The sequence below is a fragment of the Lolium perenne genome, chromosome 2 (assembly GCF_019359855.2).
Source record: "Lolium perenne isolate Kyuss_39 chromosome 2, Kyuss_2.0, whole genome shotgun sequence".
Taxonomy (NCBI): domain Eukaryota; kingdom Viridiplantae; phylum Streptophyta; class Magnoliopsida; order Poales; family Poaceae; genus Lolium; species Lolium perenne.
Window position 1 is genome coordinate 25,532,516 of NC_067245.2, and position 72,089 is coordinate 25,604,604.

General features: G+C 44.9%; 2 protein-coding genes and 2 long non-coding RNA genes across 20 annotated transcripts in view; 2 read left to right on the forward strand and 2 right to left on the reverse strand.

The window, feature by feature from the left end:
• LOC127331516 (uncharacterized) overlaps nucleotides 1–2,295 on the forward strand; it is an 11,102-nt gene extending 8,807 nt beyond the window's left edge. For 12 of the 17 annotated variants that reach the window (XR_011751456.1, XR_011751453.1, XR_011751454.1 and 9 more), the window contains 2 exons: nucleotides 179–996; nucleotides 1,275–2,295. This is a non-coding gene — a long non-coding RNA (uncharacterized lncRNA). Of the gene's footprint in view, nucleotides 1–178; nucleotides 997–1,267 lie in introns of all 17 variants that reach the window. The other 5 variants (XR_011751446.1, XR_011751447.1, XR_011751450.1 and 2 more) reach the window with 5 other exon arrangements.
• Nucleotides 2,296–10,088: 7,793 nt separating this feature from the next.
• Nucleotides 10,089–11,657, reverse strand: LOC127331515 (peroxidase). Its single transcript, XM_051357695.1, has 3 exons — nucleotides 11,367–11,657; nucleotides 10,963–11,139; nucleotides 10,089–10,864 (listed from the first exon to the last, which is right to left on the reverse strand). The coding sequence occupies exons 1-3, from the start codon at nucleotides 11,571–11,573 to the stop codon at nucleotides 10,313–10,315; spliced, it is 936 nt and encodes a 311-aa protein (XP_051213655.1). The 5' UTR covers nucleotides 11,574–11,657; the 3' UTR covers nucleotides 10,089–10,312.
• A 21,877-nt stretch (nucleotides 11,658–33,534) lies between these two features.
• LOC127331518 (uncharacterized) lies at nucleotides 33,535–34,498 on the forward strand. Its single transcript, XR_007869838.2, has 3 exons — nucleotides 33,535–33,662; nucleotides 33,765–34,156; nucleotides 34,265–34,498. It is a non-coding gene; the product is annotated as an uncharacterized lncRNA (long non-coding RNA).
• Nucleotides 34,499–45,831: 11,333 nt separating this feature from the next.
• On the reverse strand, nucleotides 45,832–47,325 carry LOC127331514 (peroxidase 2). Its single transcript, XM_051357694.2, has 3 exons — nucleotides 47,028–47,325; nucleotides 46,725–46,901; nucleotides 45,832–46,637 (listed from the first exon to the last, which is right to left on the reverse strand). Exons 1-3 carry the CDS (start codon nucleotides 47,232–47,234, stop codon nucleotides 46,083–46,085), a joined length of 939 nt encoding a protein of 312 aa, XP_051213654.1. The 5' UTR covers nucleotides 47,235–47,325; the 3' UTR covers nucleotides 45,832–46,082.
• Between the last annotated feature and the right edge of the window lie 24,764 nt (nucleotides 47,326–72,089).

Below are 72,089 nucleotides of genomic sequence, written 5' to 3' on the forward strand. Positions count from 1 at the left end.
TGTCAGGATATGTTAAGAATATTTGCTATACATAAGGACCTATTAATTAAATATTTAAGGTTGTTGCAGTTTTTATGTTTTTAGTGTTTTGCTGCTGCTGAGAGTTAATCATATAACATGTTCCTTGTATTGAGCTGGCTGCTTATTGATTGCATTTTGGTGCCACACCTCTCACCAGGGAGGGATCAAGCCAGCGAAGCGGCATGATGATGGGGACATGTGCTCTTCGCCTGCACGAGAGCGGTGATGAGAAGCCCACTGCCCATGGTGCTTCCCTCACATGCCAAGGTCATCGCCACCGGTAACAGCCAGAAGTTAGGACGGTTGTTTGGTCTTGGATGCTAACACTGACTAGTGAGTCTTGCTTATGACTAGGCACTCCACCGGAGCTTTGCTTAGTCAGTGGCTGGTTCTCTTGGAGATTGTGATTGCAAGTGAAAATAATAATATCTCCTTGCTTTTCTTTTCAGAAATTAATTTTTTTAGTTTGGTACCATTAGCATAAAAGTTGAAGATGCATGAAAACTTGATGGAAAACAACATCCAGATACGGTAACTTGTTCCAGTTCTAGAAAATGCTTTTTAAACATGAATGACTGTTATATAGCTAGACGATGCCACTAAGCTTGTTGCTTGTAGTGCAATCTAGCTGTAGCTTAAGTTAACATTTAACTACTGCTATTATGGTTGAGTCTAGATGTTAACCAGATGTATTCCCCGTTGGTTCCTTACTTGCTTGTGCTATCCCTACCCAATTGCCTTCATTGGAGATTTGAGATTATTTTCTTGGAAATATTATATGAATCTGGTGAATCCATTTCTGCCAATGACCAGTTTATTCCAATTGGGAATTGTAGCAGGTTGTTCACTATTTTATTATTCTGATACTACTTGTTGGATCTGTATACTGGGTGAGGCGAGTCCATGTCGCCTGAAGCCCACCGTAGCAACCTCGACTCCATTGTTCAGGATCTCCACGGCATCGGCAACCCAAAGGTACCTCGTTTTTCTGTAACATATATGGTGATGAACGTTGTAAATGATGTAGTACCATGCCTCGGGGACTGTGAGCTATGTTGGAACCTTGTTTTGGTGTTGTTGTCCAGCTCAGATGTCAAATAGCTTTGTTTCGTACTCTGCTAGTATGATGAGAGTTAAAAACATACCTACATGATGGTATGCCACATTTAAGTATCCAATGTGCATAACTGTGTGAGTTGTTGATTATTTTACAATAGTTTGATTGTTTTCCCTCTTGGTACATGAGATGTCAGGGGACGGGAATGATGGGTATCTGCACCTGCTCGCTCCGTTGGTGTTGCTGTTGTGGTCGTTGTGGCCTCGTGCGCCTCGCGCATGGTTGTAGGCGAGGCGGCGGCGCCGAGTGAGGATGAGCTGGAGATAACCTGGCTGGTCTGAAGCTTCACCGGGAACTCGTTTGTGGTGTTGCGAGAGAGCAAGTTGATGTGGAGTGCAAACGGCATGCTATATATTCAAGTTGAGAACCTGGTGGTGGAGCAGCGATGGCACCTACATTGCGAGATCGTGCAACAAGGCCACGTTCCAGGGTTCTACCTATTGCAGTGCTTGGTGCCTGATCCGGAAAATCTGAGCTGCACAGCCTATCATGTTTTTCCACTGGGGCTAGCGAACATGGGCCGCTGCTGGGCCGCTGCTGGACCGCCACCTGCCTGCATCGTCAGGGACTCCAACACCACCCTAGCTGAGTCCTCCGTGACCAGGAGATGGAAAAAATCCAACACCAGATGACGGGTTGCTGCTTCTGCCGCCAGGTCTGGTTTGAGGTTCTTTCCTGGCTACGGGAACTTGCAGACCACCAAAGCAGGACGATACACTCCAGGACTGGCACTGCGCAAGGGCCTCGTCTCCATCACTCGGCTGACACCGTGGCTAATATGTAAGCACCACAATGACTGTGTTTCTAGAGGAGCTCAACCCTCTGTAAACAGAGTCGTGTCCACCATTAAGGAGGAAGCTGCCCTTTGGGCAAGATCCTTCGTGGCATGCTGCCGTAGACTTGGGATATGCACTCAGTTGCATTTTGTGTTTTACAAGGCATGTAACAACCAACTCTATCTCTCTTTTCAATGAAATGAAACACAAAGGGTTTTTGCGTTTTCTCGATAAAATGAACCTGGTCGTGGACCTGCATGCATAGTGTTGTATTGTCTAGATGCCACCAGGTGTTGAATTGTTGCTGCCTATCTGTTGTTGGTCTTGCAAAAGAACATGCATGTTGGATGCTGGCATTTGGTTAGCTGTTGATTTGAACAAGTTCAGTGAATTTGTTGTGCAATGTTGGTGCAGAAATTTGAACCTAGATATATATTTTTTGTCGATATATTTCTTGCTTGATGGTTAATTGTACCTGGCATCTTGGTATCACATTTCTACATTTTTTTATTAAATTGCTTCGTTTTGATCTGGCCTCTTGATGTCCTTGTATTACAAACCTGACAGCATCAAGGAGTCCACATAGTTAAAAACGAAACATTTTGGTGTATTGACGAATCACAGGGCTTGGTCTTCTCCATAGGCGGGATCCACCATTCCTCCAGCCAAGGTGGCCTCTCGGGCTTGCTGGCGGTGGGACGCCTTGTAGCACACATGCTGTTGGCTAAAAAAAATCATTCTAGGCATTTTTGGCCAGGCTTCTAGAAATTTATTAATGTTATTCTCTTCAGGTTGTGTAGAAAGAAACAACCTATTGAACTGCCAGTGCAAGCATTCATTCTTATCAGATCTCTTCCTCCTAGCAAGCAGATCAAAGAGAGAAACGAACGTTTCCTATTTCACTCCAAACTACACCTACATGAGTCCACCAACAAGTATAGAAATTTCAAATTTTAAGATCAAGTTTTTGTACGGAAATTCAGACTGCTTGAAATGTGATGCTGTTATACGGAGATTTCTGTCCATGCACCTTGTTTGAATGACACTAGCTAGCTCAAAACACTGCTGAAAAGGCAATGCCATTCATAAAACTAGCTCCAACCGTATAGAGCAAATAATTATTGTCCATAACCACATATGGGACTATTAATTTGCTCTGTCTCGGCTGAAACTTCTAAGGATAAACTTACAACGCTTCTTCGGTACATCCCCCTCCCCCTAAACTTGCAGAGCCCATCCAAGCCCATATTCAAAACTATCTATATCCATGTACAGGCGTGATGTAGCCTTCAATCTATGTCCCGCACACAACCCTGAGCCGCCCAACCTCGCCGCTGTCGATCGCCGTGCTTCTTCACTGCGAGCAGGTTGGCGTCTCCTTAGCCGCATCGTCATCGCCCATCGCCGCCGGCCCGACAAGCAGCCGGACATGTCCGGCAACAAGTCCGGCAATTGTTTTTGTCGTCATACTTGTGCGACAGCAAGTTAGGCAACTACTTCGCCTGACATGTATCCGGACTATCCTTCGCGTCAACGTGCCTTGCATTTCCTTGCCTTGCCGTGCCGCCGCCGTGCCACGCCACCGCCCTTGTCGGCACACACCTACAAGGCCATTCTGAGGCGTGTGTCGGTTGGATCCTCCTCGGGGTGCATAGTGCCTAGCCAGCGCCGGCACCGCCACCAAAATTTGCAAAACCAACAATCAAAATCTGATGCAAAAAAGTAGATATATCAATCAATTTTAAAGAACTTGTAAAATCTCCAGTCATATGATGTAAGAATTCAATGATAATGCCCCATGTTCTTTCTAATGTTCCAGGCATTATTTCCATGTACTTCCTCACCCAGCTTGACCCGATTGACTGGGTAGGTGTATGCATGCAGAGCGGAATTAAGGGAAGATGAATGACCTCCAGCCAGCTCATGTTTAATGCAGAAAACAAGACGCCCGCATGTGTTTGATTGACTACTAGGATTCCATCCCATAATAATTAAGCACACCATTGATCAGCTCAACGCTCCAATTAGCCAAGTCAGTGATCCGTGGGCTATTCATCACATCCATCACATCCGTCGGTGGAAGCTGCCACGAGAGGAGGAGAACCGATGGATTGAAATTCTGCTTGCTTCCCTCAAAACTCGAGTTTCTTTTCCCTCCAAGTCGAGTCTACAAATATGAGGCCATGGCAAATCCGCGGGCGGGAACGCGTGCGTGACTTGTGACTTTGGACTTTGGCGAGGAGAGGAGAGGAGAGGACATGCTGTTATGCATCACTATGGAGCCAAGCACCATCTCTGGTTACACTGGCCCGCGAGGGAGGAGCAAGGAAACTGAGGTGCGACACACTCCAGATTGAGCTTTTTTCTTTTCTTTTCTGATTGATGAATCCTGTACAAACTTATCTGATGTCATGGCTTTCCCCGCGTAGAAAAAGACGAAGTTGGTAGATCGGCGGAAGTAGAAGGGGTGGTGCCTTGGTGATGGAGGGGCAAGGCGTGGTTCTTGGCGCGATTGCGGTCTTCTTCCGATCTATCCGGCCGGTCCAATATGTACGTATGAACGAGCTGTTTCATTTTTACTCATCTCTTGCATTCTTCATGGCCTCATGAACGCCACAACGAGGTTCCTGAGTGCAGCCTGCCGCGTCTTGAGAACTAACCGTGGTGTTCTGTTGATACGATGGCTCAGCTTTGCCCCGTCCAGTACAATGTATACGATGACCATCCCAAAGCCAGGTCATGCTGCCTTGGTAGTTGAGGCGCAAATAGGAGGATACAATATTTTGGCCCATGCCCGGCCCACTGGCATGCTTGGGCTAGCCCAAGCCCGGAAATTTCGGGCCGGGTCGGGCTTCCCATGGCAAGGTATGGTGCTCGGTACAGGTCGCTGAGCATGTCCAACATGAGGTGTCCACCACTCCATGCATCCTCCCATCCCTAGGGGCCTCGGCTCAAGATTTTTTTGTGTACTCATATTAATACAACTTCTACATTCCATATCTAATAATTAAGGGGTGGTCTGTGGTCTATCATGCTTCTACTTCGACTCCTCTTACCAAAAAAAAATCCATCTAAATCACTTTTCTCACTACCACGATTTATGTCTAACCTTTCTAAATGTCCAAAACAAGACCGGGCAAGTAGAAGTTCATTAGGAATGGCAACAATAGTAAAATGAGATGTTATTTTATTACTTGAGTATAAGATATCATCACGAGCCTGCACATGTTGTTGAGCACGCTCCAGCTGGGTTGCGTCGGCATTTGATTGGGCCTTGATACGCTCACTTATACGCACACCAAGCACCGCCGACTCCAGAATTCCTCCAAAAGAGGTCACTTCTTCCCTCGAATATCTTCCGCCAAGAAAAACCCCAGTGCCCCTTGTGGACTCAGACTCTTTGTCAGTATTAACAACATGGGACGACGATACAGAAACAACCCGATTATGCATGCTCCCTTGTGGAGTATGAGTCGAACCAATTATTCAAAGAAATTAGGGTCTCCGAATGTGATGGAGACGCTCGCACCGGTGTAACAGACCCATCCACTTGCTTGGCACTTTCAACCTTCTGCGAGACCTGTGAAGCCATCGGTGATCCACAGTGATCTTAAATGAAGTTGAAACATGAGAAAGAGATGCCTCCGGGCTTGGCAGCGAAACTTCCAGAACTTTTGCTGCGATATCCTGTCGTGGCATCGATCGCTAGAGACTCCATTGCGGTAGCTCGCCATGGCAGCGGAATTTGTAGCGGTAGTTGATCTAGGAATATGCCCATTCTCTCGGTTTGACATCCTCTTGCCCAATGAACTGTTGTCACGCTGAGGCACCGACCGCGCCATCTCAGGCTCCTCCTCCTCCTCAACGATCTCATACCATCTCTTGGAGGGAGCTAACTTAGAGCCTCTAAGAGAAGGAGACAAGCTTGGACAAACTGGAGACCCACAGTGGTGGTCCAGACCAGACCCAAACTGAATGTGCTCCACCATCTCCACCATTTCTTTAGAATAACTATTGTCTTTTAGTTGTTCATCTACATTGTTATGATTTTCTTTCTCTTCATCTTCTCCCTTGTTCTTACTAAGAGAATCATCATCTCCATTAGCATCTTCCTCATTATCTATACTATCACCGGCATCATTCTCGTCTTGATCAGCAAAACCAGCGGGCACCACTGACCCATCGAGAGCCTCCACATGAACTCGATACCAAAACCTTTACCATCATAGAAGTGGTCCAAATATCTTGGAATAAGATGTGGATTGGTACAGCCAATGCGCATACGAGCGATCCCATGCTCCCAAGTGAATTTCATATCTACCTCTTTTGTTTTCCCTACTAGAGACCCAACATCAAGTAAGCCTAAGAAATCTCTGCATAAAGTATCCAGGCATCCGAAAACTCTTATCCAGATATCATAGATTTCCCATTTGTCTAACTTCCTAGATGTCCAATCCTCAAAATGCATAGTAATGGTTGTACCTTATACGTACACTGGTTTGAGCCTTCTCATCCTCACCAAATCTGCTTTTGTTTGAAAAACCACACGGAAAACATCATGACCAGCTGGAGTAATATCCCACTGATGATCACCCAGAACTAACCATTCAAACTCCATAATTAATTGTTGAATACTCATCGAGCCGCCAGTAATGCGTACCCTCCCAACCTTTCCATCCTCATTTTTTTTTCATGTCCTTATTGTGAGGCACATCATAGAACGATAATTTGGATCCCTCTCATGTTTCATGATGTGAATGTATTATCGTGAATGTGCACTCCAAAAATGCCTCTCACACCAGAGTTATGCTGGCATCCAACTTAAGTTGTGACAGTACTCGTTACACTTGTTGCAACTCTCGAGGATACACGTTCCCAACTCGAACGATGTCTTTGTGGACCATTATCACTACAATGTTTGAAGGGCAAGAAAATAGAGAGATCAGAGATCTCCTCACACTTCCTTTGGTGGGATCAAAGGTTGCCTCACGTTGTCACACGGTCCGGTCACTCGTCTTGCTTGTGTGTTATCAAAGATCAACAGAATGACTATATCATCCTAGTACTCAACCCAATGCATCGAGGAACAACAACACTTGTGTACTGTTCCCAGCGGTGGAGCTACTTGAAGCTACCAGGGTGCACATGCACCCGGGTAGAAAAAAATTTAAGCCTGCAATTAATCTAAAAATTAGTGCGTGCACCCCTCTCCATACTCACATGTGCACCCATGTGTCTTAAATTTGCTATAATTTTAGGTTAGCCAAAAGTTGTGCACCCTGATTAGTTTTGCTCTGGCTCCGCCACTGACTATTCCTAAAGATGTTGCCATTGTAGAACCACTTTTGTAATCGGAGAGTTGTCATGGTGGTGGATGTTTAGTACTGCTACGGGTTACCAATCTCATTGGCGGGCTTTTTTGTTTTCCTTTCCTTTTAGTTGTGTGCACACATGATGCCTCAGCCAGCTAATACCTTGATATTATTTTATCTTCTTGATATTAATATTTCCGTTATCAAAAAATACACCGCCACTAGAAAACCGAACAAACAATGCAAATACATCCATTTTGACTTCAGTGAGATAATGAAAGAAAGCAACGTGGCATCACTTTTTTTCAGAGAAAATCTGCAAGGATTTGATCATCTGCAGCCGTCCACGAATATTCAATCTCGTTTTGACCGCTTCGCAGTCATTTTGCATTTCAGTCGTCTTCGGTAAGATAAATCGTTGGCAAGACAAAGCGACGTTGACAGTTTCTTTAACTTTTTAGCGTTTTCTTTAAAACTGTGTACGGTGACAACTTTGGTTTCACTTGCTAGTGCAAGCCGATCCACTGTCCGAATGGCCGCATGGGACATGAGATGACGGCCCTTTGGGCTGATATGTGAGCTGACCTGAAGACTATTTTTGATCCGTCGTACAAAAAATCTAATTCCACTTACTTGGCGCCCCCTCAAAGGAAAAAAAAAAGAACTTGGTCGTGCCCGTTAAAAATTCTATCAGCCTCTGCATCGAAAAGCTGCATACAACCTAAAACACTGAGATATGCAAATGTAAAGTTATATACATATTCATACATATTGATAGTTTCATCAGCATTTATAATGTTATTTTATGTCTCAGCTTATTTTACAGGAACTACGTACTCAATTTTTGATAAAATCAGACCACTCGCAAAAGTAAAATTTGGGACAAAATTTCCCTGTTAAGTTGCAAAAACAAAAACAGGTTTGTACATGTTCATGTCTATTTCCATCAGCACATGAAAATTTATCGAAGCAAACTCTAAAAGCAGATGTATTTTTTTTCTTTAGAACACCACTATTAGGAAAAGGCACATAGCCGCAAACATTATTGCCGGCGCACCAAAAACTGTGCATGCCGGTGCTAAATAGTACTAGCGCACCATATTTCCGCCGCGCTGGTGATGACCCAATACCGCCGGCGCAGAAAAAATTTAATGCGATGGGGATAAGTGTCAACCAGGTCCGGGCAAAGCTGAAAATAGGAGCCCCCTTACCACTGGCGCACCACCATGTCGGTGCGTCGGTGGTATTTGCTGTGACTTTTCCTCCCCACACCCCCCTCCCGTGGACTGCTTTTTCAGTTTTCGAAAAAATGAAAGAAAATGATAGAAAATTCAAAAATTAATTCTTTGAAATTCCCATGTATTATGTCATCTAGTTTTAGTGAAAATTCAAAAACATGAATTTTGATATATCATGGAGAACGGCATCATCTTTCGGAAAAATGGGATTTCTGGTTGCATATGACTGAAAAACTTTTTTTTATATCAAAATGTATCTACGCGAAATTTTCTATCCGAATTCAACGACGACAAAAGTTGGATTCGGCAAATTCAAAACAGAAACATGACTTTTTCAGGTTTTAGATTTGGATAAAAAAAGAAAAAATTTATTGTTGGCGCACCACCATATTTGGTGCGTCGGCGGTAACCTATGCTATATATACTCCAAACCAGCCCGTGGTCCTCACTTTCCCCTTTTCCTCCTCATCCTCCTCCTCCTCCTCCTCCTCTTCTACACCCACAACCTTCTCCGGCTGCTGCGGCGAGCTACTCCCGCGACAAACTCATCTGCATGGCCTCCTCCTGCACCGATGGCCATAACGTCTTCCGGCCTCCTCCATCATCTCCGGCCTCCTCGACGTCCTTCGGCCTCCTCCACCACCTCTGGCCTCCTCCACCACCTCCGGGCTCCTCCACCACCTCCGGCTAATCCTCCTACACCGGCGTGGCAACCTCGGGATCGTTCGGCATCCTCCTGCACCTCCTACACCGGCGCAGAGAAGACAACCACAGTTGATGAGCTAGATCTAGATATAGGTTTTTTTTTTGTTTTCTTGTATAACTTACCGCCGCCGCACTAGACAGGTGCGCCGGGGATAACGCGAGTTACCGCCGGCGCACCTACTGGTTCGCCGGCAATAAGCAATTACCACCGGCATGTTCCCACCGGCGGGCTCTAGTGCGCCGGCAATTGCCTTTTTTGGTGCGCCAACAATAAGCCTTTTCCTAGTAGTACATAGTACAACACAAACACTTACAAACACGCATGTACACTCACCCCTATGAGCACCTTCGAGGGACTGAGCCGTCAGATTTTGAGGTTAACGAAGTCACCATTGGTGTCTCGCTGTTGACGGGTACGTCACCTACCACTGAAAGCATAGCGACAATCAAATCATAGAATAAATCCAGGTAAATGCAAATACCCATGCCAAGTCTAGGACTTGAATCTGGATGGTTCCACCACAAGAAACCTGACCACTAGAGCCAAGCCCAGTTTACTAAAAGCACATGTATCCGTTGTCCCATGTTATAATAAAACAATGTGTTGGCCTCTAATTTCTTGTCCAGCGGCTTTTGAACTCCCTGCTACGAGGAGGAACAGGGGGTTCATACTTCAGATCTACTTCTAGATTTAATATTTTGTGTGGCACACGAGTTGATGGAGTGTAGATTTCTGTTATTAGTTCCATCCGGGCTGATGATGGGACCTGCGTCTAATTGTCAACGCGCGAAACTATACATGTCATGTTGAGTTGAGTTATGGATCATTTCGATGTAGAGGCTAGAGGTTTCGACCTCGTTTTCGAAAGAAAAAAAAAAACTCTGCTTCAAGATAAGATGTGCCAACGTTTAGTAGAACAATAATGGTAGTTGTAGTTGTACATATTAAAGTAGTAATTCTTTATGCCTTTGCATGAGAGAATTCGATAGTTACATGTGTAGAGGTGCATGCATAATTTTGAGCTGCACCACGTATATATATACACGGTTCTAGCTAGTGCTGAACTGCTAATAGTAGAGTGGAATTGGCCGTCGGTTTTGTGGCCTTATTCATTCACGTGACGTATAATCCTCGTACGCTGATCACGAGTTCACCTTGGAGCAGCTGAGCCTGATCTGGCCCTGCGTCCCTGTGAGCGGCGAGATGTTGCCCATCTTGACCATGGCCGTGGCGAAGGCGCTGCTGAAGGCCGCCCCGCTGGACGCGAAGTTCCTGACGGTGTTGTCGGTGGTGGCGTTGTTGAAGAGCACCTGGTCGGAATGGAGGAGCCCCTTCTGGGAGAGCAGGTTGGTGTAGTAGGCGTTGTCGAAGGCGTTGGCGGTCGTGGCGTCCAGCGCCGCCAGGTTGCCGTTGCCGCCGGACTGCGGGCAGTTGGCCTTGAGCGAGGTGGCGAAGGCGGCGTTGATGTTGGTGTCGCCGCCGTAGATCCGCGAGCGGAAGTTCTGGCACTGCGCCCGGCCGATGGTGTGCGCGCCGGAGAGCGCCACCATGTCCACGGTGTTCAGGTTCTTCTTGGCAAACGCGGCCTGGAGCTGTGCGAGGCTGGAGCCAGGGCCCGGGAGGTCCCCGGTATTCCCGGTTGCGCTCGTGGAGTCCCGCCTGCCGAGAGGAACTGTCCATGACGGGCCGCCGAGCTGCATCACATGATTCCAAATAGTAAGAAAAACGATAGCTTCAGAACCAGCTTTCAGGAGGTATATGGTCGCGCGTCGTAGACGATGATGTTACTTACGGCGACGACAGAGTCACGGGCGGCGACGGTGAGGATGTCGGCGCAGGAGACGGTCTGCTTGCAGATACCCTCGATCTGGGTCTTGATGTTGTCGATGACGCCGAAGCCAAACAGCGAACCGGCGTTCGCAGGCGCGTTCTGCTCGTTGCCCGACAGCAGAACGGACGCGTCACAGCCCTGCAGCCAGTAAAACATGCACACTGGTTAATCCCAGCTGTTTTTACTCAAGCAAGTTATATACCTCCTCCAAATCCATAATAAGTATTAGTGCTTAGTTTAAAATTTAAGAAAAATTTAAATTAAAAGCCGACACATATTATGAAGCTGATCGTAGTGAGTACTCCGGAGTAGTCAATTAACGAAAGAAGAGTGTCAGCCATGGTGAAACACGGAAGCTTTCTCACGTTAACAAAGCAGTCGTGGAAGTGCAGCCTGAGCAGCGACGCGCCCATGCGGGGGTTGCTGCTCACTGCGGCCGCCACGCCGCTCTTGATGGTGGCCAGGGCCCTGGGGCACGACGTGTCGTAGAACGTCGACGACAGCTGCGCCGACGCCGCCGTGGCTGCCAGGGCCACCAGCAACACCAAAGAAATGCAAGAGGCAGATGCCATGGCTGTGGCTAGCTACAAGACCCAAGCTATATTGCGGCGTGCCTGTAACTGGTTTGCTGCCTGCACTTGTTATCTGGCTGTGGCTTGTGCAAGAGTTGGCTGCATTGCATGCATATTTATAGCCGACGATTTAGCTCACGTGCAACCTGCGCACCACTCCCTGCCCCCCACTTGGGATAAACTTCCAAATTTAACGTCCGATTAGTCAGGCTCTGGGGATGAAGCATCCAAACTCCATGGCCGATTAGTCCAGGGCAAGCCAGTGACGTCTGGCGATCGACTTCGACGTACTCGGCATCCAATATCCGTCCGGCGCCGTCGTGCGGCCAGCTAGACGTCCGAACAGGGATGTGGGCCGGTATAGACAAACTCGCCGTTTTTCTTGAAGGTTCACGCGTGCATCCAACCGTGGCAACCTTCAGCTTTAATTCGCTACCGCCAACACGAACCCTGCATTTTCCTGCAATAGGGCCAACTCGAATGATATCTCTCGGCCTTGGCCTTATCATGCATCGATCGCGTGCTTGTGGAAACAACTCAATGCTAGCAAAACGGAACTTTAAGCTTTAGATTAACCTAATAAGGCTGCAATCCTATATAGGAGTAACTAGAAATTATAATAATTAGGGATTAGCTTGCTTGATGGAGCCTGAGATGGAAAAAACATTTTATTTAATGGGAGTTGGCTTATTCGATGGTCTTATTTTTCAGATCAAATGCTTTCATCCAAACATGCCACCCATTTGTACATTTGTATAGTTTTCCCTCTTACTCAATGAAAAGGTAGTGCTCCTACCGATTCTTCCAAAAAAAAAGCTATGAGATCTATGGTCACACGTACAACAAATGATAGTACTTGACTTATGGCATTTATCTTACGTGGACGGCATTTGTGAAGATAATCTTCACCCACTTTACTGAGAATTTGGCCTAGTATTCACAGTGCTAGAAAACCTAGAAAACTTATAGGAAGGATGTCGAGCGGACATTGGAGTAGGCATCAGCGCGCTCAATTCGTAGGTTTATGTGCAGACTGGAGCTGCGTGGAACGTCCATGGATGCTAGCAAACAACGGCAATACAGTCCGGAGCTATGCACTGAATACATGTGTGGATGAACCGTGTGGTCTGACTAATCGCATGAGTCAGCGTATGTCCAAGGCAAATCAGCCTCGATCTGACTTGCCGCACAGCCATTTTGTGTCCCAGTCGCCGTCGCTGAAAGCCAGAAAATTCAACAGATGCGATGTCGAGCTGACAGCCTGATTTGATTTCTCCTCTACATCCTGTGAAGCGACAGTGCGCCACGGCGGTGTCTGTTTGGGCCGAAACGTGGCCCGGCCCGCTGGGGAAACGCAGCTTTGGGTTGTTTCCGACGGCAGGCGGCTCCTATTGCATGCCCACACGGATCAGCCTGCGCGATCAGCTGGAATGGGCTGCCGCACTGGACGCCACGCTCGCTAGAGTCTGCTCGCGCCTCGCTGTGTTACCTGAGTTCCGGAGTTTTCCCTGTCAGATCAGCGTACAGAGTTTTGGTTAGTGTCAAAAAGACTCGGGAGGATTATATGGAACGGCGACCGGCGGCGTCGTCGTCTCAGATGGAGGAGAGGGAGTGGACTAAGCTGTGGAAATGCAAGGTGCCATCTAAGGTACGGATATTCTTGTGGCGGCTGGCTCACTGCTCCTTACCCACGGGTGATGTCCGTCACAGAAGAAATATGGCTCCTTCTCCTAGTTGTTCGATATGTGGGCAGGAGGACTCATGGCGCCACTCACTCATTGAGTGCAATATGTCGCGGTGTGTTTGGGCCCTTACAGAATCATCCATCGTGGAGCATATCAGTCTCACGACTGAACCTTCTGCTAGACAATGGCTGTTTGTCATGATGGAAACCCTCAGCCAGGACGAGTTCGTGCGTATGGTGATCACCCTTTGGACGTTATGGCATGCGCGGCGGAAGGCGATCCATGAGGAGATATACCAGAGCCCTTTATCGACGCATTGTTTCATCGAATCGTTCATAAAGGATCTGGGAGAGTGTGGGAACAAAAAGGTGAAGACAACGGGAGGTGGACAGCCAGCGGTGCCGCATTGGCTTCCTCCTCCGAGTGGGCAGCATAAGATCAACACTGATGCAGCTGTTGCTAAGACGAGGTGCAGGGGCTCGGTGGGCGCTGTTTGCTGGTCGCCGGAGGGTCTGTTCCTTGGGGCGTCAGTTGTGGTGTTTGAGGGCGTCATGGACCCGGGGTGTCTCGAGGCGATGGCCTGTCGGGAGAGCTTGGCGCTGGCATCGAATCTGAATATTGGCGACATGATGGTTGCCTCGGACTGCATGGAAGTGGTGCAGGGGCTGTTGGGCTCTTCTCTTGGGCGGTTCAGTCACATTATCAGGGAAGTTCAGATTATGGCGAGGCAGAGAGGAGGCGTCTCCTTCCGTCATGAAGGCCGGAAATCTAATACCAATGCACACAACCTGGCTCGGATGGCGACGAGGGTTTCCGGCCTATTAGATATTCATGTTGCTACCTACCGCGTTAAAGAGGCCAGCCCATGTTGCTTGACTAGGTGAGCGAGGGCGTGTAGGATTTTCCCCATCAGCATGCTCAGTAGTGTCTTTGTTGTCATGCGCTATCGTATGGAAAGGCGTTCGCTTTTTTTTTTTTTTTTTTTTTTTTGGTTTGTTCGCTCGGTCTCTTCTTTTTGTTCATTCTTTCACTAGTAAGCATATCAGTGCGACGCACTTCTCTTAAAATATAATACATCATATGTCGTAATTGAGGATTTTTTACATTGTCTTAGTTCAGTCACTAGTATAAAACCTTCCATTAGAGCACGTTTTTCTACACAGGCGAGAGCCAGTTTCCCATCTGGCACCTCTAATATGTGCATCATTAGACGAATCCCCTCCCTGATAATCGATCGCTCGAGCAATCACTTTATGTGGTTCGGAAGCGCTCACGGACGAGTCAATTCCCTTTTTTTCTTTAGTTTTAATTGTGTTCACACGTGTTCACACTAACAACTTGTATTACTACTTTGCAAGTTGCATGCAGCCAAGAGCGTTCACACTACATGCATGCACATGTACAGAGCATCTCATGGATTTACATTTAATGAGCCAACTTTTCAGCACGTTTTCATAAGTTGTTGCATGCATACACATAGCATCTCACTCTTTTTTCTTCAGCACGAGGCAGGCTCTCAATTCTCTTTTTGCAATTCTCTTTTGGGTTTTATTTTCGTACAGTAATTCATATTTAAGTGGGTCCTTTTGCAATTCCCTTTTTCGGGCCAGTGGTTTTTAAGGGGGAAAATAACGGGTGAGAAGATCTACTTGCAACTCAAATGAACTACCACTTGCTACTCAAATTAAGTACTGTTTTAAGTTGCAAGCTAACAAAAGTTGCTAAAATATTTCTAAATGAAATTTACTTTTTATGTTTGCTAGGTATTTATATTTACCGTTGATAAATAATGAGGCACCAGGTTAATAACTTGTAAACAAAAAAAATTCGCTACATATTTTAAATTAAATTAATTGTTTAGGGTTGATATTTATTTATATTTACAATTGATAAATAGCGGGTCACCGGGTTGATAGCTTGTAAACTAAAAGAGAGTCGCTAAAATATTTCTAAATGAAATACTTTTTAGGGTTGTTATTTATTTATATTTGGAGTTGATAAATAACGAGGCACCAGGTTGATAGCTTGTAAAATAAAAAAATATTTTCTAAAATATTCTAAATAAAATACTTTTTAGGGTTGGTAGTTATTTTATAATTACCATTGATAAATAATGGACCACCGGGTTGATAACTTGTAAACTAAAAAGAGTCGCCAGAATATTTGAAATGAAGTAGATTTTTAGGGTTGGTAGTTATTTATATTTACTATTGATAAATAACAGGACACCAGGTTAATAGCTTCTAAATTAAAAAAGATTCGCTAAAATGTTTAAAATAAAATTAACTTTGGGGTTGATAATTTTATACATTTACGGTTGATCAATCAAGTACGGAGGGGTTGATTATTCAAATAGAGAGGGTTGATAACTTTTAGGCAGAAAAAAAGTTTCTCGAAACATATTAACATGGGTGCTAGTTTTGAAGATCTCGTCGAGACGGATTTATTGGTGAAAACGAATCTTAATTTGGAGTTGTCGTTTGAAAGTTAAAAAGTTTTGAATTTTCAAATTTGGGAAACATTCAAATGACATCAGCAGGTTCGTCTATTTGTGCATGCATGTAGAACTTTCCCTCAATAGCCTCCACCAGATTGATAATTTTATACATTCACCGTTGATCACTTAAGTACGGAGGGGTTGATTATTCAAAGAGAGAGGGCTGATAACTTTTAGCCCGAAAAAAAGTTTCTCGAAACATATCAACATGGGTGCTAGTTTTGAAGATCTCGTCGAGACAGATTTATTGGTGAAAGAGAATCTTAATTTGGAATTCTCATTTGAAAGTTAAAATGTTTTAAATTTTCAATTTTGGAAAAGATTCTGCTGACATCAGCAGATTTGTCTATTTGTGCATGCATGGAGAACTTTCTCTCAATAGCCTTTGATAATTTTATACATTTACCGTTGATCACTCAACTACGGAGGGGTTGATTATTCAAATAGAGAGGGTTGATAACTTTTAGCCAGAAAAAAAGTTTGTCAAAACATATTAACATGGGTGCTAGTTTTGAAGATCTCGTTGAGACGAATTTATTGGTGAAAACAAATCTTAATTTGGAGTTGTCGTTTGAAAGTTAAAACGTTTTGAATTTGCAAATTTGGAAAGTTTTAATGTGGACGTGAGTCAGAGAAAGGAGAAGAAAGAGGTTTGCTCACGTACGGATCATCCAGTATTTATTGTTTTGTTAGAAAGAGGAAGCGAACTCCTGCACGATTAAACCAAAAAAAGCTGTCAGAAAGTGATCGCTAGGCAGATTTTGAGCGAACGATCGCCAGCTAGGGTCACCCATCATTATACCCTGTTCTGTGGGTACCAACTCTAATACCCACTCCTCAGATGGTTTTTATTTGTGGTAGTCTCTAATAGTATCACTACCAGAGAAAACTTCTATCTGTGGCCAGCTCCAATTAGAAAACATCTTAGACTGCTTTTATTGTTGGCAGTCTCCAATCATTATTTTATTAGAGATGTCTTTTATTTGTAGCCGACTCTAATAGTATGAATGCAAGAGATGGCTTTAATTTGTGGAGAGCTCAAATAATTATGGTATTAGAGACGATTTTTTAAAGCGTCTGTCTCCACCTATATTTTATGGTAAACACTCTACATCGTAGGCTGATGGCGAGCAAATCGTCGGACTACTACGGCACCGTCCATCTCGTTTCCATCGCAGGGCTCCAGATGTTTTTGCTTCCCACAGTTTTTTAGTCCCATTAAACTCACGTCTTGCTAACATTAATTCCAAAAACTGCGCACCGGGCGGCACCCCAAATTGAGCCCAACCGCCTCCTTGATTCTTCTCTCCCCACGGCAGCTCAGCTCTCTCGGCCGCGCCCACTCATCCGGCGACTTCCGCCGCACTGATACGTCTCCGACGTATCGATAATTTCTTATGTTCCATGCCACATTATTGATGTTATCTACATGTTTTATGCACACTTTATGTCATATTCGTGCATTTTCTGGAACTAACCTATTAACAAGATGCCGAAGTGCGTCCTGTTTTCTGCTGTTTTTGGTTTCAGAAATCCTAGTAACGAAATATTCTCGGAATCGGACGAAATCAACGCCCAGGTTCCTATTTTTCCCGGAACCATCCAGAACACCCGAGAGCCGCCAGAGGGGAGCCCTGGGGGCCCCACACCACACCCTGGCGCGGCCAGAGGGGGGGCCGCGCCGCCCTATGGTGTGGGCCCCCCAGAAGCCCTCCTGCGCCGCCTCTTCGCCTATTTAAAGCCTCCGTCGCGAAAACCCTGATGCGTTCGACGAAAACCACAGAAACCTTCCAGAGCCGCCGCCATCGCGAGGCCAAGATCTGGGGGACAGGAGTCTCTGTTCCGGCACCCTGCCGGAACGGGGAAGTGCCCCCGGAAGGCTTCTCCATCGACACCGCTGCCATCTCCACCGCCATCTTCATCACCGCTGCTGCTCCCATGAGGAGGGAGTAGTTCTCCATCGAGGCTCGGGGCTGTACCGGTAGCTATGTGGTTAATCTCTCTCCATGTACTTCAATACAATGATCTCATGAGCTGCTTTACATGATTGAGATTCATATGAGTTTTGTATCACAATTCATCTATGTGCTACTCTAGTGATGTTATTAAAGTAGTTCTATTCCTCCCCGCACGTGTGTAAAGGTGACTAGTGTGTGCACCGTGTGGTTCTTGTCGTAGGCTATGATCATGATCTCTTGTAGATTGTGGAGTTAATTATCATTATGATGGTATTGATGTGATCTATCTGGTTATGTTGATCTATCTTACACTATAAGGTTACTTAAACATGAGCATTATTGTGGAGCTTGTTAACTCCGGCATTGAGGGTTCGTGTAATCCTACGCAATGTGTTCATCATCCAACAAAAGTGTAGAGTATGCATTTATCTATTCTGTTATGTGATCAATGTTGAGAGTGTCCACTAGTGAAAGTGTAATCCCTAGGCCTTGTTCCTAAATACTGCTGAGTTACTACTGCTTGTTTACTGTTTTATCGCCATTATCGTCGCAATACTACCACCATCAACTACACGCCAAAGAAGCTATTTTCTCGGCACCGTTGCTACTGCTCATATATATTCATACCACCTGTATTTCACTATCTCTTCGCCGAACTAGTGCACCTATTTGGTGTGTTGGGGACACAAGAGACTTCTTGCTTTGTGGTTGCAGGGTTGCATGAGAGGGATATCTTTGACCTCTTCCTCCCTGAGTTCGATAAACCTTGGGTGATCCACTTAAGGGAAAACTTGCTGCTGTTCTACAAACCTCTGCTCTTGGAGGCCCAACACTGTCTACAGGAAAGGAGGGGGAACGTAGACATCAAGCACTTTTCTGGCGCCGTTGCCGGGGAGGAAAGGTAAAAGGCACTCATACTTCGGTTTCAGGTAAAGTACTTTTCTGGCGCCATTGTGTTTGTGCTCGAAGCTATTTCCTTTAGATCCTGCAATTGCAACTTTTTGTTTCTTGTTTACACTAGTTAGGCATAATGGAAAACATCTGTGAGCTCTTTGTACTATTTCCTGAGTCAAGACATGAATGGTTTAATGCGAAAATTAAAAAACCCATGGAACATGTTAGCATGAATACTTTGAACACCATTGTTGCTAATGATATGGAAAATTCTAAGCTTGGGGAAGCTGGTTTTGATGAGCATGATCTTTTTAGTCCCCCAAGCATTGAGGAGAAAATTTTCTTTGATGATACTTTGCCTCCTATTTATGATGATTATAATGATAGTAGCCTTTTGGTTCCACCTGTTATGGAGGATGAATTTGATTATGATTACAATATGCCTCCTATATTTGATGATGAGAATAATAATGATAGCTACTTTGTTGAATTTGCTCCCACTATTACTAATAAAATTGACTATGCTTATGTTGGGAGTAGTAATTATTTTATGCATGAGACTCATGATAATAATGCTTTATGTGATAGTTATATTGTTGAGTTTGCTCATGATGCTACTGAAAGTTATTATGAGAGAGGAAAATATGGTTGTAGAAATTTTCATGTTACTAAAATACCTCTCTATGTGCTGAAATTTTTGAAGCTACACTTGTTTTATCTTCCTATGCTTGTTACTTTGCTCTTCATGAACTTGTTTATTTACAAGATTCCTATGCATAGGAAGCATGTTAGGCTTAAATTTGTTTCACACTTGCCTCTTGATGCTCTCTTTTTCTTCAAATACTATTTCTTGCGAGTGCATCATTAAAACTGCTGAGCCCATCTTAATGGCTATAAAGAAAGAACTTCTTGGGAGATAACCCATGTGTTATTTTGCTACAGTACTTTGTTTTATATTTGTGTCTTGGAAGTTGTTTACTACTGTAGCAACCTCTCCTTATCTTAGTTTTGTGTTTTGTTGTGCCAAGTAAAGCCGTTGATAGAAAAGTAAGTACTAGATTTGGATTACTGCGCAGTTCCAGATTTCTTTGCTGTCACGAATCTGGGTCCACCTCCCTGTAGGTAGCTCAGAAAATTAAGCCAATTTACGTGCATGATCCTCAGATATGTACGCAACTATCATTCAATTTGAGCATTTTCATTTGAGCAAGTCTGGTGCCATTTTAAAATTCGTCAATACGAACTGTTCTGTTTTGACAGATTCTGCCTTTTATTTCGCATTGCCTCTTTTGCTATGTTGGATGAATTTCTTTGATCCATTAATGTCCAGTAGCATTATGCAATGTCCAGAAGTGTTAAGAATGATTGTGTCACCTCTGAATATGTTAATTTTTATTGTGCACTAACCCTCTAATGAGTTGTTTCGAGTTTGGTGTGAAGGAAGTTTTCAAGGGTCAAGAGAGGAGGATGATATACTATGATCAAGAAGAGTGAAAAGTCTAAGCTTGGGGATGCCCCGGTGGTTCACCCCTGCATATTTCAAGAAGACTCAAGCGTCTAAGCTTGGGGATGCCCAAGGCATCCCCTTCTTCATCGACAACATTATCAGGTTCCTCCCCTGAAACTATATTTTTATTCCATCACATCTTATGTGCTTTACTTGGAGCGTCTGTTTGCTTTTGTTTTTGTTTGTGTTTGAATAAATTGGATTACATCATGCTTGTGTGGGAGAGAGACACGCTCCGCTGGTTCGTATGAACACATGTGTTCTTAGCTTTTAGTATTCATGGCGAAGTTTCTTCTTCGTTAAATTGTTATATGGTTGGAATTGGAAAATGATACATGTAGTAATTGCTATAATGTGTTGGGTAATGTGATACTTGGCAATTGTTGTGCTCATGTTTAAGCTCTTGCATCATATGCTTTGCACCTATTAATGAAGAAATATATAGAGCATGCTAAAATTTGGTTTGCATATTTGGTTTCTCTAAGGTCTAGATAATTTCTAGTATTGAGTTTGAACAACAAGGAAGACGGTGTAGAGTCTTATAATGTTTTCAATATGTCTTTTATGTGAGTTTTGCTGCACCGGTTCATCCTTGTGTTTGTTTCAAATAAACCTTGCTAGCCTAAACCTTGTATCGAGAGGGAATACTTCTCATGCATCCAAAATACTTGAGCCAACCACTATGCCATTTGTGTCCACCATACCTACCTACTACATGGTATTTTCCGCCATTCCAAAGTATATTGCTTGAGTGCTACCTTTAAAATTCCATCATTCACCTTTGCAATATATAGCTCATGGGACAAATAGCTTAAAAACTATTGTGGTATTGAATATGTAATTATGCACTTTATCTCTTATTAAGTTGCTTGTTGTGCGATAACCATGTTTACTGGGGACGCCATCAACTACTATTTGTTGAATATCATGTGAGTTGCTATGCATGTTCGTCTTGTCTGAAGTAAGAGCGATCTACCACCTTATGGTTAAGCATGCATATGTTAGAGAAGAACATTGGGCCGCTAACTAAAGCCATGATCCATGGTGGAAGTTTCAGTTTTGGACATATATCCTCAATCTCAAATGAGAAAATTATTAATTGTTGTTACATGCTTATGCATAAAAGAGGAGTCCATTATCTGTTGTCTATGTTGTCCCGGTATGGATGTCTAAGTTGAAGAATAATCAATAGCGAGAAATCCAATGCGAGCTTTCTCCTTAGACCTTTGTACAGGCGGCATAGAGGTACCCCTTTGTGACACTTGGTAAAAACAGTGCATTGTGATGATCCGGTAGTCCAAGCTAATTAGGACAAGGTGCGGGCACTATTAGTATACTATGCATGAGGCTTGCAACTTATAAGATATAATTTACATGATGCATATGCTTTATTACTACCGTTGACAAAATTGTTTCATGTTTTCAAAATCAAAGCTCTAGCACAAATATAGCAATCGATGCTTTTCTTCTATGGAGGACTATTCTTTTACTTTCAATGTTGAGTCAGTTCACCTATCTCTCTCCACCTCAAGAAGCAAACACTTGTGTGAACTGTGCATTGATTCCTACATATTTGCTTATTGCACTTATTATATTACTCTATGTTGACAATATCCATGAGATATACATGTTACAAGTTGAAAGCAACCGCTGAAACTTAATCTTCTTTTGTGTTGCTTCAATATCTCTACTTTGAATTATTGCTTTATGAGTTAACTCTTATGCAAGACTTATTGATGCTTGTCTTGAAGTGCTATTCATGAAAAGTCTTTGCTATATGATTCACTTGTTTACTCATGTCATATACATTGTTTCGATCGCTGCATTCACTACATATGCTTTACAAATAGTATGATCAAGATTATGATGGCATGTCACTCCAGAAATTATCTGTGTTATCGTTTTACCTGCTCGGGACGAGCAGAACTAAGCTTGGGGATGCTTATACGTCTCCGACGTATCGATAATTTCTTATGTTCCATGCCACATTATTGATGTTATCTACATGTTTTATGCACACTTTATGTCATATTCGTGCATTTTCTGGAACTAACCTATTAACAAGATGCCGAAGTGCCGGTCCTGTTTTCTGTTGTTTTGGTTTCAGAAATCCTAGTAACGAAATATTCTCGGAATCGGACGAAATCAACGCCTGTGTTCCTATTTTTCCCGAACCATCCAGAACACCCGAGAGCCGCGAGGGGAGCCACTGGGGCCCCACACCACACCCTGGCGCGGCCAGAGGGGGGGCCGCGCCGCCCTATGGTGTGGGCCCCCCAGAAGCCCTCCTGCGCCGCCTCTTCGCCTATTTAAAGCCTCCGTCGCGAAAACCCTGATGCGTTCGACGAAAACCACAGAAACCTTCCAGAGCCGCCGCCATCGCGAGGCCAAGATCTGGGGGACAGGAGTCTCTGTTCTGGCACCCTGCCGGAACGGGGAAGTGCCCCCGGAAGGCTTCTCCATCGACACCGCTGCCATCTCCACCGCCATCTTCATCACCGCTGCTGCTCCCATGAGGAGGGAGTAGTTCTCCATCGAGGCTCGGGGCTGTACCGGTAGCTATGTGGTTAATCTCTCTCCATGTACTTCAATACAATGATCTCATGAGCTGCTTTACATGATTGAGATTCATATGAGTTTTGTATCACAATTCATCTATGTGCTACTCTAGTGATGTTATTAAAGTAGTTCTATTCCTCCTGCACGTGTGTAAAGGTGACTAGTGTGTGCACCGTGTGGTTCTTGTCGTAGGCTATGATCATGATCTCTTGTAGATTGTGGAGTTAATTATCATTATGATGGTATTGATGTGATCTATCTGGTTATGTTGATCTATCTTACACTATAAGGTTACTTAAACATGAGCATTATTGTGGAGCTTGTTAACTCCGGCATTGAGGGTTCGTGTAATCCTACGCAATGTGTTCATCATCCAACAAAAGTGTAGAGTATGCATTTATCTATTCTGTTATGTGATCAATGTTGAGAGTGTCCACTAGTGAAAGTGTAATCCCTAGGCCTTGTTCCTAAATACTGCTGAGTTACTACTGCTTGTTTCTTTGTTTATTGCGTTACTACTGCTGCAATACTACCACCATCAACTACACGCCAGCAAGCTATTTTTTGGCACCGTTGCTACTGCTCATATATATTCATACCACCTGTATTTCACTATCTCTTCGCCGAACTAGTGCACCTATTTGGTGTGTTGGGGACACAAGAGACTTCTTGCTTTGTGGTTGCAGGGTTGCATGAGAGGGATATCTTTGACCTCTTCCTCCCTGAGTTCGATAAACCTTGGGTGATCCACTTAAGGGAAAACTTGCTGCTGTTCTACAAACCTCTGCTCTTGGAGGCCCAACACTGTCTACAGGAAAGGAGGGGGAACGTAGACATCACGCACCTCGACATGCATGAACCTGTACGTTGGCTCGCATGCCGTTCTGCAGGGATCTCTGACCGCATGTGGCCGACACGGTTGCTGGCGGCTTTGCCAGGTCAAAGCAGCGGGCCGGGAAGGTAGACTGGAGGTGGTTCAACTTGGAGATCTGGCCGTGAATGGCATGCTCAGTGGATCCTCTTGTCATTGCAATTCCCCATGGATTCTCCGACGACTATGGCAAGCTATCAGTGCAGAGGTAATCACATACACTAGTAGAAACAAGGGCTTTGGTTTTTTGCCCCAAATGTCATTTGCACCGGATTTGGCACGAACCGGTGCTAAAAGGGGTCATTAGCACCGGTTCGTGGGGAGCAGCCGGCCGAGGGACCTTTTGCACCGGTTCGTGTTACGAACCGGTGCAAATGATCTATCTTTTGCACCGGTTCGTAACACAAACCGGTGCAAAAGGTTCGTCGCTAGGCACGTGTCAGCCGAGGAACCTTTAGCACCGGTTCGTGTTACGAACCGGTGCAAAAGATAGACCATTTGCACCGGTTCGTAACACGAACCGGTGCTAAAAGGTCCCCAGCCCTATTTCAGCTCAGCTACCGGCCAAACAGCCCAGCTCACTTCATTTTTGCTAGGAGAAGGTGTGTGTGTTGAGTGCTAAGTTGCTTCTCTTTGGCATGCACATAAGGTGCTCGATGAAATGTGTGAGAGAGTGATGCCGCTTGATTTTACACCCAACAAAAATGAGATGAGGTGCCGGAGCGACACTTAAGCTTTCTCCTCTTTCTTTCCTCCTCGATCAAGGTTTAAGCAACAACTTAACCCTTTCATTTGTACGGTGCTAATTTCCACTATTTATAAATATTATGATGTTTTGTAATTGTTTATTGATAAACTTAATTAATTATTTGATGTAGAAGAACCGGCGACAATGGATGTACGTTGACCGACGTCTACCCGAGTTCAGATCGGGCCTGGAAGAATTTATCCGTGTGGCTCGGAAAACCCACAGCGGATGGTTTTATGTGTTGTCCATGTGTTGATTGCCATAACTTGAAGCAATACCCCGAATGGCAAGTCATTCAATCACACCTGCTTTGGAAAGGTTTCATGACCAGCTATAATTGTTGGACCAAGCATGGAGAAAGAGGGGTTATTATGGAAGACGACGAAGATGAAGAAGAGGATGATGATATGTACCCTAACTACGGTGATACTCGCAACAGGGCATGATGAAGATGAAGATGCAGGAGGAGGTGATCAAGATGAAGAGGCATCAGATGAGCCCGTTGATGATGATCTTCGTCGGGCCATCACCGATGCACACAGAGATGCAGAAACAGAAAACGAGAAGCGAAAGTTAAAGGGCATGTTAGATGATCAGAAAAAGAAGTTATACCCAAATTGCGAAGATGGCAACACAAAGCTCGGTGCCACCCTGGAGTTGCTGCAATGGAAGGCAGAGGCTGGTATATGTGACAAGCCATTTGAGAAGTTACTGAAAATAATGAAGAGGAGGTTTCCAAAGAATAACGAATTGCCCGACAAGACGCATTTAAGCAAAGAAGGTTCTCTGCCCCTCTAGGATTAGAGGTGCTGAAGATACATGCATGCATTAATGACCGCATCCTCTACCGCGCTGAGTATGAAAATTTGGAAAAATGTCCGGTATGCACCGCACTTCGGTATAAGATCAAAGGCGAGATGACCCCGGTGATGTTGAGGGCGAGCCCCCTAGGAAGAGGGTTCCTGCCAAGGTTATGTGGTATGCTCCTATAATACCACGGTTGAAACGTCTGTTCAGAAATAAAGAGCATGCCAGGTTGTTGCGATGGCACAAAGAAGACCGTAAGAAAGACGAGATGCTGAGACACCCCGCTGATGGGTCGCAGTGGAGGACAATCGATAGAGAGTTCCCGGATTTTGCAGATGACGCGAGGAACTTAAGGTTTGGCCTAAGTACGTATGGAATGAATCCTTTTGGGGAGCAGAGCTGCGCCATAGCACTTGGCCTGTAACTCTATGTATCTATAACCTTCCGCCTTGGTTGTGCATGAAGCGGAAGTTCATTATGATGCCAGTGCTCATCCAAGGCCCAAAGCAACCCGGCAACTACATTGATGTGTACCTACAGCCATTATTTGAAGAACTCTTACAGTTGTGGAGCAAACCAGGTGTACATGCATGGGATGAGTACAAACAGGAGTCATTTAACCTACGAGCGTTGCTTTTCGTGACCATCAATGATTGGCCTGCTCTTAGTAACCTTTCAGGACAGACAAACAAGGGATACAATGCATGCACGCACTGTTTAGATGAGACCGAAGGTGCCTATTTGCATAAATGTAAGAAGGTTGTGTACCTGGGGCATCGTCGATTTCTTCCAAAGAGGCACCCCGTCAGAAAGAAAGGCAATCATTTCAGAGGTGAGGCAGATCGTCGGGTGAAGCCCGAACTCCGTACCGGTGATGCTTTACTTGATATGGTCAAGGACCTAAAAGTAATCTTTGGAAAGGGTCCTGGCGGCCAACTGCTCCGAATGACGACGCACGGACACGCACCCATGTGGAAGAAAAATCTATATTTTGGGATCTACCCTATTGGAAAGTCCTAGAGGTCCGCTCTTCAATCGACGTGATGCACGTGACGAAGAATCTTTGCGTGAACCTGCTAGGTTTCTTAGGCGTGTATGGGAAGACAAAAGATACACCAGAAGAACGGGAGGACCAAGATCGTATGAAAGTCCCAAAAGACAAGCAAGAACAGGATTACAAGGATACAGTGGAGTCGCTTAAGTCCCGCCAGCCTACGCTCTTACCAAAGCAGAGAAGGATATCTTTTTTGAAGTCCTTTAGTATCAAGGTCCCGTCTCGGCTTCTCCTCCAATATAAAGGGAATTATAAATATGGAGAAGAAAACATTCCGTAACCCGAAGTCGCATGACCGCCACATTATTATGACGTAGTTGCTTCCGGTTGCACCGAGGGGCTTCGCCGAAAATGTTCGAATACCCATTGTGAAGCTATGTGCATTCCTTAATGCGATATCTCGAAGGTAATCGATCCAGCTAGTCTTCCAAGGTTGCTGAAGGATGTGGTGCAATGTCTTGTTAGCTTTGAGTTGGTGTTTCCACCATCTTTCTTCAATATTATGACACATCTCCCGGTTCACCTTGTCGAAGAGATTGCCATCCTCGGTCCCGTCTTTCTACACAATATGTTCCCCTTCGAGAGGTTCATGGGGGTCTTAAAGAAATATGTTCATAACCGTGCTAGGCCAGAAGGAAGCATCTCCAAGGGCTATGGAACAGAGGAGGTCATCGAGTTCTGTGTTGACTTCATTCCTGACCTTAAGTCGATTGGTGTTCCTGAATCGCGACATGAGGGGCGACTAAGTGGAAAAGGCACGCTAGGAAGGAAATCAATGATATGTAGGGACGGCATTTCTTTCACTCAAGCACACTACACGCTTCTACAAAGTTCCACCTTGGTGGCCCCGTATATCACCGATCACAAGAATATTGTGCGCTCGTAACATCTCGGGGCAGTCTCGAAGACCGGATTACGCATAAACATATGCGTACATTCGGCGGTTGGCTCCGAGAACATCTCATTAATAACAACAGTATTGTAGATCGCTTGTACATGTTGGCTGGGTCACCATCTTCGACTATAGTGACTTTCCAGGGTACGAGATAAATGGAAATACCTTCTACACGTTCGCCCAAGATAAAAGAGCACCAACCAAAACAGTGGTGTCCGCATTGATGCAACAAACACTAGCAAGTGGCAAAAAGGACACATATTATGGTTACATAGAGGAGATATGGGAACTTGACTATGGACCTTCTTTTAAGGTCCCTTTATTTCGGTGCAAATGGTTCAAGCTGGATGGAAAAGGGGTAAAGGTAGACCAGCTGTACGGAATGACAACAGTGGATACCAACAATCTTGGTTACAGAGACGAACCATTCGTCCTAGCCAATGATGTGGCTCAGGTTTTCTATGTGAAGGACATGTCCTCTAGACCGAATAAAAGAAAACATAAGGAAACGAGCTCATCCGATGAGCCAAAGCGTCACATAGTTCTTTCAGGGAAAAGAACCATCGTGGGAGTCGAGGACAAGACAGACATGTCAGAAGATTATAATAAGTTTGCTGAAATTCCGCCCTTCACAGTGAACATTGATCCAACCATCGCATTAAATGCTGAAGATACTCCATGGTTACGGTCGAAGCGATCATAATGTATTAATTATTATCATGTACCTTGAGCTCATATTGTGAAGCGTTTGTTGTGATATGTATCTGTAACATTGGTCGGAGGGGGCTATATATAGCGGTGTGTGCCTCCAGATAATCCCCTCCCCGAGATGAAACCACCCCGTATAAGGCAAATAACAAGATAAGCCTCCCAGATTTAGCCCCCCATCTTTAGCACCGGTTCCAGCCAGGAACCGAGATAAAAGGATATATAAACTAATCCACCATCTTTATCACCGGTTCCAGCCAGTAACCGGGATAAAAGGGGTATATAAACTAATCAACCGTCTTTAGCACCGGTTCCAGCCATTAACCGGGATAAAACGACAACGACTTTATTGAAATTTAACAAGATACGTTAACTAAACTTAAACTAAAACAACGACAACACTGCTTTATTGAAATTCAAAAATAACAACTTCTACTAGTTTTTCCGCGCATCTGCTGCTGCCCTCCCGGTCGTCGCCTCCGCCGTAGCTCCTCCTCACGACGACGCTTATGCATCTCCTCACTATCCAGATCCGCCACACGCGGCCGCTTATGCAGCTCCTGGAGACTCTGCCTCTCAAACGCTTCTATGGTAGCCGCTAGCGCCGCCTCCTCCCACTCCTCTATCTCTGCGAGCTGCGGGTCCACCTCATCCGCTGCTGCCCTCCTGGCTGCCGCCTCCTACCGCAGCTGCTGCTGCAGCTCCTCCCACTCCTCTATCTCCGCGAGCTGCGGGTCCACCTCCACCGGCGGTGGGTGCGGCTTTGGAGGCATTGTGCAATGGGCTAGGGTTCAGTGATGAGTGAAATGGGAGACACGGGGAGTACTATTTATAGAGGGCGTTTAGAGGCGGGAAATCTCCCGCGCTGCGCGTCGTGGGAGGGAAAATGTCAAGTGCGGCGTCGTGGCGGGAACATATCCCGCGCAGCCGTCGTGGCGGGAAAATGTCCAGCGCGGCGTCTTGGCGGAAACCCGCGCAGCGTCGTGGCGGGAAATGTCCAGCGCGGCGTCGTGGCGGGAACATATCCTCGCGCGGCGTCGTGGCGGAAACTCCGCGCAGCGTCGTGGCGGGAACTCGATCCCGCGCGAAACAGAGAAAAGGCGGGAAGAACGCAAAATTTTCAGCCAAAATTGGGGTCTTTTGCACCGGTTCGTGGCTGAACCGTGCAAAGACTCTTTTGCACCGGTTCCAGCCACGAACCGGTGCAAAAGACCCCTGCTACTTAATCGCGCGCGCCCCTCCTTCTTCCCCATTCGCGCGAGGAGATTTGGACGCCGGCAGGGCTGCCAAATTTTTCCAAGCCCTGCCGCCGCCGCTCGCCGCCCGCCGCCGCGTCATAAGCCGCCGCGCTTCGCCGCGCTGCCGCCCGCCGTCGCCCGCGCCCGCCCGCTGCCGCTTCGCGCCGTCGCTCGCCGCCCGCTGCGCCGCGCTCTGCTCCTCCTCTTCCTCCTCCACACCGCGCTTCGCCGCTCGCTGCCGTCGCCCGCCCGCGCTTCGCGCCGCGCCGCCCGCCAGCTGCCTGCTCCTCCTCTTTCCTTCCTTCCACACCGCGCTGCTGCCGTCGCTGCCGTCGCTTCGCCGCTGCGCCGCTTCGCTCGCGCCGCCGTTGCTCCTCCCTCGCGCCGTCCGCCGCCGCAGATGCCCTCGAGGTGAGCAGCGCCGCCCGCCCCTGCCCCCTCCTTTTTTTTTGTTTTAGTTAGTTTTTAGTTAGGAAATTTTAGTTAGAAATTTTAGTTAGGAAATTTTAGTTAGAAACAATTTAGTTAGGAAATTTTAGTTAGAAAATTTTAGTTAGGAAATTTGAGTTACGAAATTTTAGTTAGGAAATTTTAGTTATTTTAGTTAGGAAATTGTTAGAAAGTTTAGTTAGTGTTAGATGTGTTAGAAAAAAGTTAGTGTGTTACATGTGTTAGGAAATTTTAGTTAGAAAAAATTTAGTGTGTTAGATGTGTTAGGAAATTTTAGTTAGAAAATTTAGTGTGTTAGAAAAAAGTTAGTGTGTTACATGTGTTAGGAAATTTTAGTTAGAAAAAATTTAGTGTGTTAGATGTGTTAGGAAATTTTAGTATGTGTTAGATTTTAAATAGTATGTGTTAGAAAAAATTAGATGAAATATGTAAGTACTTTATTTTAGATGTGTTAGAAAAAAATTAGATGGAATATGTCAGTACTATATTAGTATGTGTTAGAAAATTTTTAATTACTTTGATTCATATTCATAAGTACTTTATTCAAATTCAATATTATATTTGTTAGTTTGCATACGATGCCGCGGCCTCCGCGTCCTGGAGCTAGGACAGTTTTAGAGGAGATGCAGCAGATGGGGGAAGTCCGGGACTGGGCTCCGCCGGGGTGGCACTGGGAGGTGTTATCTTCCGTGGCGCGCACCTTGGTGCGGAATCCGGGTCCCGTCGTCGACCCGGATATTCTCTGGTGGAGGTCTTATGGGCCACGTTCGTTTCAGAGGGAGCCGGCCCCGCCGGAGGAGGTAGCTCAGCGCATTGAAGCGGAGGACCAGCACGTTCGCCGTTACATGTATGCGTTAGACAACATGTATAGGACCGGATGGAGCGTTATGCAGGGATCTCATGTTAGCTATGCTCCCGTTGTTGTTCCGTGGCTTTGGGGGTACACCCAGCGCGGCTCAGGACCCGGTCGGCGCCCTCTAGGACCCGGTCTGCGCGGTTGAGTGGTTGAGTTTTTGTAGTAGTGATTGATGTATTATCGATCTATGTATGCATGTAACTGCACTATCTGCTTTCAGCACTATTATTGATCATGTATTGAGCATTATTCTTAATTACTTGTAAGTCTTTGCAGAAACTTGTAAGTCTTTGCAGAATCTAGCTTCGTTGTGTTTATAGCATTAGAATAACTTTTAAGTCTTTGCAGAAACTATGGAAAGAGACCTAGAACAAGAATACCTCGTCGAGGAGATTATCCGTGATGATGACGATATCACCTCTCTTTACCTAAACCAATCCGGCGAGGGAGACGAGCGAACCCGAGGAGACGGCTCCGATGAGGAAGATGATCAAGACCACCGTGGAGACGGCTCCGGTGAGGGAGAAGGTGACGACTGCGAGGGAGAAGCTCACCACGTCGAGGTGTATATATATTAATTAACCAAGCCTACAGATATGTGCATATACATATATTAACGTTGTTTCTTCTTTTAGACCTCCCAATCAACACACTCTATCGGCAGAACTAAACGAGGCGCGCGTAAAGATGGAAGAGCATGAAAGGTGCATCATCACAGAAATCGCTATAGACGGCGAACCGATTTCTCCCAAGGATCACGCAAAAAAGTTTGTAAGTCAATGCGGAGTTATTGTTAGGGACACCATCCCGATCACCACTCAAGAATGGAAGAAACCTGCAAAGGAGGACGAAGGAGTTACTTACGTCGATACGAGATCCAAAAATCTGATGTTTAGGAAACTCATGGTAAATTTCACATTTCCGGAGCCAGCTGACTCTGATAGTGATAATAAAAGGCCAGACCCTGAGGATCCCGAGCTGAATAGCATACAACGAAGAGTCAAGAAGTGGGCTCTTAAGAAGATGGCAACGCAGTTCAACGACTACAAGAAGAAATTGGACAACTCCTTTGTCAAGAAAAAGAAGACTCCAGATTTCAACGGCCCCTATGAGAAGATAAAAGACCACTGGGAGGCATTTGTGAAGTACAAGACATCGGAGAGGGCAAAGACAAGGTCAGACACCAACAAGAAAAATGCTGCTAATAAGATGTACTTCCATACCATGGGGCGAGGAGGCTACAAGGCTGGCAGACCTAAGTGGGAGAAATGGGAGAATGACCTAATTAAGAACGGGATCCAGCCAGAGGTACGGAAATGGAACCAGCGGTCAAGGGATTGGTTTTACGCGCATGGGGGCACGTTGGACGCACAAGGGTTCTGCATATATACACAAAGACATCGGGAAACCCACTTCCCATCGAAGCCTTTAGAAATGCTGCAAAGGAAGTTGAAGAGGGGAAGTTCCGTCCCGAAAGAGAGAAGGACCAGCTCACACGCGCCCTTGGGAATCCTGAACACCCAGGACGAACACGAACCATACCAGGTGGCAAGCCGTGGTGTATTGGGTTTCCTGCAGAAACGAAGAAATATCCCGATAGAAGCCGTCAGAGGCAAAAGGATGTGGTTCAAGAACGCGTTGCTAAGCTAGAGGAGCAAGTGAGGATGATAATGTCAGGCTCAGTCACAGTCACCCAACCTCAACCTAATCCGCGGATAGAAGAAGTTGCATTCGATGCTACCGGCCAGGGATCTCAGCGGAAGAGCAGCGTGGCTTCCACGGAGCTGCCTGGTGATGATGCAGATGTGGATCCGCAGATGGCTCCTCCCTCCCCTGTGGATCCGCAGATGCCTTCTGATCTCTACCCTGTGGACTTTATCACAGAGTCGACACCTTGTGAGCTACATTTCCAAACGATGGGCTACTTAACGCTCAAGGCGGCGATCGGCTATGTCTTACCGCCGGTACATGATCAAAGATATCACTTCAAGCCGGTTCCACCTGGATACGCTGTCGCCGGGGTGGATCAAGTTATGGATGGGTATGGGCCGCTGAGGCTTGACCACCCTGCCGGTGAAGGGGATTTGCTAGAGCTGGGAGAGGCCAAGAACACTACAGTTCTATAGCGAAAGGAATTCATTGTGATTCCGGGTTGGAAGGCGCCAACAAGGTCTCCACCGAGCCAGCATTCTCCACCGATGCAGCCGTCTCCAGTGCGTGAGCCTTCCCCGCCGGCGCGTGAGCCATCTCCGCCGCCGCGTGAGCCTTCCCCGCCGGCGCGTGAGCCATCTCCGCCGCCGCGTGAGCCTTCTCCGCCGCCCAAGTATAAGAGGAAAATTAGGCGGGCCGCTACGACACAGCTGAGTCGTAACAAATCACCGAGACGCAAACAAGAGCCCCTCCCAAGAGTGCCTAAGGTTGCTCCCAAGAGACCTTATGACTATACAGTTGAGGAAAATGCCAAGATCGTAGCTGAACAGCACAAGCAACAAATGTTGAAACTTAAAAAGCCCCAGCTTGAGCCGGAGCCAGCTATATCCCTGGAAAAGAAGTTGAAACTGCTGAAGAACCTTCATCAACCTGAGCCAAGTCTTTCATCGAACTATGACCGGTCTATTCGCAAGTCAAATGTGTTAGCAAAAGAGCGGTGGGAAAAAAGTAAGGTAGATGGGAAACCAGTTCCCCAGCTTGGAGCCCAGAAAAACTCGTGCCCCCCGCTCCAAGTGTATCCCGATGTCCTAGCGTGCCTTGATCCAACGATGGTAAAACTATACAAAGATGAGGCAGATGCGGCCGGTATGAGTATTCCTGAGTACTTAAGCCGCATCGAATTCATGGCCACGGACGATGTCCAATTAGCATACCATTACACATACGGGGAACCTCTTGTCAGAGCTGCGGAGTTGCCTAATCTATCAACACAGCTGCGAAGACTACATAATTGGTACTTGGATGCATGTAAGGACGGCCAGAACTGGATCATGGTGGCAATAAGAGATGAGCACTACGGGCGAACTGACGTGATGAACATCGAATTTTGTGAATTATTTCAGTTATTCAACCAAGACGCCCTCGACAAATCTCTGCTGAGTGTATACTGTCTGTAAGTATTATTTATGTAATTAAGTCTCTACCGCGACTCGTCCATTATTGCATGCATATAACCATACTCTCACTGTATTATGCAGAATGAAGATTCGCGAATGCCGCAAGGGGCAAATCTATGATCTTGGGTTCGTTGACCCATATACCGTGAATGGGTATACTGTCGACAACTCTCCCAAGGACACGGAGAATAACTTGGTACATGTCTTAAGGAAAAACTCATACAAAAGGGCAATACTATTTCCTTACAACTTCGCGTGAGTGTTACTCTCTTCACACATTAAATCTTTTTCGCTTACTCCATGTGTTAAGTGTAATTGATGAGTTATGCATATATATATATATGTGTGTGTCCGCAGGTTTCACTATATCCTGCTAGTCATTGAACCCGACACCGGGATAGTAGAAGTCATGGACTCGAAGAGTAAACCCCTTGAGGCGTGGGGGGACATGGCTGATATCCTCCACAAGGCTTGGAAACGGTTCACCAACAAAGCTCCGGGTTTAAAGAATAAAGATCTTCGAATAAAACATGTACCGGTAAGTACTAATGGCTAGGCCGCGCATCTCTTTGATTCTAGTTTCAATACAATTATTATCATCCTTGATTATATATATATTATTTTGATTGAACTTTGTTCTCGTAAAGTGCTTGAGGCAAGAGGACGGGAATAATTTATGCGGGTTCTACGTTTGCGAGTTCATCCGCCAGAATACCCATCATGTGAGGGACATTTTGGAACAACTTGATGTAAGTAATTAAACAACATTCATGGCTTTATTTTATCGATCACCTTGTGTTTCATTCACATACACACATATATATATACTGACCATCGTACCTTCTTCAAATTATTAGATCGAACGGTTGCGGGACGGTCTTCTAGCAACAGAGCGTGTACGAGCAATTCAAGAAGAACTGGCGGGGTTCTTACTTGAGCAAGTCATAGCTCCAGATGGAGAACACTATGTGGACAACCGCCAATATCAAAGTTGATGTAGACATATATATATATGCATGAACGTGTGTCACTTTGATCGATATATGTAATACAATGGTTTCCTATATATATATTTGAATTGTTTGCATTAATATTATACCGTGTTTCGAATGGAGGCAGAGTCGCCGCGGCAGCGTTTTAGTGAAAATTCCTGCCGCGGCAGAGTCTGCCGCGGCAGCGTTTTAGTGCAATTCTCTGCCGCGGCAGAGTCTACCGCGGCAGGGAATGGCACCAAAACCCTGCCGCGGCACAACCCTTTTGCACCGGTTCGTATTACGAACCGGTGCAAAAGGTCCCCCGCCGGACTCACCACAGACGGCCACGTGGTGCCCCCTTTAGCACCGGTTTGTAACAGAACCGGTGCAAAAGGGGGGGGCCTTTTGCACCGGATGGTTTGCACCGGTTGGCCATCCGGTGCATATGGGCCTTTTGAACCGGTGCAAAAGAGCAGTTTTCCACTAGTGATAATTGACACGCTTCCTTGACGTCTCATGTGTGCTTCCATTGTTTTGACACAAATGCTTCATTATTTTTGCCATTTTTTTCTGCCCAGAATCGTTGGAAGGGACGAGGTCCCAACGCACTTGCAGACCGTTGTCTCCTAGTTGCACATACAGTAATAGTACTTTCCAGAGTGCAAACGATGCATGACGATGTCCAGAATCAGGCACACGTTCAGGAGATGTCCAGGAGATGTCCAACGTCCATAACTGTGATCATCAGATGTTGGCTATGCTTCTCCAGCCTCGGCTCGGGCACCGTTGTCATACATTGCTACCAGTGTAAGGTCTGGAAGCATCCATATTTTTTTTATTTTGATGGAAACACGTTGTACTTTCAGCAGAAGCAAATTCTCCAACATATAGATGTAAACATGTTGTTGTACATTCCACAGGAAGCATTTTATTGTTAAATAAGAAAAGAACTTTATTTGTACTCGAAGCAAAATGTATAGTTGGGGAGACAATTTCTTGGTGATTACAAACAAAATACACCATTTCTTTGAAACAAACAATGTTATATGGAAGCAAATATCAGTAGCATTGGAAACCATATTTAGGAAGGAAAAACTTCGATAATTGATGGAAACAATTTTAACGTACTAAGAAAACATTCTTATAGATGGAATCACAATTTTACTTATTTGTCATGATTCACTTCTCCATTGTTCATGCTTCAAGTATCGCCAAATTGTGCTTCCAATGTCTTCCAGTGTTAATAATAAGTGATAAGCACAATATGTTCCTATTACCAATATACGTACTTTGTTTCATTTCATAGACTCGTGTAACCAAATTTCTACAGAAAAATGTTATTTCACATGGAAGCAACCTTCAATTGCATTGGAAGTATATTTCAATATTATTGGAAATAAGATTTTCTTCCTAATGAAGCATACCGTACAGACTTTGTCCAGCTAAAGCCACGCAAAAACTCAGGAATTCGTTTCCTAAAACCAAGCACGCAGAGTCCAAACAGGAGTAATTAATGGAAATTCACGCAATTAGTTTCCTAAAACCAAGCACACAGATCGATCAGGTGTTATTAATCATAGTAATTAGGAAATAAATCAGGTAGACTAACCCAGCCATGCGCCAGTTTTGGTAGGACATCCTACGCTTCACGTGAAACCAATCCAACGTCTCTACAGTAGTCCGATGGGAAGCAAATTATCGGCATCCGATTCCTAGCACTGCCCTCATATTTTATTAGAGACAGGTGTAGTATGTGGCCATCTCCAAATAAAATTTTATCCGAGATGGCTATGATTAACAACCTTCCACAACCTCCAGAGCATCCATAAATGTTCGGACCTTCGACTATAAGAAATATTTGTTGCTACACATTTCATTTCCTATTGTTCATACATTATCGAGACCAGAAGTAGCAAGCATGAAGATATAAGTTTCTAGAATGAAGATATAAGCTAAAATGTGCACCACAAGTTTCTAGCATAGCAAGTTACACTTTGGGAAGGACGTTGACAATTTTCTAGCATTTCACCATTTGTAGCATGGAAAGTGACAAAATACAAATTTGTAGCATTTAATTGACAATTTCACATCTGCGGTGTCATGCATGGTGGAACTCCCCGTTCACTTTGACCACTTGTTATACCAAAAACTCGTGAAGCTCCGTGCGGGTCACTGGTAGCTTGGCCCGTGGCTGTCCCGTTAGGATGATTTTAGGATGCTAGGCAATAAAAACATATGATAAAAACATGTACAAAGCAAGAAAATATTCAATAAAATAGAAGTTGAACATGTTTGCATACCAAGGATGCTGAATTAGGTGGGCAAGGCCTGCACATCATGAAGTCCATATGTTGAACAACATCTCACTATGCTGGCGTCAAAGGATTTTAAGTTCAGCAGGAGATACAAATCCTCCCAACTGACTAAGAACTCACATGCTTTGTCATGGTGGAAGTTTTCAGGTTTGAATTTTTTTTTTTTTGATTTCAGAAACTTTCTCCAATTCCGGGTTCTTCAAATTCTGCATTGTAGTTATTCTTCAATGATACAGAAGTAAGGCCAAACTCCGAGGTAACACTCGTATGAACATTGTGTATAAGTTTCCTACGGGCTTGTACGTCAGGTGTATTGTCACTGTCGGCAGCTCATCACCACCCAATTTATAAAATCTTGCATGTGCTGGAGGTCATATCCGCACCATCAAACTACTTCTTCCACTTTTTATTGAACTTTTTGGTGAGGTTGGCAAAAAAACGAGATAGGACTATTGGCATTCACATTAATTGGAGGTTGTGAGGAGCGCATCATCCTAGTAGCTGAAGATGGTAGCTTCGGCACGCTACCGGGGGTATGCGCTTTGGTACTGGCATCACTAGTGTTGTCTCTTTAATCTTTGGGTGGGTGGGTGGGGGGGAGGGGGTTGTGGAGTAGGCATGTCAGCAACAACTTCGGTCTTGGCGGGCACACTTGGGGGCTACTCTCTTTGGTTTCCTTTGCCTTAGGGTTAGGAGCGTTGTTTTGTATAACGGCTAGTTGTGTCTCTGCTATCTCAGTTGTGCTAGCAGAGTATTTTCCCCACAAGGGTGACTGGAGGGTTATATCTCTCGGGGAATGGAATAAAGAGTTATCTCTCCCTCTCTTCTGCTAGCAATCCTGCAAAATAAAATAAAGCCTTATGTCCCCAACTCCACCGTCTGGTTATCAAGCACAAGGTTTTGTGTAAGTAAAAGTAAAATAAAGTAGTAACTAGAGTAAACTAAACTAAACAAGTAAATTAAACTAAGTAAAAGCGGTAAATGTTTGTTTGTTTTGGGGTTTTGTGAAAATAAGATAACTATATATTTTTGTATTTTCGGATTAAAATAGTGCTACAAATAAAAAGTAAGATAAATTTAATGGAAAGATGTTGCTTATGATTAAATTTGGACCGGGGTTCATGGGTTCACTTGACTATTCTCACTTTTAAATTGTAGTGGACAATAATAATTCATCAGTGAGATATAAAGAATATAATTTCAATATGTGTAAGATACACATTCATATGGACATCACGTCCTAAATAGAGATGATGCAACACATCTCTCTTATACTCCACAAGACAGAAAAAAATTTAAGCAATCTTGTATTAAGAATTAATAGAGTATAACCATATGTACTTTAACATGATGTCTGAATATCAAATACGCTACCTTGAACAAACAAGATCATCACTTTTTTTCATGTGGCGAACATATCACATGCATTCACTTTACCCTAGTGAGCGATATCAAAAGAAAAGGCAAAGTCATAATAGATCATGAATTTATTGTCACTATCCAATCATTAAAATCATGGTATTCCATCTAACACACACATCATCCCACACACGTTCTTGCATACAAGTTGGATCAGAACCAATACTTAAGAACATAGTACATAATATGCATCTATCAATATATCTTAAACAAAGTTTAGTCAAATATCATAGCATCATATCATAGAATAAAGATCAACCACATAGGTATTACATATATAACCATAATCATGTTGGGCAGCTCGTATGGCACTAAGAACTATGAAGGACATGAGAGAAATAGATCAAGATACTGCCACAAACCTGTAGTCCAGAGGTGGACTACTCCCCCTTGGTCATGGTGATGATGAGGAAGATGTTGGGGAAGGTGGAGATCCCTCCGGCGGTGGCTCCGACAGAGTTTTCCCCTCCAATTTTCTATGTTACAACCTCCGTTTTCGTGTTTCTGCAGCGCTCTCCTCCAGAGAACCCTCGGGGGTCATACCTTGCTAGGGCGCGCCACCTGGCCTCTTTTGGCCCTCGGGCCTCTCCAGGTCTGCTCCAAAAGCCCATGTTGCTTCTCCCAATGAAAAAATGACATTTTCAAAATCCTGGCTCAATTTGACTCTGTATAGGCCTGAAAGTGAAAAATACACAAAACATGGTATTCCTGTTCTAGAGAGTTATAACCAAATAAAGGGGATCATTGGTAAATCCCCATAAATCAATGTAAAACATGGTATTATCATCATATATGTTGCCAGTATGTGGAAATTCATGTTAATAAAGTACACAGTTCATGCATGCATTTTATGCATCACTATCTGGGGGGTGGGGGCTCTACAGAAGAGCGTGACATCTTATTTGTTGGAGCTGGCATGTCAACAGGCACTCCGCGAGTCTTGGCGACCACACTTGAAGGGATACTCATCTCTTCATGTTCTTTATCAGCTTGAAAAGTTGGTGCTTCCTCGATCTTGGGAGTTGTTTGTGAGTGGCATGTCGAGACCGACTTTGGTTTGTTAAGAAGGATATCTTCCTTGGAGCATTCGATGAAACTCCCTTTCATATCATACGTAGTCATCACATATTCGGTGGGAGGGACCGACAAAGCAAACCCATTTAACCTCTATGCCATCACAATGATAGCTCCTGTATGTATGATCAGAATAGCCGGCGGTGATTCATGAAGCACAAATACTCCGATGAGGTTTAGGGCTGGGCACCGAGGGGCCATCAACCTTCATCTCTGCTCTTAGCTCCGCTAATATTGTAGCTTTAATAGACTCCCACAAGTTTTTTTTCGTAGAGCTCTTTTGTTTGCATCCTTGTCCTCCAAAGTACAGTTGCGACATGTTCTCCACGGGGCAAAGGCACCTACCCACCCTCTTTGTTTTCTTTAAGACTAGTAAATTTTAAACCAAAACATGAGTTGTGAAACAAGCGAAAGGTCCAGCAAAATTCTGGCAATCATTTATACATGCAGTTATTGAAATATAATCAAGAATTAAGTAGTTAATCCATCATGGTCAATATAAGTATTTTCACCAACAACAATTACTAAATAAATGATCAAGACACTAGTTTTTCTAATAGGACCAGGTTCCTACACTAGATCTACAATTCTAGCATAAGCAAATAAACTAGCATGAAGACAACATCAGGAATAGAGCTACAACAACGAAACATTAGCATATGGAATAATATATAACACTAACACGAATTATAAGCAAATAATTAGTATGTAGCCACGAAACTAATAGACTAACAGTAACAGTAACACTAATTTACACTTTCAGATTAACACTAACCGTAACACTAATTTACACTTTCAGATTAACACTAACTAACAACCTATCTACCTGTTGAAACTCACAGATTGGGGCTTGACGGCAAGACCGTGGTGACAAATGGGCTGACACGGTGGCAAGGCCACATTGTGCACGAATAGACTAACTAGCAATGCTGAACGTTCAATAAACCGATCAAACAGCTGGTCTAGGACTGGGAATCGATGTGACCCCGCAATTGTAGATCCCTTCCGGAGGTTGGATGTACTCTTCAGGAATGCCGCAGAGTGCAGTCTTGGGGACAGAAAAGAGTAGGGAATATCAAGCTAAACATTGCGATCGCCAACACCCTGATCCTACGCCTGGACGTGGCCCAGGAGAGGCATACGCTGAACCCCATGGAGATTTGGCTAAGAAACATGCTCAAGCAATCTGTGCTCGGGCTTGCTTAGCTAGAGCGAACAATGGCGCGATAAAGATCGAGGATTCGCTGGTTGAGAGAGGGGGACGCCAACACTGTGCTTTTCCATGCCGTGGCTAATGGAAGAAGAGTGAAAAATCACATTGCATCAGTGAAAAATGGAGAGGAGCTGGTTACGGATCAGGAGAGGAAAGTGGAGGCTTTCATAGAGGCTTACTTCCAGCTGTTAGCGAGGGTAAAACCCAGAGAGCATTCATTCGATCTGGGAGAGTTAGACATACCGACGGCTGAGTTACAGGAACTGGATGACATGTTTACTGAGGAGGAAATCTGGGGGGGGGGGGGTGGTGGTTAAGGACCTACATCCTAACCATGCGCCAGGACCGGATGGGTTTACAAGAGTTTTTTTTATCAGAGAGCATGGCCAGTTATGAAGTGGCACATTATAGTCGGGCTGTTCAAGCTAAGCGTGTGGGAGATGGCCGTGGCTTTTCCCGTCTAAACAGAGCCCTGATCACGTTGATCCCTAAGAAACTGGATGCCATGGAGGTTAAGGACTATCGCCCCATTAGTCTGGTGCATAGCTTTGCTAAACTATCCTCCAAAATAATGGCAAACAGACTTCGGAGAAGGTTGGGAGATGTGGTGAGCACTAACCAATCGGCGTTTGTACAAGGACGGTCCCTACATGACAACTTCATACTAGTTAGGCAAGTGGCAAGGAAGATCAACCAACAGAGACAAACATGAGTGCTCCTAAAACTGGATCTCACAAGGGCGTTCGACTCGATTTCTTGGAGCTTTCTGTTTGAGGTGCTACGGCGCATGGGGTTTGGGGAGCGTTTCCTAAAGTGGGTCTCCTTGTTGCTAAACATGACAAACACTAGAGTTCTTGTGAATGGAGTGCCTGGACACAAATTTGTGCATGTCAGAGGTCTCAGACAAGGTGATCCCACATCACCTATGTTGTTTGTGGCGGCTATGGAGGTGTTGACTGCGGCTATTAAGAAGGCCACGACAAGTCAACTTTTCTCCAGGCTAGCAGGGATCACGGAGCTCCAGAGAATCTCGGTTTATGCTGATGATGTGATAATATTCTGCAACCCGCTGAGCATTGAGTTGGAAGCGGTAAAAGGCCATTCTATGGGTCTTTGGTGAGGCCTTCGGGCTATGCGTAAACTATAGAAAGACCTCGGCCACGTTGATTAGAGAGCATGAGGGAGATGCCGAGAGAGTTGCGGAGACGTTGGGCTGTGAGGTAGTGGGTTTCCCATCAAATACCTTGGCATGCAGCTAGCATTGAGACCGTTGACTAAAGCGGAGTGACAACCACTGATTGAGCAAGTCATACACCGCGTTCCAGCTTGGCAGAGGGGAGTGATTCAGAAATCAGGCAGGCCTATACTCATCAAGTCAGTGAGAAGTGCACGGCATATTCATCAGTTGATGGTCGCAGAGGCGCCAACTTGGGTGCTGAAGGAGTTGGTCAAATGGATGAGAGCCTTCTTTTTGGCGGGAAAGAAGGAGGTTAATGGAGGATAATGCCTGGTAGCGTGGGACACCATATGCAAGCCGGCTCAAATTGGAGGCCTTGGAGTGAAGGACCCAAGATTGCAAGGATTGGCTCTCAGGGTGAGATGGTGCTGGTTGCGTCGTACGGATCCATTGAGGCCATGGAAAGGGTTGCCTGCTCTCAACGACAATTATTTGACAAGGAGGAGTCGGTGCCACATGGTACGAGCGCCCCCTGCACGTAACGACGGTTGTTAAAGTTACTAGAGCCTCCTCCCTCATTGCCCTTTTACCCATGTGCATGGAAAATCATTTAAAAGACTTTATCATTTCAAAATATTATTTTTATGTCCAATATGACAGCTCTAAATGATATGTTCATCAACACCTTCACAATTTTGGATCTTGTGAAAACAAGCATAAAAGGTCCGCTCTAGCGCCATAAAATACCAAAATCATGTCACTACTCATGCAAGAACACAAGGTAAATATGTTTCAAAAATGCACTCATCATGTACTCATGCTGAAATGGGTGTGGAGATGAGGGAGACCTCTGACTTTGCCTTATTAAGCCAAGTTTCTATATATATATATGAGATCGACCCTTTTGGCTCGTGATCCTTGTGAGGTGTCTCGGTTTTAGAGACCCCTCCAAGATATAAACATTTTATGCAACTTTTCAGGAAAATAGGAAAGGCAGGGACGTTTGTCACCGAACTGAAAACCAGCCCAGGTCTCTGACCGGCGGGGCTAAGGAGAAGCTGACAAGGCAGAGGGCCCTGGTTGGTTGTCTACACGCGCAGGGGGTTACCCAAAAAAAATCTGCAGTTCGGACTACGGGTTAGTATCAAAAGATGCCAGGGGACTCGATGCAAAAGATTGCCAGATCTGGATCTGGGTATGTTTCTCACCCAGATGCTGATTAGCCGCATTCTCTGGTGGAAAGGGCCCGCGCACCACATCGACGACCAATGTGGCGAACCTTTTCCATGGTCAACGGCAGCCGATGCATGTCAAGGACGACGCGATTGAATTAAGATGCGCCAGGAAGCAGGCGTGCGTGCGTTGGAAGCGCCTTGACGTGCTTGGTGAGTAGGTGGCGGCGCGGAGTCTAAAAGGTCAGTGGAGCACCATTGGCGACGACGTGCTGCAGAGGAGAGAGGTGGTCACTGTCGAGGGATTTTACCAGAGGGTGAGCGAGACAAGCGAGAGGTCTAGGAGGGAGAGGGGACAACAATGAAGCCCGTGGAGGGGTCGCGGAAGCCGGATACACATCGGAGCGGTTAGAAACGTCATTGAAAAAAATTTGAACTCAAGCAGAGAGGTAAGAGATAAAAAATAATAATTTGGTTTATAAAATAATTTTATTTTATCAAAAACATTCATTTGATGCATGCATGCAGATGATGACTTTGGAACAACTTGGAAAAATAAGCAACAGAGAAAATCTAACATTAGGGTTTTCCCGGTTGTTACACCTTCTTAGTGGCGCTGTTTTTGGAGAAGCTGAACTTCTGGTGTTGTTAGTACTGCTGCTACAAGGAATAGATCACTATAGCGGGACTTTTATTTATTGTGATTTTGCTTCAATTTTTGTCCGTGTGCATAAATAATGCCGCTAAGGCGATGCTTTGTTGCAGAAGTAGAGTGTAATTTGTATCTTCGCGACGATATCAATATAATATATGCTCTTTATCGGAAAAAGGAAAGGAGCTGGCATATGGGCATTGGGGTAAGATGATCCTAGTGAAAGTTAGTAGATGATGATCCTAGTGAAAGTTAGTAGATCTCTTTATTAAGCATTGCTAATTATTGTCAATTTTAGGAAGATGGTCTTAGTGAAATAGGAACAATATAGAGCTGCCCGAGTGAGATTTTTATCTAGCTTCGTCACTAATGGCTGTAGTTTCTCTATTTATAAAGCTGGACGAAAGATTTGTCAAGGAGATGCCATCATAACTTTCTATAAACCTGTCGTGTCATATCATAATATTGTTAGGGTTTCTCCATCTCTCCAATAACAAAGTAAACTACTCACTCATGGAAGCAAGCAACAACATCATCATAAGTATATGGATCGAATATGAATCTATGGATAAATACAAGTGCATATCCACAATAGCAATTGAAATTACAACATATGGGAATGGAGTGAGATGAGAACAGTGATGGTGATGAAGATGCATTGGTTGATGATGATGGTGATGATGCCTTGACTTCTAATGATCCGTGTAGCAGCAAGGATGGTGCCCTCTGCAAGTACCCCCCTCCTGATCCCTCCGAGAGGTGAGGTTTCTGCAATTTCTGGTGGCTCTAAATGTCGGATCTCAGATCCTTCTTTGTGTGGTTCAAGTATTTGACAAGGAGGAGTCGGTGCCACATGGTACGAGCGCTCCCTGCACGTAATGACGATTGTTAAAGTTACTAGAGCCTCCTCGCTCATTGCCCTTTTACCCATGTGCATGGAAAATGATTTAAAGGACTTTATCATTTCAAAATATTATATTTATGTCCAATATGATAGCGCTAAATGATATGTTCATCAATACCTTCACAATTTTGAATCTTGTGGAAACAAGCATAAATGGTCCGCTCTAGCGCCATAAAATACCAAAATCATGTCACTACTCATGCAAGAACACAAGGTAAATATGTTTCAAAAATGCAGTCATCATGTACTCATGCTGAAATGGGTGCGCAGATGAGGGAGGCCTCTGACTTTGGCTTATTAAGCCAAGTTTCTATATATATATGAGATCGACCCTTTTGGCTCGTGATCCTTGTGAGGTGTCTCGGTTTTGGAGATCCCTCCAGAAAATCAAACATTACATCAGGTAGGTATTTCCTTCTCCATAGGAAATAAGAGGGTGCCCTCTCCTGGCTGGACTTATGGCTTGGAGGACATCCCCTAAGGGATGAATACCCTAGATTCTTCGTACTTTCTCAGAGCCGATGTTGGTCGTTTCCTCCACGGCGCATGGGGGCGGGTGGGGAGGGGCATGGAACATTGAGTTCTGTAGAATATTTTGCACGAAGGAAACATCGACATGGGGTGTGCTTAGGGAAAGTCCCCCTGTCTATCAGCCTCAACAGATAGCGTTTCTTGGCGTCTTGCCCCCTCGGGGGCCTTGTCGGTTAGCTCAGCATATCGGGCCGTATTTAGATGAACTACCCTACCATGGACCACTCCATTATGGATAGCCCCTCCTCCTTCCCCCCGAGATTAAGAGTTTCATTTGGCAGCTGCTACGAGATCGTCTTCCCTCGAGGGTCAAAGTAACTATGCGACATGGGTTGGAGGATGGGTTATGCTCTTTATGTGGGATCCCCGAGTCGAAAACTCATATAATGTTGTTCTGTTCCACACTGAGATTTATGCCCTTTGGACTATTCGTAATAAGATGGTTGTCGAGAAAGGCTTCTTATAGCATGCTCCTGACTCTATTTTCAAATTCTTCATGTTTTTTTTAATAACTCAACTTGACTTTGTCTCTTTATATATACAAAAATTCTGATTTCAATTGGTGTGAAAAAGCACCGCTTTTCTTTCCCTGTCCGCAAGGGTCGGGTCAAGCAAGATACGACGGAACGAAAAGTATGTTTTTCCAGCAGCGCGGCGCGCCGTCTTCCTGCTCAACAAGTCGCTGAGCTTCATTTATCACCTTTAGGGCGCTTCGCTTTTCTGTTTTAGTTTGGGCCCCAGCAAACCTTTGTTGCTCCGTATGACTTGATCGAACTTTGCATGGTTGTTAGAAACGGATCTGGTATATGGGCAATTGGGTATGGAGGTAAGATGATCCTAGTGAAAGCTATAGATCTATTCATTAAGCAGTGCTAATTATTGTCAATTTTAGCAATAAGGTCTCAGTGAAATCCGAACACGCCCGAATGACGTTTTTATCCAGCTTCGTCACTGATGGTCGTGGTTTCTCTATTCATAAAGCTGAAAGAAAGATTGTTTCAAGGATATGCCAGCATAACTTTCTATAGCTCTGTGGGTTCTTCAAGTAATTCTGCATGCCTTTGCATGATAGAATTAGATAGTTACATATGTACTAGGTGCATGCATAATTTTCTGCTGCACGTATATATACACGGTTCTAGCTAGTGTAGAACTGCGCTGGTACTCCGGAAGTATTGGCCGCTAGTTTCTGTGGTGGCCTTATTCATTCACGTATAGTGCTGGCGAGTCGGGTGGTACGTTGATCACGAGTTCACCTTGGAGCAGCTGAGCCTGATCTGCCCCTGCGTCCCGGTGAGCGGCTGGACGTTGCCCATCTTGACCATCGCCGTGGCGAAGGCGCTGGAGAAGGCCGCCGCGCTGGAGGCGAAGTTCCTGACGGTGTTGTCGGTGGCGGCGTTGTTGAAGAGCACCTGGTCCGAGTGCAGGAGTCCCTTCTGGGACAGCAGGTTGGTGTAGTAGGCGTTGTCGAACGCGTTGGGCGTTGTCGTGTCCAGCGGCGCCAGGCTGCCGTCGCCGGAGCCGGTGGGTCGCGGGCAGTTGGCCTTGAGTGACGTCGCGAAGGCCGTGTCGATGTTGGTCTCGTTGTAGAGCCTGTCCCTGAAGTTGAGGCACTGCGCCTGACCGATGGTGTGCGCTCCCGAGAGCGCCACCATGTCCATCGTGTTGAGGTTCTTCTTGGAGAACGCGGCCTGGAGCTGTGCCACGCTGGAGTCGGGGGCCGGGAGGTCCCCGGTATCCCCGGTTGCGCTCGTCGAGTCCCGTCTCCCGAGAGGAACTGTCCATGAAGGCCCCCCGAGCTGCAGGTGCACGATTCCAAATAAGACTCAAAACGATAACTTTAGCACTAACAGGTTCGGGTTGACGATCGATGTTATTCTACTTACGGCGACGACAGAGTCGCGGGCGGCGACGGTGAGGATGTCAGCGCAGGAGACGGTCTGGTTGCAGATAGCCTCCACCTGGGTCTTGATGTTGTCGATGACGCTGAAGCCCAGCAGTGAGCCCTTGTTCGCAGGCGCGTCCTGCTCGTTGCCTGACAGCAGAACGGACGCATCGCAGCCCTGCAGCCAGATAGAATTTCAGGGTACAAAACGGGTTAACCCCGGCTGTTTTTACTCAAGCAAGTTAAGCTAATTAACGAAAGAAGCGCCGGTTATATATATGGTGAAACGCTGGAACTTGCTCACATTAACAAAGCAGTCGTGGAAGTGCAGCCTGAGCAGCGACGCGCCCATGCGGCGGTTGCTGCTCACGGCCGCTGTCACGCCGCTCTTGATGGTGTCCAGGGCCCTGGGGCACGACGTGTCATAGAACGTCGGTGACAGCTGCGCCGACACCGCCGTGGCGGCCAGAGCCACCAGCAACACCAAAGAAATGCAAGAGGCAGATGCCATGGCTACAACACCAAAGCTATGCTGTGTGCCTGTAGCTGGTTTGCTGCCTGCACTTTGTTATCTGGCTGCGGCTTGTGCAAAAGAAGGCTGCATCGCATGCATATTTATAGCCCGACATTTAGCTCACGTGCACCTGCGCACCACTCCATGTCCCCCACTAGGGATATAGCGTCCAAATTTAACGTCCGATTAGTCCGGCGTTGGGGATGAAGCATCCAAAACCGACTCCAATCAAGCTAGGTTTTTCCTGCATTTTTCCTGCAATAGGGCCAACTTGAATCATGTCCCTCTGGCTTTGGCCCTATCTCCCAACGGCTGTGTGCCCGTGGAAAAATCTGCAATTCAATGCCTGCTAAACGCCCCTCTAACCCTCTTCCGCTGCCAGTGCCATATGGCTACTACCAGAAACAGCATCTATGGTGTGTACAATCGGCTTTGCCGAGGTAATTTTTCAGGTACACGCCACAACAGTAAAACACGGCACAAACTACAGAAATAACTCAGCAACGGAAAGTACACGGCGCCGAGGAGTACCTTTGCCGAGTGCTTGCGTACCTTTGCTGGGTGTCATTTGTTTGGCACTAGGCAAAGTATAGCTTTGCCGTGTGTATTTTCAAGATACTAGGCAAAGAAAAGATTTCGCGCAAAAATAAATTCAGAGAAAGACGGGAGTTTCATGGCCATAACTGTGCTGAGTAAGGACTATTGATTTTTGTAGAACCCTAATATTTTGTTGTATTGATCTGGACCCTGGTGAGGGGTTTATATAGGAGTACAAAGGGAGGTTCTTGAAGTACAAGACAAGTTGTGCTAAGTTTAAACCGACTATATCTCTAACTGTAGAATACTCCAATATCTCTACGTATTATACTTCTAACATTCCCCCTCAGTCGTAGCGGGAGTGAAACGAACGTTAGCGACTGGAGAAGTCATGCGCGTCCGTCGCCTCCTCCACCTTGTCATCATCGCCGTCCCCTTCTGATTCCTTCTCTTCCCTATCTTCCCTCCCGCAGTCACAGCGGGAGTGTCGTGGGTGCAAACGATGACGCGGATGCTGTTGACTGGAGTTCTTCAGTTGCTGTAGACGTGTGTATGATGTTGATGTCGAGGTAGCCGAGCGTGATGTAGCCATGGTCGTGGTTGTCGCGGTCGGTGTAGCCGATAGAGCCGAATGCGCAAAAAAAAATTGCACGGTTTTGTGTCGTAGGGCGGCGGCTGCAGGTTTTCTGCGACGGCGGCAGGTTTTCTGCGGCGGCGGCGGGGTTTTTACTAGGCGGGCGAGGCGATTGTAGGATCGCCCTAGCAGAGCGCCGGTGGGTTTTTAGGCGGCGGGTTCTTGGTTGTCATTGGCAGCGTGCGGCGACTCGCATCGGAGCGGCGGCGACACGCGGCGAGGTTTTGTTTTTGATGGCTTTCGGCGACGACTCGCATGATGTAGACCTTGGCATTGTTTGATGTTGGCGATGTAGAACTCGACGAAGAGCTTGATGTAGTCGTACAGCTTGACGTAGTTGTTCATGTCGGTGCAGATTGGCGGCGATGTAGTTGTCCAGCTCATCTTCTTCTCCTTGTACATGTCGGCGTCCATCCATGCGGGCAGCGCACTAGGCGGGCGAGACGATCATGCGTTTAGCGCGTCGGCGTTGCACCGATCGCCCTAGCAGAGCGCCGGGCCGCCGGCCTGTGGTAGATGGTGCCGGATCGATGAAGATCTTGATGAAGACGTGGTAGGACCGGATTATCCGGTGTTGAGGCGGATTATCCGGCGGTAGATGCATGCGCAGCCGTGTAGACCGTGGAGCTTGTGGTGTCGATGAAGATCTGCAGGCACGCGTGTCCCGCACTGCAAGCCGGTTTGGTGGTGATGTAGATGTGCTCTCCTGGACGTGCGTGAGGCTGCTAGCTGCTGCTCCTGGCCACGCTGATGTAGAGCCTGGCCACCACTTTTGAGTCGTGGCCTCATCTGCACATGCGCAGCCGTTAGGGCAGCTAGGCGTGGACATCTGGCCAGGCGTGCGTGACCGCCGCGGTGAAGGCAACTGCTGATGGCGTGTCCCTGCGTTGATGCCACGCTGGCGAGACTCCGAGGCCGACCTGTGGTACGCCGCCATGATGATTCTGCAACGATATTTACTGAGAGTACCTGGATCAAGAAACTTATTTGGCTAAATCCGATCTAATGTAAGAATTGGGAGATTTTTTTTGGATCTAATCTAATCTAAGAATCGATCTGATCTTTGATCGAGATCGGGTGCCGCGCCCCCGAGGAGAGATCTCCCCGGGGGCGACGCGATGCGGAAGTGGTGGGAAGACCTAGGATCGGCGTCGTGAGACTAACCGCTCTGATACCATATTGATTTTTGTAGAACCCTAATATTTTGTTGTATTGATCTGGACCCTGGTGAGGGGTTTATATAGGAGTACAAAGGGAGGTTCTTGAAGTACAAGACAAGTTGTGCTAAGTTTAAACCGACTATATCTCTAACTGTAGAATACTCCAATATCTCTACGTATTATACTTCTAACAAGGACATGCTTTATCGTGTATAGGGGCAAAGACCCTTTTTGCCTAGTGTTATATCATGATACTATGCAAAGACGTCCCGTCTCGCCATAGAGGGCTTGACAGTGCACCAGTTCGAAAACATGCGAAACCGAAAGAGAACCGCAGATAAAATGATATGTTCCAGAGCTACTGTGTCTATGTCTCAGTTGATTGAGATTTTCTTAAGTCTCAGTCAACTCTGAAAAGTGCAACTGCAGTTCAAAGAAAAGTGTAACTCAGTCCAGTTGCACATTTCTGGCAGAAAAATGCAATTGCACTTTTTTAACAGAAAAGTGCAACTCAAGTACTTTTTGGTAAGTGACTTAGACTTAAGAAAATCTCAGTTGACTGAGACATAGCAAAACCGTTTTATAAAAATGTAGAGCAAGGAAAAGGTGACCAGCGGTGTATTTTTGTAGTGGGAGCGGTTGGAAAAAGTCATGCAGCCTATCTAATGGCCTCATAATATGATCCAAAATTTCCTCGCATAAGATTTTTTTTTTCGAAATGGGGATATGCCCCGGCTTCAGCATCATGACGATGCACACGACCATTTCCTCGCATAAGATAAAACCATTAATGCTCCTTTAGAGGTTTTCGCATATGTGGCTCCACGACCAAGTGTGAAGATGTTACCTAAAGGGTCACACATGCATCCAAAGGTGGTTATGTCTACATTAGATCGCTACCATCAACACAAACCCTGTAAATTTTGGCAATAGAGCCAACTCAAATGATATTTCATGGCCTTGGGTTATCATGTATCCACCGGATTGTCCTACAACCTGATTTATGTGAAATAATCATGATTACAGGTCCACACATTGGTTCAGATACTCAGCATAGAATATCAAACTGGATATACCACACTCTGTGTGTTTTCCCTAAAGTAGAGTTATTTTTCCAAGATGATACTCCGAGCGACAACGAGGTGTTTGTGGTGATCTTACCATCCTTAAAACCCTGCGTGAATTTTCTTTAGCAGGTGATATGTATGTGCGCATCTATGCTATACTTACCTCATGTTTCTTAATAAGAAGTAAAATTAATGTATATCGTAACTTCGCTCTATAATTCGAAACAACTAAAAGATCATACTGTCTTAGTTTTAGTATGAATCGAGTGCAATAATAATACATTAGACTAGGTGAAACTAAAACCAACTCTAGGTATTCTTTGTTTGCAGGGCAACTGTAGGTATTCTTTGAGTCGGGTTCATTTATAAAACCTATTCTTATATATGTTGTAATGTAGAGTACTAGCCAGTAAGAGCATCCGAAATAGTACTCGATGTACGACAACCGTCGAGCTATGCTGTAGTGGATCAACACGCACGATTTATCAGTTCATGTGCAGACTCTGCAGCTGCGTGGAAACACGCTATATTTCTGAAACTAAAGAAAAATGAGAATTTTATTTTGAAAAAAATCGCCGTGGAACTTCGATGGATACAAGCGGACGACAGCAATACATTGTGGCGCTATTGCAGTGGACAAATAGTCTGGTATGGCTAATCTCTCGAGTCAGCGTACGTCCAAGGCAAATCAACCTCGCTCTGACCATTTTGTGTCCCGGTCGCCGTCCCTCAAAGCGAGAAAATTCAGCAGATGCGATGTCGAGCTTGCAGCCCTGCGCCTGATTTGAATTCTCCTCTGCTTCTTATCTTTTTTTTAGAAGCTCTACTTCCTATCAAGCGTCACCCCGGCCGTTCAGGTGACGTAGGACGTGGCCTGACCAGCAGCAGCTTTCTGCCGTGACAGCCATGGCATATATATAACTTGGACATCAGCAGCGGTGTTTGCTGAAATTACTGATACTACTGTCCTAGAGGCTTTAGCCTGCTGCGTAGCTTTGGCGTTAGCTGATGATTCGGTGCTTAGATGTTTCTTGGTGGCATCTGATTGAAAGCCATAGTCTCAGACATTACCAAAGGTAGCATGGGAATGTATGTAGCGATGGTCACTGAAATCAGAGCACGAGATGCCCAATTTTTTTTTTTTTTTTTGAGAATTCGGCAGGTGAGCTGCTCGATATATTAATAGAAGAAGATTTGGCTCAGTTAATCAGGGAAACCGGGCCCAAAAACCATACATAGTGGCCGAGTTTATGAGGGAAACCGGCCGGAAAAACCGCACAATAGTCGGGGTCACATCGCCCACACGAAACCAGACCGCCGACGACCAAACACACACCACCAAACCCGGAGCCGCTGCTCCGACGTCCCCAACTCGGAAACGAGCCGCAACGCCGCACGACATGGACGTCCTGTGGCCCAAGCTACCAAGGCGACCACCCGCAGGCCACGAACGCCGCGCCAAGAGATCCGGGGCCGCCGCCCCGACTTGCCAGCCACACCGACCACCCCGTCGCGTAGGCCGGGCCGACGAGCTCGCTACCCACGTAGCACGAACACGCCACCCATGCCTTGCTAGACGATGACCACACCCCATGGAGTCATCGCAGCAAGACCATCCGAGGCCGCCGCCTCGGCGCACGTCAGCCGTCCGGGGCCGCCGCCCCGGCATCCACCACCCTCGACGACAAGGCAACCAAGCGCAACTACCACACATCTAACACACCACGAGGAACACGGACTCCAAAAGCGGCGCCTTCAGGAAGGTAACGGCACAGAGTGTCGCCGCCGCCCGCTCCAAGGAGCAGAGGTTTTCACCCGGAGAACGCAAGAACTCGCGACAGCAGGAGACCAAGCTCCCCGATGAAGCCCTCAACAGGGAACAACGGTACCCAAGGGCACCGCCAACATCGGCACCAATGGTGCGAGGCTTTCGCCTGGAGTGCCAACGCTGTCGTCAGGCCCAAGTAGGCCCTGGCGGAAGAAGGTGGCCCGCCGAGCAGGGTACCTTGTTGCCGTCCACCAAACAGAAAACGGAGCAGGCAGGCGCCCATCGGATCCCGCAGGGGCCCATCTGAGCCCGCAGGAGCCCATCTGAGCCCGCAGGAGCCCGCCCAACTGAGCCCCGCGCGCAAGCGCCGGCGGCGCACTAGGCAGTCGAGCAGCGCCATGCCAAGCGGAAAAACCGCGCCCACCCCAACAGCAGCGGCCGCGCCATGGCCGGCCGACGAGCTGCAAAGCAGCGAAGGCCGAAGCCGACCAACATCCCGCCGCCAGGGCCGCGCCACGGACGGACGGGAGAGCTGCAGACCGGACGGCGAGCTACAGAGAGCAGCGAAGGCCGGGTCCGGCCCGCAATCCCGCCGCCAGGGCCGGCGCGCAGACACCACGGCGAGGACGCACAGGCGCGACGCGGGGAGGCGCGGAAGCAGGGACGAGCAGGCCAGCGGCGGGCCACACGCAGGAGCCCAGCGCGGGCGGCGGCGACCTCCGGGACCGGCATGGACGCCTCCCTCCTAAGCAGCCATGCGGGGGCCCGAGAGGCATAGATCCTCGCCGCCCCCGTCCTTGGCGGCGCGCGGCTTCGCCGGCGGCGGCCTCGGGAGGCGACGAGGAGGCGGGCAGGGGGCGGGGGTGGTGGCGGCGGGGATCTAGGGTTCGCTCCCCCGTCGCCTGGAGGAGACGACAGAGGAGCGGGCAGACCGGCCTCCCTGATGATCTGCTCTGAGATGATGCCCAATTTTAAGAGTGTAGTTTCGGTTTTCAAAGGGAGAGCATCTAATTTTGAGGCTCACAACCTTGGTAGATGTATGTTATCACATGAAATGTTGAAGTAGTGGGACCAATATTAGTGGCCCATATAAGATTTCAGAAATTTGTAGAAATCTAAAAGCCCGTGTGTGGCAGCCCATGTGAGATGTAGTCTAAATTGGTGACATCTCACATGTGAGTGCAAGAGGTGGGGTGTTAAGTTTAGTCCTACATTGAAAGTTAGAAGGAAGTTAGAACAACTTATAAGAGATGTTGTCCCACCACTTGGTAAGTCAGTGATTATAGAAGTGGCACACGCGCGCCGAGCGTTGGTGAAGTCCAAATTACGTGTTCACCTTGGAACAGTTGAGCCTGACATGGCCATGCGTCCCCATCTTCGGCGCTATGTTGCCCATGTTCACCATGGTCGTGGCAAAGGCGCCCCTAAACGAGGTGGAATTGGCTTGGCGATTTGTGGCTTGTAATACCGACTGGTATGTGGGGGGCGGCTGCGGAGAAGCTCAGAGTCTTATCTTTCAGAGTGAAAACCTAAGGTCTGACCTTAATTGGTTGTGCCTGACAATGTTCTTGTTGAAGGCATAGTTTTGAGAGAGTTGACTTTCTTCAGGGTGAAAACCTAAGATCTATGATCGGCGACAACCGCATTTCTGCACGGTTTTCTTCTTGGAGGTGCCGCTTATGGAGAAGCTGAACTTCTGGTGTTGTCTTTGTGGTGTCAATGTTGTTGTTTCAAGTTCTGGATCTCTATAGCGGGACCTTTCTTTTTCTGTAATTATTTTCTCTTTTTTGGCTGTGTGCATCCTTTATGCCATTAGGGCATGATATTGTTGTAGAGTCTGGATATAATTGGTATCTCCGCGATATTAATATATGCTCTTTATTGAAAAAAAGGACTCCAACATCAACTGCGAGGAACCATACGAAACCCAGTTCACCTATGTATAGTGCCCATTTGGGCTAGCAGCGCCCCTGCCTGGTGTCTGGATCTGATACCCGGAGGCTCCATACGGCACAGGTGTTGGCGAAGAGCTGATATTTGACAATATTACATCTTGGCAAACATTGTAGTTGATCAAAGATATAAAAAAAAACTATTTGATGGGTTTCCATAAGCTAATTGGCATATAAAGTCCCCTGCTTCATTTGATTACCAGTTTGGTACAACATGTTGGAAATACGACCAATACGGACTCCTCATTATTCGCCCAAAAAATTAGCTTCATTATTCGCCCAGTGTATACAATATTGTATATGGTCAGTTCCATCGGGCCTTATCATGTTACTTGGGCGAAGACATGCATGCATGCACCAGCAATGGGATACATCATACATGTAACACGTGTGGCTTCTCTCACTGTCTCCAAGGATTCCAATTTTTTTAGGAAGATGTCATACCCTTTGGTCCAAGGATTCTGCAGAGTACATTGAAGATTACAACAAATCACGGATTGATTTTTAAGGAAACTAAACTTGGAAGGTGTCACAACCAACTTTGATCCACGATCTGGGTCTGATACAAGTATCTCATCTCAGCATGTCCAACACTATTCTTGAACTACCACACTGGGTTGCACATGCAAGCCATTGCAAAGTTATAGCATGTATGCCTGCAAAAAGAAGAAATACAACTCCAGGCAAATTAATTTAGTTATTTAGTTGCTGGATTGGTAATCAATAAACAACCTTTTGCTTAACGGTAACAAATCCATCTTGGTCTTCTGCTCACCTCTGCCGAGCTCTGGTAACATACGGAGGTGCGTCCAAACATGACATTGAAGTCTCCAATCCAGACCATGATTTAGATGCAATGATGCAGCTTTGAATTTTGGATAATGACCGATTGAATTTTATGTTGGCAACGGAACAAAGAAGGGACTTCGAGTGACATGAAACAAAATCAGAATCACTTTATCTAGATAACGTTGTACCAGATAAAGATTGAATATGTCATACTCCTAAAAAAGCAGTTGACACAAACAAGGAACATATAACTATATAAGAAGAAAATGAAACGACCTTTTTCAGTTTTTTTTTTCCGATAAGGGGTGTTTTATTACTCAATTTTTTTAAGTATTACACCTAGCATCTGCATAACTAGGATGCACACAGCCGTTTAGAGTCTAGTATCAATCTAAAAGAAATACAAAGAACGATATGAAAAGCCAACTACTGTAAAGCTCCGTTGGCTTCAATCCTCTGGCTATGCAGCCACCCATGTTGGGAAATAAACTCCGTGATCGTGTTCTCCAACCGCATAGACACCTCCGTAAAGAGGTCTCGATCTTTCGAACGCTGAAGTGGCGATCATGAACGGAACAAAGCTGAACACCGGTAAATAAACTGCATGATAGAGGAGTTTTTTTTAGAAGTACAAGAACTTATACAGCCCAAGGTGGAAGAAGGCCTATTTATAGCCCAAGCCGAAATCTAACCGTTAGGAAAATGTCCAGCTCAGCAAATCTTCGAGGAGCCCAGTCAACCGGGCCTAGGGCCGGGCCGCCCGGTGCAGCAGCCAGTCCAACCGGGCCACAGGGCGGACCGCCCGGTCCAAACCAGGCCTAGCGCTGGGCCGTGACCGGAGAAGGGGCCGGTCCGCGCCGGGGCAGCTGGTCCACAGCCCGGTCAGATCGGGCGTGAGACCGGGCCAGTCCGATCCGAACCGAGATGCAGGCTGGGCCATCACCAGGCGAAAGGAAAAACTCCCCTGGATTGTGCCCGGTGTGCACCGGTCCAGGGGCCGGTCGGCGCCGGGCTAGCCGGTGCCATGGCCAGCAGTTCTGGGCGGTGGGCCGGACTACTTCAGGCCAAAACCCTTTTTCTTTTTCTTTAAAATAGAAAATGCTCCCGAACTCCGATTGACATGAAACCAATTTTGTTGGAAAGATAACGACAAATAGAACCTCCTCACATGATATTTTTGGATGATTCTAGAGAGGGAGTCTCCTACCGTCAAGAAATGGTGAAGGCGTCCAAACTCGAAAACGCAATAGAAGATGCATGCAGATTCCGTTTTCGATGAACTTGGACTTGTTGTAAAGTTAAAAACAAGATCAAGAACCTCACACAGAGAAACACCAACAACCAATAGGGATATGCAAAGTATGCAAAGGATTGAGCTCCCTAAGACGATGTGATCAAGTTACCCAACCAAAAGCCCCTCTTGATAGTGCGGTTATATATCTGATACATCTCAAACGTATCTATAATTTCTTATATTCCATGCTAGTTTTATGACAATACTCACATGTTTTATATACACTTTATATCATTTTTATGCATTTTCCGGTACTAACCTATTAACAAGATGCCGAAACGCCAGTTCCTGTTTGCTGCTGTTTGTGGTTTTAGAAATCCTACACAGGAAATATTCTCGGAATTGGACGAAACAAAAGCCCACGGCCCTATTTTCCACGGAGGATTCCAGAACACCGAAGAAGAGTCGGAGGCGGCCAGCAGGGGGCCACCCCATAGGGCGGCGCGGCCCACCCCCCTGGCGCGCCCAGGTGTGGGGAGGGAGCCCCCTGGCTCCCCGACGCTGCCTCTTCGCCTATATAATCCTTCGTCTCGGAAAACCCTAGTACCGAGAGCCACGATACGAGAAAAGTTACTGAGACGCCGTCGCCGTCAACCCCATCTCGGGGGGGGGGGGGGGGGGGGGGTTATTAATAAAACCCCCGGCACCCTGCCGGAGAGGGGATTCATCACCAGAGGGCTCTACATCACCATGCCCGCCTCTGGACTGATGCGTGAGTACTTCATCCTTGGACTATGGGTCCATAGCAGTAGCTAGATGGTTGTCTTCTCCTATTGTGCCATCTTGTTTAGATCTTGTGAGCTGCCTATCATGATCAAGATCATCTTATTGTAATGCTACATGTTGTGTTTGTTGGGATCCGATGAATATGGAATACTATGTCAAGTTTGTTATCGATCTATCATATATGTGTTGTTTATGATCTTGCATGCTCTCCGTTGCTAGTAGAGGCTCTGGCCAAGTTGATACTTGTAACTCCAAGAGGGGGTATTTATGCTCGATAGTGGGTTCATGCCTCCATTGAATCTAGGACAGTGACAGAAAGTTCTAAGGTTGTGGATGTGCTGTTGCCACTAGGGATAAAAAATCAATGCTTTCTCTAAGGATATTCGTATTGTTTACATTACGCACAATACTTAATGCAATTGTCTGTTGTTTGCAACTTAATACTGGAAGGGGTGCGGATGCTAACCCGAAGGTGGACTTTTTAGGCATAGATGCATGCTGGATAGCGGTCTATGTTCTTTGTCGTAATGCCCTAAGTAAATCTCATAGTAGTCATCATGATATGTATGTGCATTGTTATGCCCTCTCTATTTGTCAATTGCCCAACTGTAATTTGTTCACCCAACATGTTATTTATCTTATTGGAGAGACACTACTAGTGAACTGTGGACCCCGTTCCATTCTTTTACATCTAAAATACAACCTACTGCAATCATTGTTCTCTGTTGTTCTTTACAAGCAAACATCATTCTCCACACCATACGTTTAATCCTTTGTTTACAGCAAGCCGGTGAGATTGACAACCTCACTGTTAAGTTCGGGCAAAGTATTTTGATTGTGTTGTGTAGGTTCCACGTTGGCGCCGGAATCCCTGGTGTTGAGCCGCACTACACTCCTTCACCAACAACCTTCACGTGGCCTTCATCTCCTACTGGTTCGATAACCTAGGTTTCTTACTGAGGGAAAACTCGCTGTTGTACGCATCACACCTTCCTCTTGGGGTTCCCAACGGACGTGTGCTTCACGCGTCATCACTATCCTATAACCCGGTCTCCCAACAACCACCTTCAGACCGGTAAAAGGAAAACCAAGCAAGGCCATACCTTTGCCTTGTTGAAAGGACACGGATGTCACCTAGAGGGGGGGGGGGGGGTGAATAGGCGGTTTAAAACTTTTACGAGATGGGCTTAACAAATGCGGAATAAAACTAGCGTTTACTTTGTCAAGCCCAAAGCCTATATACTATGGTTCACCTATGTGCAACAACAACTTATGCTAAGCAATACAAGCAACTTATGTGATAGCAAGATATATAACTTCAAGCACGATCGCTATCATAAAGTAAAGTGCATAAGTAAGGAGCTCAGGTATAGAGATAACCGAGGCACGCGGGAGACGATGATGTAGCCCGAAGTTCACACTCTTGCGAGTGCTACTCTCCGTTGGAGCGGCGTGGAGGACAAGTCACTCCAAAAGCACGAGGGCCACCGTATTCTCCTCGAGAATTCCCACCAAGAGGGATGTCCTCGAACCACTATGTAACCTTAGGGAGGTTACCGAACCCGCACAAAGCTTGGGGCTATCTCCACAACTTAATTGGAGGCTCCCAACAAATTGCCACAAAGGCCTTGCCCTTGAAGAAACTCCACAACTTAATTGGAGTCCCCAAGAACACCACAAAGATGCCACAAAGGCCTTGCCCTTGAAGATTCTCCACAACTTAATTGGAGTCCCCAAGAACACCACAAAGATGCCACAAAGGCCTAGAATCCGTCTAGGGTTCCAAGAACCCAAGAGTAACAACCTTCTTGCTTTCACTTCCACGAATCACCGTGGAAAACTCAAACCGATGCACCAAATGCAATGGCAAGAACACCACAAAGATGCTCAAGTACTTCTCTCTCAAATTCCAACAAAGCTACAAAAGCTATTGGGGGAATAAGAGAGGAAGAACAAAATAAGAGGAGGAACAAATTTCTCCAAGATCTAGATCTAGTGGATTCCCCTCACAAAGAGAGGGATTTGGTTGGTCCAGATGTAGATCTAGATCTCCTCTCTCTTTTCCCTCAAGAATATGTAAGAATCATGGGAGGAATCAAGAACTAGGGCAAGCTTTGAAGGACAACAATGGAGGGGAGAGAGAGAGAGAGTGAACCAACCAGCCCAAGGAGGAAGAAGGGGGTCTTATATACCCCCTCCCAACGAAATATGACCGTTTGGGACCTCCCAGGCCGGAAAATCCTCCCCCGGGCCGGATTATCCGCCCCCCGGAAATCGCCCCTGGACTCAGGCCGGATATTTGGCCGGATATTTTCCCGCCATTGGCATTCGGGCCGGATTATCCGCTCCCCTGAAAACTGCAGAAACACCAAAACTAAAACGGGCATAACTTTAGCATCTGGACTCCGATTTTGATGATCTTGGGCTTGTTTTGAAGCTTGGAACAAGCTCTACAAGATCATGCAGGAAAACATCATAGTCCAACAAGGGAGGATAGAAACAAATGATGAAAGGTTTGACCTATCTAAAAAAGACATACCGGTAAAACCTCCAATCTCGAAAATGCAACAAGTTGCCCATGCAAAAACCATTCTCAATGAACTAGAGCTTGTCATGAGAATAAGCACAAGCTCTAAAACATCACATGGATAAGATCCAAATAAAACAAAGAAAGATGATGAACCAAACTCGAAAACGCAACAAGTGATCTATGCGAAATCTGTTTTCGATGAACTAGAGCTTGTCATGAGAATAAGCACAAGCTCTAAAACATCACATGGATAAGGTCCAAATAACAACCAAGAAAGATGATGCAAGGATGCAAAGGTTTGAGCTCTCTCCGAACGATACGATCGAGTTACTCACTCGAGAGCCCTCTTGATAGTACGGCAACTAAACTATAAACCGGTCTCCAACTACACTATGAGACCGGTGAGAAAGAAACCCTATCAAGAGCAAACCTTATACTTGCGCATTCCACTTGAGCTCGATGACGACGATCTTGACCTCAACAAGATGGAACGCCTTTCTTGCTTGTGCTTGCTTGACGAAGTCTTGTGGATTGCTCCCCCATAATCCACCATGGGAGAGCTTCTTCTTCGGCGCATCTTCATATAACCATGACCACCATGTGGATTGCTCCCCCATAATCCACCATGGGAGAGCTTCTTCTTCGGCGCATCTTCACATATCCATGATCACCATATGGATGGCAAGACTCAAGCAAAGGATCTCTTCGAGATGGCTCATCTTGAACTTGCACTTCATTTCTCCATGGCAAGCTTCAAGCTTATGAACTCTTCGAGTTGGCTCATCTTGAACTTGCACTTCATTTCTTCATTCTTCATCATGTTGATGTCTTGAAGTAACTTGAGGGCTCACTTCATATTCATCTTCAAGACATACTTGACACTTGATATCCTTCATCAATTTCTTCTTATTGCAACCTAATACAAACATGTTGATGTCTTGAAGTAACTTGAGGGCTCACTTCATCTTCATCTTCAAGACATACTTGACACTTGATATCCTTCATAAAATTCTTCTTATTGCAACCTTGAAGCCAACATATGGTTCAAGAATTGCCTATGGACAACTCCTACAAATATAACTCAATGCAAACATTAGTCCATAGGTATTGTCATTAATTACCAAAACCACACATGGGGGCTCCATGCACTTTCAATCTCCCCCATTTTGGTAATTGATTACAATCTCTTTGAGAGGGTTTATATAAGGAATTGAAGTAGCAAGCAAGTTGAATATATAGAGCAAACTCCCCCATAATATATGCGTGTGTGAATGATCTTGACTTTCATTGCATATATTGGCATTCAAAGCCTAGTGGAGTTTCCTCTAACTATTCAACTATGCAAAGAAACAAGATGCAATGCAATAAAGGCACATGCTTAAGCACAAAGCAAAGACATAACCAAATTCCCTTAAACCCTCCAAACTTCTCCCCCATTGGCACCAATTGCCGAAATGGGTGAAAAATTTAGAAGGTCAATATAGTGAGAGTTCCTCCATAGCGTGTGCATTTGTCATAATTTGAGTGGAATCAAATGCACATATCCAATGACGAATATTCGGAAGGAATCACACTATAGATAGGGTCAAAGATTGCAAAAAGATAACAAAGTCAAGAAGCTTCAATAAATGAAGCAAGCAACCAAATTAACCACAAAGAAGATACCAAAAGAAAGATAGATATTATGATAAGATCAAGAAGATTGCTCTAAATAATATGAGGAAGCTCCCCAAGGTTTGTGCACAAAACTAGACAATTTGCATTGGAGTATAAAGTGCACAAACATGGAATCATCACTCCCATAATATCATTCAAAAACAAAAGATACCAAGTGAATCAAACTCTAATGATCACCAAAAGATAGTGCTCTAAATCAAATGAGGAAGCTCCCCAAGGTACATGCATAAATTAAAATGTTGCATTTGAATACAATATGCATAACATGGAATCCTCACTCCCTCATTACCATTTAAAACACAAACATTTGCAATAGATCATAGATAGAAAAATAAGCTTAACACTTGCAACAAACAAATGATTGAGCAACAAGTAACATGCACCATAATAATAGGCTCAACCAAGAGAATATGTGAAAGGCATGACAAAGCATATTATAAGACTATTATATGGATGAGCAAAAAGCATCATCATAGTCTTCAATGAATTATATTGCTTAGCATGACCAATCAACATGCAACAAATAAATAAGATATCAAATGGAGATGTATCATCTCTTATGTGTATAAGTTTCTCTAAGTGGACAAAATCACTAAGATATTTATCCACAAAGAAACATGCACACACAAAATAGACACACAAGACATATAGCATGATATCCAAGACGAAGTCACGCAATATACCAATAAGAATTTTTGCTTAATAGCATGGCCAAAGGCTCAATTTTATCTTATTGTACATTCATGAACTTCAACCACAAACATCTAAAATACATCACAAATATCAACAAGGGATAGAAGATAGTTGGGATGCATTTGAGAAGGGCAACAAGTATCACAAACGAGGATACCAAAAGAAATAACTAAATTTGCACTTTCATCTATATTGCACACGTGAGAGCCTTGAGGAATTGATATGCAATAAAATTGCTAGATAGGCATAGCTGGGATGGATGAATCATGAGCATGATTTAAAATACTTCCCAACAAATGCACTCATCTCAAATTACTCACATTCACAATAAAGAGGTTTCATTAAGACTTTTTCAAGAAGCACACTATTTTCAAATCAAGAGATTCATGCCAAGATGCAACCATAAGGTTGGATACAAGAAAAGTATGCATGAGAATATACTTGTTACCAAGATAGCATTGGTGTGGATGTAGTAGATATGTGTTCATTGTCCATCCTAGCTTCCCTCAAGTTACCATTGAGTCACCACTTCTTCCCAAGAGTGAGACAAGCATCCAATGCATATCCATTTTACCTAACACAAAGGTAAGTACAAAATGGTCCCAAACTAATTGGGTCCGAAATAGTTAGACACACTACAAAATATAGGACAAACTCCACAATACTATGTGCATATAGATATGAAATTGAATTTCATGCACATCTTAGCCAAATTAGGATTTGATGGAATTTACCCTATATATTGGATCAAAGGAAGTAAAACATGCCATAAGATATACATATATTAAATATGCATGCACAATACTTTCAAGAACCAAATGGAGATACAATTTGGACAAAACACAAAATAAATCAAGAGACAATGGTTGCCCAAATTATATCAAAGAATCAAATCAACAAAAATTGACTCCAAATACTTATCTCATTATAAGAAGCTAATTAAACCTAAACACAAAGAATGAGATAACCAACTCCCAAGAGAGCAAGGTTCCAACAAATAAACCAAACCCTCAACACTTTTTATGATGGCACAAAGTACCAAAAAGAAAATTTTATGTCTCCCAAAACTAAATTTTTGATAATGATTAAGGGATGTTAAGCATTCTAACAAATATAGAAGAGCTCCCCAAGATTAGTGCATTATCTAGGATTTTTCATATGAATACAAAATGCACAAAACTAGGATCATCACACTACCTATATCTACTAAAATGCTAAGAAAGTTTGAATAGACAAATTAGATCCATAAGATGCAAGGAAGACACATGGGAGTCAAAGCAAAACAAATTCATGACAATAAATAAGGCAATTTGAACACAAGAGCCAATGTAAACATGATCAATAAAAATCTACCTCATAATACATTACCAATTGTCCTTGGACAAGAGGTATTAGGAAATATTTCCCGGTGGTAGTTTGTAGGTATACGAAAGATCATATTTACAACAAATAAAGCATATGGTAAAAGATAAGAGTTAACCATCATGCAAAGATAGTTTCTTGATAGCTTCATTTAGTCATACCAACATGCAAAGCAATTAATAGTATTCATACCAACATGCAAAGCAATTAATAGTATTCATACCAACATGCAAAGCAATTAATAGTATTCATACCAACATGCAAAGCAATTAATAGTATGACTTGAAGCACATGGTTTTCCAAAAATTTATTGAGGGACACGTTGTGAAAGACCATGCCAAGAAAATCTTTCACAAATAAGATCCACAAAGATATTAGCAATGAAGCCTATTTAAGAAAATTGGAACTTGTTTGAGCAAACATGTGATGGCGTGTAACTCACACGTTCGTTGGGAACCCCAAGAGGAAGGTATGATGCGCACAGCAGCAAGTTTTCCCTCAGAAAGAAACCAAGGTTTATCGAACCAGGAGGAGCCAAGAAGCACGTTGAAGGTTGATGGCGGCGGGATGTAGTGCGGCGCAACACCAGGGATTCCGGCGCCAACGTGGAACCTGCACAACACAACCAAAGTACTTTGCCCCAACGAAACAGTGAGGTTGTCAATCTCACCGGCTTGCTGTAACAAAGAATTAACCGTATTGTGTGGAAGATGATTGTTTGCAGAAAACAGTAGAACAAGTATTGCAGTAGATTGTATTTCAGTAAAGAGAATTGGACCGGGGTCCACAGTTCACTAGAGGTGTCTCTCCCATAAGACAAGCAGCATGTTGGGTGAACAAATTACAGTTGGGCAATTGACAAATAAAGAGAGCATGACCATGCACATACATATCATGATGAGTATAGTGAGATTTAATTGGGCATTACGACAAAGTACATAGACCGCCATCCAACTGCATCTATGCCTAAAAAGTCCACCTTCAGGTTATCATCCGAACCCCTTCCAGTATTAAGTTGCAAAGCAACAGACAATTGCATTAAGTATGGTGCGTAATGTAATCAACAACTACATCCTTAGACATAGCATCAATGTTTTATCCCTAGTGGCAACAGCACAACACAACCTTAGAACTTTCTCACTTGTCCTGTGTCAATGCAGGCATGAACCCACTATCGAGCATAAGTACTCCCTCTTGGAGTTACAAGCATCTACTTGGCCAGAGCATCTACTAGTAACGGAAAGCATGCAAGATCATAAACAACACATAGATATAACTTTGATAATCAACATAACAAGTATTCTCTATTCATCGGATCCCAACAAACGCAACATATAGAATTACAGATAGATGATCTTGATCATGTTAGGCAGCTCACAAGATCCGACAATGATAGCACAATGGGGAGAAGACAACCATCTAGCTACTGCTATGGACCCATAGTCCAGGGGTAGACTACTCACACATCACACCGGAGGCGACCATGGCGGCGTAGAGTCATCCGGGAGATGATTCCCCTCTCCGGCAGGGTGCCGGAGGCGATCTCCTGGATCCCCCGAGATGGGATCGGCGGCGGCGGCGTCTCGGAAGGTTTTCCGTATCGTGGCTCTCGATGACTGGGGTTTCGTCACGGAGGCTATTTGTAGGCGGAAGGGCAGGTCAAGAGGCGGCACGGGGGCCCCACACCATAGGGCCGCGCGGCCAAGGGGGGGGCCGCGCCGCCCTAGGGTGTGGCCCCCTCGTCGCCCCTCTTCGTCTCTCCTTCGGACTTCTGGAAGCTTCGTGGAAAAATAGGCCCCTGGGCCTTGATTTCGTCCAATTCCGAGAATATTTCCTTACTAGGATTTCTGAAACCAAAAACAGCAGAAAACAGCAACTGGCACTTCGGCATCTTGTTAATAGGTTAGTTCCAGAAAATGCACGAATATGACATAAAGTGTGCATAAAACATGTAGATAACATCAATAATGTGGCATGGAACATAAGAAATTATCGATACGTCAGAGACGTATCAGCATCCCCAAGCTTAGTTCTGCTCGTCCCGCGCAGGTAAAACGATAACACAGATAATTTCTGGAGTGACATGCCATCATAATCTTGATCATACTATTTGTAAAGCATATGTAGTGAATGCAGCGATCAAAACAATGTATATGACATGAGTAAACAAGTGAATCATAAAGCAAAGACTTTTCATGAATAGCACTTCAAGACAAGCATTAATAAGTCTTGCATAAGAGTTAACTCATAAAGCAATAATTCAAAGTAAAGGCATTGAAACAACACAAAAGAAGATTAAGTTTCAGCGGTTGCTTTCAACTTGTAACATGTATATCTCATGGATATTGTCAACATAGAGTAATATAATAAGTGCAATAAGCAAGTATGTAGGAATCAATGCATAGTTCACACAAGTGTTTGCTTCTTGAGGTGGAGAGAAATAGGTGAACTGACTCAACATTGAAAGTAAAAGAATGGTCCTCCATAGAGGAAAAGTATCGATTGCTATATTTGTGCTAGAGCTTTGATTTTGAAAACATGAAACAATTTTGTCAACGGTAGTAATAATGCATATGTATCATGTAAATTATATCTTATAAGTTGCAAGCCTCATGCATAGTGTACTAATAGTGCCCGCACCTTGTCCTAATTAGCTTGGACTACCGGATCATCACAATGCATTGTTTTTACCAAGTGTCACAAAGGGGTACCTCTATGCCGCCTGTACAAAGGTCTAAGGAGAAAGCTCGCATTGGATTTCTCGCTATTGATTATTCTTCAACTTAGACATCCATACCGGGACAACATAGACAACAGATAATGGACTCCTCTTTTATGCATAAGTATATAACAACAATTAATAATTTTCTCATTTGAGATTTGAGGATTGTTGTCCAAAACTGAAACTTCCACCATGGATCATGGCTTTAGTTAGCGGCCCAATGTTCTTCTCTAACATATGCATGCTTAACCATAAGGTGGTAGATCTCTCTTACTTCAGACAAGACGGACATGCATAGCAACTCACATGAAATTCAACAATGAATAGTTGATGGCGTTCCCAGTGAACATGGTTATCGCACAACAAGCAACTTAATAAGAGATAAAGTGCATAATTACATATTCAATACCACAATAGTTTTTAAGCTATTTGTCCCATGAGCTATATATTGCAAAGGTGAATGATGGAATTTTAAAGGTAGCACTCAAGCAATTTACTTTGGAATGGCGGAGAAATACCATGTAGTAGGTACGTATGGTGGACACAAATGGCATAGTGGTTGGCTCAAGTATTTTGGATGCATGAGAAGTATTCCCTCTCGATACAAGGTTTAGGCTAGCAAGGCTTTTTTTTTTTGAAACAAACACAAGGATGAACCGGTGCAGCAAAACTCACATAAAAGACATATTGTAAAGATTATAAGACTCTACACCGTCTTCCTTGTTGTTCAAACTCAATACTAGAAATTATCTAGACCTTAGAGAAACCAAATATGCAAACCAAATTTTAGCATGCTCTATGTATTTCTTCATTAATGGGTGCAAAGCATATGATGCAAGAGCTTAATCATGAGCACAACAATTGCCAAGTATCACATTACCCAAGACATTTATAGCAATTACTACATGTATCATTTTCCAATTCCAACCATATAACAATTTAACGAAGGAGAAACTTCGCCATGAATACTATGAGTAGAAACCAAGGACATACTTGTCCATATGCTACAGCGGAGCGTGTCTCTCTCCCATAAAGTGAATGCTAGGATCCATTTTATTCAAACAAAACAAAAACAAAAACAAACCGACGCTCCAAGAAAAAGCACATAAGATGTGATGGAATAAAAATATAGTTTCAGGGGAGGAACCTGATAATGTTGTCGATGAAGAAGGGGATGCCTTGGGCATCCCCAAGCTTAGACGCTTGAGTCTTCTTGATATATGCAGGGGTGAACCACCGGGGCATCCCCAAGCTTAGAGCTTTCACTCTCCTTGATCATGTTGCATCATACTCCTCTCTTGATCCTTGAAAACTTCCTCCACACCAAACTCGAAACAACTCATTAGAGGGTTAGTGCACAATATAAATTGACATATTCAGAGGTGACACAATCATTCTTAACACTTCTGGACATTGCATAATGCTACTGGACATTAGTGGATTAAAGAAATTCATCCAACATAGCAAAAGAGGCAATGCGAAATAAAAGGCAGAATCTGTCAAAACAGAACAGTTCGTATTGACGAATTTTATTAGGCCACCAGACTTGCTCAAATGAAAATGCTCAAATTGAATGAAAGTTGCGTACATATCTGAGGATCACTCACGTAAATTGGCTTAATTTTCTGAGCTACCTACAGGGAGGTGGACCCAGATTCGTGACAGCAAAGAAATCTGGAACTGTGCAGTAATCCAAATCTAGTACTTACTTTTCTATCAACGGCTTAACTTGGCACAACAAAACACAAAACTAAGATAAGGAGAGGTTGCTACAGTAGTAAACAACTTCCAAGATACAAAATAAAAACAAAGTACTGTAGGTAAAACATGGGTTGTCTCCCATAAGCGCTTTTCTTTAACGCCTTTCAGCTAGGCGCAGAAAGTGTGTATCAAGTATTATCAAAGGGTGGTACTTCTACAGCGGGGTGTGGGCTTTTCTCAACCAGGCATAGTATATTAGATACATAAGTTTTAGCATCTCCCTTTTCATTAGTCTTAGGCGTGCTACTCTCATCAAACAAATTTTCAGGAACAAGCCAAGCATAGTTATTTTCTAGTGCATCATTCATAGCTAGGAGCTTACATGGTATTGGTGCTTTGATCTCCCCTCCATCATCAATATTATTAGTGTGTCTTATTCTATCCATATCCATCTTTTCAAGGAGACTAACAAAATTAGTAGGAGAACCAAGCATGTTAAATTTAGCAAACACCTTTCTAGCTTCTCTTGCTAGACCACCAAATTCTCTAAGAAGGGTTTCTAATACAAAATCTTTCTTTTCCCCTTCTTCCATATCGCCAAGTGTGAAAAACATGTGTTGGATTATAGGATTAAGATTAACAAATTTAGTTTCCAACAAGCGAACTAAATGCGCAGCAGCAATTTCATAAGTAGGCGCAAGGTCTACCAAGTGTCTATCTTCAAAATTTTCAATAGTACTAACATGATTGAAAAATTCTTCTATATTATTTCTCCCAACTATAGACCCACGTCCTACCGGTATGTCTTTTGTGGTAAAATTAAAAGGAAACATGATGAAATAAGTAAAGTAAATGCAAGTAACTAATTTTTTTGTGTTTTCGATAGCAAACAAGATAGCAAGTAAAGTAAAACTAGCAACTAATTTTTTTTTTGTATTTTGATTTAGTGCAGCAAACAAAGTAGTAAATAAAAATAAGCAAGACAAAAACAAAGTAAAGAGATTGGGATGTGGAGACTCCCCTTGCAGCGTGTCTTGATCTCCCCGGCAACGGCGCCAGAAAATATGCTTGATGCTGTCCAGGACTGGCGCGTGGTTGACGAGGGAGGAAATCCTTGTTGTGTAGCTTTCTGGTCCCCGGCAACGGCGCCAGAAAATATGCTTGATGGCGTGTAACTCACACGTTCGTTGGGAACCCCAAGAGGAAGGTATGATGCGCACAGCAGCAAGTTTTCCCTCAGAAAGAAACCAAGGTTTATCGAACCAGGAGGAGCCAAGAAGCACGTTGAAGGTTGATGGCGGCGGGATGTAGTGCGGCGCAACACCAGGGATTCCGGCGCCAACGTGGAACCTGCACAACACAACCAAAGTACTTTGCCCCAACGAAACAGTGAGGTTGTCAATCTCACCGGCTTGCTGTAACAAAGAGTTAACCGTATTGTGTGGAAGATGATTGTTTGCAGAAAACAGTAGAACAAGTATTGCAGTAGATTGTATTTCAGTAAAGAGAATTGGACCGGGGTCCACAGTTCACTAGAGGTGTCTCTCCCATAAGACAAGCAGCATGTTGGGTGAACAAATTACAGTTGAGCAATTGACAAATAAAGAGAGCATGACCATGCACATACATATCATGATGAGTATAGTGAGATTTAATTGGGCATTACGACAAAGTACATAGACCGCCATCCAACTGCATCTATGCCTAAAAAGTCCACCTTCAGGTTATCATCCGAACCCCTTCCAGTATTAAGTTGCAAAGCAACAGACAATTGCATTAAGTATGGTGCGTAATGTAATCAACAACTACATCCTTAGACATAGCATCAATGTTTTATCCCTAGTGGCAACAGCACAACACAACCTTAGAACTTTCTGTCACTGTCCCAGGTGTCAATGCAGGCATGAACCCACTATCGAGCATAAGTACTCCCTCTTGGAGTTACAAGCATCTACTTGGCCAGAGCATCTACTAGTAACGGAAAGCATGCAAGATCATAAACAACACATAGATATAACTTTGATAATCAACATAACAAGTATTCTCTATTCATCGGATCCCAACAAACGCAACATATAGAATTACAGATAGATGATCTTGATCATGTTAGGCAGCTCACAAGATCCGACAATGATAGCACAATGGGGAGAAGACAACCATCTAGCTACTGCTATGGACCCATAGTCCAGGGGTAGACTACTCACACATCACACCGGAGGCGACCATGGCGGCGTAGAGTCCTCCGGGAGATGATTCCCCTCTCCGGCAGGGTGCCGGAGGCGATCTCCTGGATCCCCCGAGATGGGATCGGCGGCGGCGGCGTCTCTGGAAGGTTTTCCGTATCGTGGCTCTCGGTACTGGGGGTTTCGTCACGGAGGCTATTTGTAGGCGGAAGGGCAGGTCAAGAGGCGGCGCGGGGGCCCCACACCATAGGGCCGCGCGGCCAAGGGGGGGGGGCCGCGCCGCCCTAGGGTGTGGCCCCCTCGTCGCCCCTCTTCGTCTCTCCTTCGGACTTCTGGAAGCTTCGTGGAAAAATAGGCCCCTGGGCTTTGATTTCGTCCAATTCCGAGAATATTTCCTTACTAGGATTTCTGAAACCAAAAACAGCGAAAACAAAGAATCGGCACTTCGGCATCTTGTTAATAGGTTAGTTCCAGAAAATGCACGAATATGACATAAAGTGTGCATAAAACATGTAGATAACATCAATAATGTGGCATGGAACATAAGAAATTATCGATACGTCGGAGACGTATCAACATGCCACATAGGAGAGAGATAAATTACGGTATCAATTCTATGTGACAGAACCTCAAATGTTCACATTTTCTAGGCTTGTAATATGCACAAATCTTATTACTCCCCCATAATGTGATAAGGAATTTAGTTTCACAAGGGGCAAATAAGATCCAACTAGAGATATTAATGGACATTAGAATTTGAATTTCTCATGAAGATGACATACCACATAGAGACTAGATAATATTGCAATATCAATTCTAAGTGATATTCCTCATGTACACACATTGTTTAGGATCATGAAATTCCCAAAGGAATATCACTCCCCCAAAATGGGATAGTCCATTAATCGCTCATAAGAGCCATATAAGATACAACAAGATGCAAAGTGGCTCCAACACAAACACAAATACATGGTGTGCAACCCAATATTCATAGACTTGATTTCTCAAGAGAAGCAAGTAGGAAGCACAACATATACAAACACATGTTAGGAACAAAACTAACACATGCAAAGGGGCGAGTAACTTTCAATATAAATGAGTTGAGCACATGTTACCGCAAGGAGGAACATTGAATATATGATAGAAGCAAGATAACCAAAAGACTTGGCTTGAGATAATATAAATGATGAAGATCCCTTAATTCTTCATGATGTAGCCAAGTCTCTAATGTCCTCCAACAAGCACCTATTGATCAAGTTTTGGATTGTTGGTCCCCAACTAAGTTGGGTCCTAAGAGGTTAGTCACAATAGGCTTGGCAACCCAAATGGTTCTTTTCTTGACACCACTTTGAGCACCAACATATTTAGCAAACACATTGCCACCCTCATCCTTACGAAGAGAATAAACATCATCAATGGTGATAGAGTTGGATGAGGTACCAATAGTGCAAAAGGAGGAGATGTGGCCCTTCTCGCGGCATATGTAGCAAGTTCTTTTCTTCTCCTTCTTCTCACTAGATTTCTCCACAATGGGAGCATTGGCTTGATTCTTCTTGGGAAGTGGAATTTCTTCAACTTGAGGTTGAATATGAGTTTGAGCTTGAGGCCGCTACCCTTTTTGCTTCTTCTTCAAAGGGCAAGATCTAACATGATGCCCTTTAATTTTGCACTTGAAGCAAACAATCATGGCCGGGTCTTTGACTTGTACTTGGCCCTTCTTCTTCTTGTTGTTGTTGTTGGACTTGTTCTTGTTGTTGGATTTGAATCCAAGTCCACTCTTATCATTGGGGGATTGTTGCACACTTAACATCATGTCAAGTTTGCATTTCCCTTCATGACTCTTTACCAAGTCATTCTTCAAAGAAGTGATTTGAGCCTTGAGCTCTTTGATTTCCTCTACATGGTTAGTAACAACACAAGTACTAGAGGAAGTAGAACCTTCATTGTTAGAGAAAGAAGGCAAGGAAGATAATTCATCACAAGATTTAGCAATATTATGAGTGGATGAATTACAAGGACTAGCACATGACAATATAGCATTTTGGGTAGTAGTGCTA

What these genes read in the sequence shown, in the direction of transcription:
- LOC127331514 (XM_051357694.2), bottom strand. Translation starts at nt 47,234, where the DNA reads ATGGCATCTGCCTCTTGCATTTCTTTGGTGTTGCTGGTGGCTCTGGCC. An exon ending in TCCACGACTGCTTTGTTAAT is followed by an intron (nt 46,902 to 47,027) that starts GTGAGCAAGTTC and finishes ATCTGGCTGCAG; the next exon opens with GGCTGCGATGCGTCCGTTCT. An exon ending in CCCGCGACTCTGTCGTCGCC is followed by an intron (nt 46,638 to 46,724) that starts GTAAGTAGAATA and finishes GTGCACCTGCAG; the next exon opens with CTCGGGGGGCCTTCATGGAC.
- LOC127331515 (XM_051357695.1), bottom strand. Translation starts at nt 11,573, where the DNA reads ATGGCATCTGCCTCTTGCATTTCTTTGGTGTTGCTGGTGGCCCTGGCA. An exon ending in TCCACGACTGCTTTGTTAAC is followed by an intron (nt 11,140 to 11,366) that starts GTGAGAAAGCTT and finishes TACTGGCTGCAG; the next exon opens with GGCTGTGACGCGTCCGTTCT. An exon ending in CCCGTGACTCTGTCGTCGCC is followed by an intron (nt 10,865 to 10,962) that starts GTAAGTAACATC and finishes CATGTGATGCAG; the next exon opens with CTCGGCGGCCCGTCATGGAC.